General features: G+C 42.3%; 2 pseudogenes and 6 gene segments (V, D, J or C); all 8 read right to left on the reverse strand.

The window, feature by feature from the left end:
• Window positions 1-2172: 2172 nt before the first annotated feature.
• Window positions 2173-2595, reverse strand: LOC118238973 (annotated as a pseudogene).
• A 12602-nt stretch (window positions 2596-15197) lies between these two features.
• Window positions 15198-15660, reverse strand: LOC113831431 (annotated as a pseudogene).
• Window positions 15661-18539: 2879 nt separating this feature from the next.
• LOC113838665 lies at window positions 18540-19053 on the reverse strand. The segment is given in 2 exon segments: window positions 18540-18925; window positions 19008-19053. Coding segments are annotated over 2 exon segments (432 nt in total).
• A 12154-nt stretch (window positions 19054-31207) lies between these two features.
• On the reverse strand, window positions 31208-31649 carry LOC113838666. The segment is given in 2 exon segments: window positions 31208-31524; window positions 31604-31649. Coding segments are annotated over 2 exon segments (363 nt in total).
• A 5672-nt stretch (window positions 31650-37321) lies between these two features.
• Window positions 37322-42468, reverse strand: LOC113838670. The segment is given in 4 exon segments: window positions 37322-37489; window positions 40407-40481; window positions 42044-42342; window positions 42423-42468. Coding segments are annotated over 4 exon segments (588 nt in total).
• A 6132-nt stretch (window positions 42469-48600) lies between these two features.
• LOC113838667 lies at window positions 48601-49094 on the reverse strand. The segment is given in 2 exon segments: window positions 48601-48923; window positions 49022-49094. Coding segments are annotated over 2 exon segments (366 nt in total).
• Window positions 49095-55783: 6689 nt separating this feature from the next.
• LOC113838668 lies at window positions 55784-58288 on the reverse strand. The segment is given in 3 exon segments: window positions 55784-55887; window positions 57734-58042; window positions 58153-58288. Coding segments are annotated over 3 exon segments (549 nt in total).
• Window positions 58289-64298: 6010 nt separating this feature from the next.
• Window positions 64299-65041, reverse strand: LOC113838669. The segment is given in 2 exon segments: window positions 64299-64717; window positions 64813-65041. Coding segments are annotated over 2 exon segments (648 nt in total).
• Window positions 65042-72089: the final 7048 nt, after the last annotated feature.

The raw sequence follows: 72089 nt of genomic DNA on the forward strand, positions 1-72089 counted from the left end.
GCAGAAATTTGGGAGATATTGAAAGTTAAACCAACAGACTCCTGGTGTCTATATTGTGCCTAAAATGCAGGTTCACTGTGGTTAGCATATGTCACTGGCAGCAATGTGGGCTGACCTCAACCTGGTGTTAGGGAACATTAAGGCAGTGGATCTCTTGGTCTTCATCATCACACTGTGCTTTTCACTAACTCTGTTTGCCTTGATATCAGTAATCTCACATTCTATAGTCTGTTTGGTCACTAAAACTTCTTGACACATAGCTTCGGTCACTATAATAGTATCCAGAGAACACTCAGGCCTAGAAAAGTAGATTTTCTTTTCCTTTTCCAGATTCCTGTAATCTGTTATTAACACTGAATTAGCACCAACCAAAACTTTTCCCATTGATCCTTCTCTAACTCATCTGTAAACACTGCAGCTTTCCTACCTTCAGCTGAGTCAAAGTGTTCACAGCAGTGAGCATGCAGGCAACATGAACAAGAAAACAGCAGCGGAAAGCAGAAAACAGAGATAAGGACCCTGTTGCCAATGGAAAGGAGATAGAACAGAGACCTTAGATGACATTACCTGGCTTGTACACAATGGAAACTTAGAGTTTCCACAAGAAGGGGAACAAGAAACCCCTGCAAAGGAATCATTGCATGGGACTGAGTTGCACTGTAATCTTTACAAGGATGCAAATTTCCAATACAATTATGTAAAACTGTGAAATACCTGCATCCTTCCAGAGCTTTAACAAATTGGACTTTGGAAACACCCTGTTTTCCCAACTTTCTGAGGTAGTCACATTCATTCATGGAAGATTTGGATTCTGTTCCCCAAGATGGGAAATAAATAGTAAGGTTTTCAGATCATTTAAATTTCCCCATGATTTCCATCTAAACCTTTCATCACCAAGTCTTAAAATTATAGACACTGTGGAAAATCAAGGAGTTTTATTTTTGTTTTTATTCTGACAGCAGGTTGCAAACACATATCTTAGATTCTCCATGGGGAAATCATTGTATGCATAGTAAAATGGAAACAGTAGTAACTGTGATAGAATAGGACATGGCCAAGGGTCCCTAGAAGATTATTTGAACAGGAAGAAGAAACCACGTATTCTAAAATGTAATCAGACGTACACTTATTTACAGGGAAGTACATGGTGTCAAATGAGAACTGCCTGTCATCAGAGGGCCATCTACTATTTCTGAGTAGCTCCAGCATTTCTTAAGGAACTGTGTTGTTCCCAAGCTCCTGTGTAGGGAGGCTTGTGTGTGACTTCACACTGAAGTCTCCTCCTGTACCTCTGGAACAGTAGGTCATGGCAGGAGGTTCATTTAAGAAAACTTGGTGATTGAGGTATCCCTACCAATGCTGATGCTGGGGTTCAAGTCCCTATTGCAAATTCTGTCTCCAGTAGTCCAGTACCTTCTTTTTGACACAGTTAAAAATAGTATTTATGAGTGTAAACACAGGAGGATTTGTTCAATTTGATGGTTTTAATTACAGTGCAAATTTAAGTACTGTTTGGACAATATATCCCAGCAATGGGAGTGAGTACCAACGTCACTACACACTTTGTACCTCAGCCATGTGCAGTTCACTTCAGGAAATCCCTGCCCTGCCTTGTGGGGTGGGTCACACAGCTGCAGTGATGTGTGGACCCCACTCAGTCTGTGGCACATTCCTTAGGCACAGCCACAACTGCTTCCTGTCAATAATCTAGGAAGTGCTATGACATTCAGATGTATCCAAGGATGGAAGTAATGGAGAACCCAACATAGAATTAATTTTTTAATGGTTAAACTACTGTAAGGCCAAGGTGAGCTGTCTTTCAAAACATGGTTTTATTTAAAAGAAAAATTCCTAAGACCAGAGAGATGGCTCAGCTGGTTTGGGTTAGATTCACAATCAAAAGTACAAGAAATACTACTGTGTATCCTGTCTTCAGAGACAGAATGAGGAACAAATAAACAAACACGGCATTTCAGCAACAGAGAAACAAAAGACTCACTGTGTTCTCTGTGCTTAGGGAGTGGGAAGAAAATCAGAGCAAACCAGGTGTTTTTCATTCCCTGCTCTGAGTTCTTAGGGTTGGTAAGGGCTGAGCGCCCCCTGCTGGCCCAGAGCTCCTCTGCAGGGAGGTTTTTGTCTGGGCTCATGCTGAAGTCCCCTCACTGTGTGTCTTGCACAGTAATATGTGGCTGTGTCCTCAGTGGTCACAGAGTTCAGCTGCAGGAAGAACTGGTTCTTGGCTGTGTCTCTGGTGATGGAGATGCGGCTCTTGAGGGATGGGTTGTAGTAGGTGCCACCATAACCTATGCCCCCATCCACTCCAGCTTCTTCCCTGGGAACTGCCTGATCCAGCTCCATTCGTAACCACTGGTGATGGATTCACCAGTGACAGAGCAAGTGAGGGACAGCGACTGTGATGGCTTCACCAGGCCAGGTCCTGACTCCTGAAGCTGGATCTGGGACAGGACACCTGCAAACAGGAAGAGTCAATTCTGTCAATCACATGATGTCACATCCCCTCATGGACACATGTATGAAATGGTCACACTCACCAGGAAGGGCTGTCACCAGGTACAGAAGACACAACAGTCTCATCTTTTAGGCTACACCCCCTTTTCTCAGAGGTCAGCCTCCTGTGAGAGAGATGTGAGCTCCCATAGCCCAGGGGGGGATTTAACTTAGATCTAGAAGATGAATTTGCATGTGGGGAGTCAGACTTGTCTTTATTAAAGAAGAAGGTGGATACCACTCCATTTACTTATTACAACTTGGCCCTCACTGTGTCTGACTTCCTATCGTGTGAGTCTAGAATAAGAGAGCATGGGGACTACAGGGATCACAAGAAACACATACTGGCATAACCCCACCACTGCTCCCTAGCACAATACCCCCACCAAATTCTTCTGCTCCTGTATTTTGCATCTTACTCAACCAAAGTATTTCTTAACATTTTATGTATTATTCTTTTTAAAACATTATTAATTTATTTTTTGCATCCCAATAACATTGCCCCCTATAGTCTCTCCTCCTGTTCCCCCATCACCTGCAACTTTCCACCTTCGCCTCAGAGAGGGTAAGGGATCCCTAGAATTCTACTGTCTTGCCAATCATCTCATTGAGGCAGCACTAGGGCACCTGCCCATCCCCACACCCCTGTGTCTTTCCTGAGCAAAGCATCTCTCCACGTAGAGAGAGGGCTCCACTAAGTTAGTTTGTGCATTAAAGTTAGATCTTAGACCCATTGCCAGTGGCCTCATAAGTTGTCCCAGTCACACCATCATCACCTATATTAAGGGGGTCTAGATCCATCTTAGGCAGGTTCCCCATTTGTTGGACCAGGGTCATTGATGTCTCACTAGCTCAAGTAAAATGATTCTGGAGGTTTCCCCATCTTGGTGTTGACTCCTTTGTTCATATTCTTGCTCCTAGCTCACTTCTATTGTACTCCAGGAGCTTGGCCCAAAAATTAGTTGTTGATTTCTACATTTGACTCCATCTGTTTCTGGAAGAGGGTTTGGCTTTAGAGGTTGTGGATTGTATGCTGAATATCTTTTGCTTTATGTCTTTTTTCCATTTATGAGTGAGTATATACTATACTTGTCTTTCTGGGCTTGGATTAGCTCACTCATGATGGGTTTTTTCCTAGTTCTTTGCATTTGCCTGAAAATTTTTGGATGTCATTTTTCTCAGCACTGAGAGTACTCCATTGTGTTAATGTACCACATTTTCATTATCCATTCTTCAGTTGAGAGGCATCTAGGTTGTTTCCAAGTCCTGGCTTTTAGGAATAATCCTCCATAACCATAGTTGCTGCTCCTGTGTTTGTAAGGTCATTGATAACCTTCTTTGGACATTTGTGTTCATGAGTTAGTGGTTTCTGATTAGGAAGACCACACTGCTCAATTTTTCCCCTTTTCCACACATGAGATGGGTTTCTGTCTTTCCCAGAAAGTCAGCACGCTGTCATGATCTTGTAGCACAGGTCCACACCTACTTCTCGCTCCATCCAGACAGTTGAATGTAGAGGAAACACCTGCTGATAGAATCAGCAGCATCCCACACTCCCTCCTCCTCCTCAACTTTTGTAGACAACAAGGTTTCTAGTGAATGAAACAGAATAAATCAAAATAAGATAAAAACAAACTAAGACATTGGACAGGACAAAACAAATCAAACAAAAAACTGAAGAAAAGAGCCCAAGAAATGGCACAAGAAACAGGTGTGGATGCAGAGAGCACCTAATTTACATATTCAGGAATCCCATAAAAACATAATTAGAAGCTTTACTATATGAGAAGAAGGAACTCTAGGACAAAATAAGACATAGATATAAATGTATAAAATGTTAATAAAGCCCTGTGACATCATAATACAAGGGACCTCCCAAATGCATTAGGATTGGATCCTGATGACATCAGCTGATGGACCTGTACCACATGCTCAGGGGTGTTTGGTTTTCCTAGTTAGACTCCCTTAGAGAAATCTCATTTTTCATTTAAAATATGTTATAATTGTTGATAAATTCTGGATTACATGTACACTTCTTTCAGCTCTATAACTCCATCTACTGTCAACACACAAGTTCTAGTTTTCCATTGTGAGAAAAACTGTCTTCATGGTGAGGGAGAGAGCCTTTGAATGGGGTCTTTTCTGCTTTTGTAGCATTCCCAGGAGAGTGACATACATTCTAGGAACTAACTGATCTTGTGTCCTTCTGGAGTAGGGTTCTAACTGCCATAGGAGACGGTGTTCTGAGCCTTGTGTGTGGTTAACTCAGAGGAATAAATCTTGAGTAGATTGAGAGAACACACTTTCTCGCCCCTCTGCTCTTACTCCCCAGGGTCTGCATCACTAATATATTTTGGTTTTCCCTTTTGCTGTCTCACAACAATCACATTTAGCAATGATGTTGTTCTATACACTTGATATAATATTGGACTGTCCCTCTTTGTTAACTTTGATATAACATAGTCTCCATTTGGTATTCCTCACTCCCATGTAGGGGTTGCTCTTCAGTGTTTGTAGACAATTTATTCTGTCTCAGCCATCCTGTACAGGTCAGGAGATTTTCCTAGAAATATTGTGAGACTTGGATGAAACATGGCAGCCGTAAGATGGAGTTCTGTGGAAGATCAAAGCTATGTCTGCCCTTCAGAAATCCAGTCTTTTCCCACAGAAGTCAGCCCTGCAAAACTTGCATGGGAACAGAAAGTTCACATGTAACAGCAGCCCAACATCCATACCAATATTAGTCTTTCTGTTGATGGTTCCCAGAATTGACAAAAAAAGGGAACCCTCTTTCCTATATATCCTGACACTGATGTTTATATTAGACAAATGGAGTTCTTCATGATGGTGTTCAAACTTTACTTTGCACAGGTTAGAGTAGGAGGGCAATATACCTTGGAGGACAAGTAAATTCTCTCCACCTTTACTTGGAGTAGGAGACACTTCCTAAGTATTCTGTGATCAGCTAAAAAAAAAGGCCCAGAAGTTAAGGAAGGATAAGAATAAACTTTGAGAAAAAAATTCCAGGAGAAAAATAATTACAATGGCAGGAAAACAGAAATTCCAACCAATTCTCCACCTGACTGTGTTCATGTATGTGAGCGGAGCCAGGTCAGATGAGAAAAACTGTTTTTGCTACTCAGGGCAAATATTTATACAACTTGTTGAGTCAGATCTGAGTTTTTTTTAAAGTGTTCAATGGAGATAATCTCACTTTATTGTTGTTGTAGTTATTTTGATGAAAATATTTAGATTGTAGCCATGTTACCAATGGCAGAATTACTTCTGTTCTTGGAATTCAGCCTTTGCATAACCAGAATGTGTGTTCTATATAAAACCATAACAAAACCAAAAAAGCATACACTGACAGAACTGATTGGATTCAGACATGCCAAAGTTATAACAGATGGAAAACCCAAGAGAGGTCCTCACTTGCCCTTCTGCTTCTAAGAACAAAGTGTTGGGGTCAGTGTGTCACGCACTTTACAGTGGTTACAATCTATGTCAGTTAGTGTCAATCTAGAACTTGTGACAAAGACAATCCAATTACAGGGAGCAGAGGAATGAACACATAGTGCTCTCAGGACACTGATCATGTGAATTTGGTGGTGAGGACATCCCTGAATTTACCACCATAGGCTCACATGATTTGCATATTCATGAGCAGGGTTCTTCATAGATAAGGACTTAGTTCAGCTGGAGAAGAAGGAGGTGGAGGAAACCTGGATCAGGCAGCAGGATGCTGAGGTCCAAGTCCTAATCCTTTGTGAGGAGGCAGACATTCCCGAGTCCTGTGCAGACTCTGTAATAATAACAGTCACTATTCTCTCAATTTAAAGATAGAATGGCACCCTGAGATACTTGGTCCTCTTGGTGACCAAACTGGTTTCAGGTGGGGGGTAATGAATGTGATTGGAATTTTCCAATGCTCCTAAATAGGGAGAATTTGAATTCTTTCATTTTCTGCTTTTCTTAAATAACAACAACAGTGAGTTCACATCTGCATCAATCCTGTTGTGTCTGGAAAGCTTTGTCTCCTTGGTGTCCTCCATTCCCTCTGGAATTTATTATCTGTGAGCATCCTCTTTTGCAGGGTTCCATAAGCTCTGTGGGGACAGAATTGAAGAAGACATCACATTAAATGTTCCAAGGTCTCTCACTTTTCACACATTCTCCAGGTATTCTTTGTATTCCTGAATATTGCAGTAGGCTCTATGATAATGAATGAGCAAGACACTGATCTATGTATATAGGGGAATTCACTGGAGTTATTTTATTTCTAGTTCCTTTAGGATAACTGAATATTTGTTATTCCCCAGGTCTCACTTGTTTAATCTTAGGTTCTTGGCCACCATAGTGTCAGGATTGGTTCCATCGCATGGAGTGGGCCTTAAATGTAATCTGTATATTGGTTGATTCATTCCACAAGTTTTTGCACACTATGTATCAACCTCTCCTGCAGGCCTGCCATGACTGTAGATCTAAGGCTGTAGATCTAACTCTGCAGGATGAGGTGTTTGGGCTTCCAAATGACTTCTCCAGCAGACAGCAGATAAGTCCTAAAGTCTTGTTTTCACATCCACTAAGAGATGCCTTCCTGAGTGCAGGTTGTCATTATGAATGCATGTATTAGTTGATAAATAAAACAGTGTTTGCCCATTATCCAAGCAGGAATAATAGTTTGGGTTTCTAGATCAATAGAATTCTGGGAAGAGCTAAGCAGAGAGGCCTGAGAGGAGACACCATGCAATCAAGGGAGGAGTAACAGAACTGGAACATTGTCTGGTAAGAAAAGACCACATTTAAATATTTAGCTTAATAGAAATAGGATAATAATTAGCAGGGCATTGGTGGCCCACGCCTTTAATCCCAACACTCAGGAGTCAGAGGCAGGCAGATTTCTTGGACAGCCTGGTCTCCAGAGCGATGCCAGAGTAGTCGCCAATGCTACACAGAGAAACCCTTTCTCTAAAACCAAAAAAAGTGAAAGAAATGGGGCAATAATTAAGAGAGAGCTAGCCAGTAAGAAGCCCTAGCCATCACCCATCAGATTTATAATTAATGTCTCTGTGTGCTCATTTGGGGGCAGAATTGGTGGTGGGGTGGGACAGCAACCTCGGAATTCACTTCCGTGTTCATCAGAGAATCATTCTGTCACCAACTTTGTGAGTTTACATGTGTTTCTGCCATGTTGTATCTGGAAAACACTGATTCCTTTATGTTTTCTACAACCTCTGGTTCTTAGAATCATTCTAACTACTCTTCTTCATAGGTTCCTGCATAGGAAAGTTTCTTAAATTTGATCAGTTGCAGGAACGTGTTACTATTCTGTGTTTGTTTGTTTATGTTTTTTGGGACAGGGATTCCCTACATATTTTCTGAGCCTGTCCTGGAACTTGTTCTGTATACCAGGCTGGCCTCCAACTCACAGAGATTGACTGACCTCAGCCTCCCATATGCTGGGATTAAATGAGTGCACCACCATCACCACCTGACTTATGTAGCTCTTCTTAAAAATAGGATATTGAAGCAGATCTTTTGGGCAGCTGGCCAAACTCTACTGCAAACTTCAGGTTCCTCTCTGTCCCTGAGATATGACCTGAGCCTAAAATATCAGTTTCCTGTTTCATGAGTTGATTCCTATGGAATTTGCTTCTTTACACATCATGAGCATCACATGTGATAGAAAACTTTTCATGGACCCACTCTGTTACAGCTGCCCCAACATAAATAGATTCAGTTGACAGAGTCAGTCACATCTTGGTATCACTAAGAAAAAGTCCCACCTTCCCTTCCAGCCTCCATCTTGCTCAGACCTTACTAATCGCCTAAACTGAGAGTCCTTCAGGGACTGAAAGTGAGGTGGTCCCTCATAGGCTCACAGGTTTGAATCCTTGGTTCTCACTTGTTGGAACTGTTTGTAAAGGTTAGGAAGTGTGACCTTGTTGAGGAAAGTGTGTCATTGGGAGATCCCTGGGGATTCTACAGACCCATGCTGTTTCAGAGACCACTGGTTCTTGCTCATAGATCAAGCTATTATCTCTCAGCTGACGATCAAGTCACTAAGCCTTTATTCAGCCATCATCCACTGTAAAGCTCTGAGCTGTAAGCCCAATGAATTGCTTCTATTTTTACAATGCCTTGGTCAGGGTATTTTATCAGAACACTAGAAAAGTAACTAAGATAGGTGTCCTTAGCAGTTTGCACAGTGAGGTGAATTTGCAGAGACTGAAGTTAGAATTTCTGTGGCTCTCAGCTAAATGTATCACAGATAGATACAATGTGATCTATGATGGCAAATTGTGTATTTGTGTCTCTCTCTGTGTGCACGTGATCGTAGGTGTGTGTGTGTGTGTGTGTGTGTGTGTGTGTGTGTGTGTGTGCGTGTGCCTGTGCGTACACGTGCATGTGTGCAAGTGACTTTCTAGGTAAATAGATTCTTGCTTAATCTCATTTCTCAGGAACTTTTCCTGATGGGCTCGTTTTATACAATTTTCCATGATGAACAGAGATGAAAGTCATGGAGTAATGAACAGAGTTAGCTAAAAGCACAGCTGGGTCACATCTGAACTGAAGTGCACAGTCCTCAGGGAGAGTAGAGAGGGGAGGTTCCAGACCTGCCAGGGTTGATGGTCTAATGATCTTTGCACAAACTTCCTCCTGGTTTTCCCTTAAACACACATTCATGAGTATTGTAATCAAGAAATTTGACCAAGGCTCTGCAAAGAGTAAGAAGAGATTCAGGAATGTCCACGGAATTCCTTATCATGTGATTTCAATGACTATGTCAGGGTCCTTTATGTCCTCAGAGCTGTCAGTTTGCATCTTGTACATGGGGGACTGTGCTTCATTCTTAAAATAGTACAGGGAGAAGACGTGATGTATTGAGGACACTGTATCCCTTCAGAGCACACGTGTAGAGAGAATTTCCCTGAAACAGCAAGGAAAAGTGGAGCCCAGACACCTGAGAGGATCACATCTCATCTGTATCATCTCCTGGACTGAATCTGTGTCTTTTTGAGCACTGCGCCCCCTGGTGGTCTCAAGATGAGGTTTATGTCCGGGTTCACACTTAAGTTTCATCATTGTGTAGCTTGCACAGTAATAGGTGGCCGTGTCCTCAGTCATTAGATTGTTCCTTTGCAGGTACAGAGCACTCTTGCCATTGTCTCTGGAGATGGCGAATCGTCCCTTCACCAACGGCACATACCTTTTGGCACTGCTGTCTCCATTAATGTCTGCAACCCACTCCAGCCCCTTCCCTGGAGCTTGGTGAACCCGTTTCATCCAGTAGCTAGTAAAGGTGAATCCAGAGGCTACACAGGAGAGTCTCAGGGACCCCCGGCTTTTCCAGGTCACCCCCAAAATACACCAGGTGCTCCTCGCACTGGACACCTGCAAACCCAGAGACTACCGTCAGTAAAATGCCACACAGGCTCCATCGAGCTCATATCCACTAACACACTCCGTATCTCATCTCCATTAATCACCTTTTAAAAGAGCAACAAGGAAAACCCAAATCAGCTCCAAATCCATGCTGTGAACTCTGCTAAGTGCTGATCACTGAGTGTGAAGACCTGAGATTCCAGGGTTGGGCTCCTTTGTCTGAGCTTCAGGGTCAGCGCGGGACTGGTTATCATGGGAGGGGAGAGGACTTATTTGCATGTCTTCCTGCTCTGTAACAAGTTCTGTAGTTAGTAATAAAAGATAGCATGTCACATTATGTAGGGGAAGCTGTAGCAACACCTACTTAGGGCCTGGCTACAGGTGTGCCTACCATGTTTGCAAGGGCGTGGTCAGGGTGACATAGAGTGAGACTTTCAGGGGACTGCATTTCTCTTTCAGTTTCACTTTGGTACTTGCTGGACAGACTGCTGCCATGCCAGCTGGCTAGGTCGCTCTGTAAGTAAGGCTTTTCCCTATTAAATACTCTTATATTTCTACTTTGCTCCATATTGGTAATTCCCCACTATATCTGGTTGTCAGGAGTGGGATATTGGAAACCCACAGTCCATTTGGGACAGGCTGTGGGACCCACCAGGCCTGCGGCCTAGGCCCGGAAAGCGCCCTCTATCCACAGGTGCTCCTGTCTAGCAGCCGAACCCGCTGCTGCTGAGCTGCTCCCAGCTCTGAGACTCCTACGGTTTTTCCACCATGCTCTCTGGACCAGCTTGGACTGCGGTTTACCCACGCCCAGAGGCCTCCAGCCCTTGAACCCAATATGTCTCGGCTCTCAGGAGGGTCTGTGCAGTGGTCTTAAAGCTGCTCCTCATTCAGTGGTTGTGCCGCAGGGCCATATACTCTCTAAGATAAGCGCAGTCGCTTTTGTGACCTCTCTCCACAGCTGCCACCCAACACTGCCAAATGCTGCAGATTAACTGAACACCTGTGCCACCCACTGGTCAAAGATAGTTACTGCATCTGGAGTAAAAATCAGGTAAAATCATGGTAGAATTTTTATCATTTGCTAAAATTGGTAATATTTTTGCTTATTATGTGAATTCAATGTTTGAGGAGGATGCTAATTTGCCAATTACTGGCCTATATGCTGTGATGGCAGTTAGCTTGCTGGTACAAATAAAACCATTAGCCAGAGGGCTCGGGAACAGGGACAGAGATAACCTCACCACCTGCTTGCAGGAAATAACAGCTTTATGCAATGAGGTTTTAGGGAACAGATTAGGTCAGACCACAATTGTGCAGCAAGTGGAACAAAAATTGGATGATAAGCTTGGCTCTGTGTCCAATATGCTAAAGACAGAGCAATTTTAGCAAATGATAAATATTCCGCCATAGTTTTACCTGATTTTTACTCCAGATGCAGTAACTATCTTTGACCAGAAGGTGGCGAAAGCGTTCAGCTACTTGGTGTGGTGTTTGGCAGCGGTGGGTCAGGCAGCGGCTGTGCTTATCTCAGAGAATATACGGCCTTGTGGCCACAACCACTGAAAGAGATGTGCTTTACTCCAAAAGTGGCCAGGGGAAGCCTCTGCTGAAAGCTGAGGCCTACTCGACACTAGGCAGTTAGAAACTGTCTCCATGCTGGGTGGATGTTTCTGAGCAGCTCAGCTGCAGCGGGGAGAGAGGGCACTTTTCCAGCCTAGTCTGCCGTCGGGGGTGGGGGGTGAGGAGGACCATCAGGCTGTCCCAAATGGGGCCAAGGTCCTGCTCCTGACACCAGATAAAGTGGGAAATTGCCAAGTGGAAATATAAGGGTATTTAATAGGGAAAAGCATTACTTATAGAGCGACCTAGCCAGACGGTGTGACTGCAGTCTGTAGGCAAGCCGAAAAGGAAACTGAAAGTGCCCATCCACTGAATGCCTCCCACTCTACGTCACCCTGACCACACCCTGATTTTCAGAGATTTTCAGTCTCTGATTAAATTATGTATCTCAAAATTGGAGAATATCTGCCATTGTCTCCAAGAGATTCCAAGATCATCACACATATCCCCCTCCAAAGGAAAATATCCTGGAAGGGATGAAACAGAGACAAAGTCATCGAGTTTGGGTGAAGGGGCAAGAGGGTCAGAGACATAAGGACAGCTGGTTCCTGATGTAGGGAAGGCAGGCAACAGACTCTTCTGAAGAGTGAACTTCATTTCTAACCAGGAACACTTATGTTGTGTTTCAGATTCCCTGTTCATGGAGGACATAAAAGAGTGGTGTTCTGTCTTAATTCTGTGATATGATATGAGCTGCAATGCATATAGACATAATTACCCAATTTTTCAGAGATGTACTTGAAGTGCTCTGGTCCAAGGCAAAAAAAGAAACATGAGTATAAGTGTGGATTATGCAGCACAAAAAAAAATAAAATGCAGGAATGCAGGAATTTGATTCAACAAAAGCTTATACAAATGTTGATTAACTCTCCCTGACAATAAGGGCTTACAATTAAAAAATATTACCGTAAAGTTGTATCAGAGTAACTCATGCACTCAGAACATTTCTCTGAACTACTTCATGACACTCAAAATTCCAGAACTCAGATATAGTCAACATGAGAGTTTATTTAATATATTTCCAATCAGTGCTGTAGGCATGTCTTGGGCTGCGACATGTGAGGTAAAAAGCACTTTAGAGAGAACACGTGTTAGATAAAGTGTAATTACTATTTCATCCTTTAGAAATTCTCAAGCACTTGGATTGAAAATGATGGTACTGCTATGTGATTCCTGTGAGGAGAGCATGTTATATGTTGCAGACGTGACTCATGGGATTCAGGAACCACACAGATTAGAGAAGCAAACAAACCTGCGTTAGGTACTGTGTCAAGTCTGCTACCAGAGGCAGGATTTAATCTCTTGAGGTGCAAACATCATCCAGCCAGGGGAAAGAAAGTTGATGTCTCATGAGAATTCATCAGCAATATCCCCAGCAAGCTGAAATTCTGAAAATCTAACAGGTGACATGCCTTAATCACATAGTGAAAAGTCTGGGGTAAATATGAACACACAGATGGGATGGGAGCTGTACACACACCTGGGACATCACCCCAGAGTGAAGGACACTCATCCCTTAAACGTAAGACTGGAAAGAGGAAGCTGCTCGCACATGAGGTCCAGGGTGCTGTGTCCTCAAGAGATTAAGGTGGCTTCAAACCCAGGATGTTGAAGGGAACAGGGAACAGGGTGTAAATTCACAAGTTGGGTAGTGATATATGTAAGGTGTGAAAACTTCACTTTTCCACTTTCAGGATCTTAAATGTGCAAAGGAACAGTCTGTAATTAATTGACTTTCTTCTCTTTTCCCAAGTCTCTCTCTCTCTCTCTCTCTCTCTCTCTCTCTCTCTCTCTCTCTCTCAGACACACACACACACACACACACACACACACACACACACACACACACCTATATTGAGGTTTAATATTCCAAATTTGATTAAAAATGTTTCATTTTATGGAAAACATTCCCAGAAAAATGCATGATGGAAACCTATAATGGAAGCCATATTATGCAATCATGCCCAACTTCTCCTTCTCTCCTTCTCTCCTTCTCTCCTTCTCTCCTTCATCTGAGATGAGGCCTTTACAGGGCAGTGAACAATGCCTTGGGACCACAGCTCCTAGACTTGTCTATTAGAAATGCCTGGGCTCAACACTGTGGGTGGAGCTCCAAGGCCTGAGATCCCAGGTCACAGTCATACATTCCAGCTGAATAAACCCTCCTGACAGTGGAAAGATGTTACAGATAGATTCACGGATGCTGGTTCTGATGACTAGAAGTCATGTTTGAAAATTTCCATCATTCTCTGTGTATAAGCAATTGATTTTTCTTCTCAATAAGGTTCGTATGTAATGACTAAAACATGTATGTGCAATATTAACAAAGAATTTTTACTGTACTAAATTTGGAGTCTTGTCACCGTAGCTACATCATGAGAATTGCACGGTCTCTGCAGTTATTTGAGGTCAGGACAGGAAACCTTAGGGTCTCAGAAGACTCACTCACTCTCCGGATGTTTCTTTCACCCACTGAACTTTCTTGCCCAGTGTAAGTTGTGTTTAGAGTGGTCCCTGTTGGTCCTGAGCATCCTCAAATTGAGTTTGTTTCTGAGGACACAGGGAACCTTCTCATCCTGTCTTCCCAGTTGGGGGAACATAGGAGGAAACTTTATACAGTCATTGCTATGTCAAGCAGTAAATTAGATTCAGCATGGGTTTGCATAATCTCTAACACAGAATCGGCCAAGGGGATTCATGCCTGCCACAATGCATTTCCCACATGCTTGCATACATATTAACCATGTGACATTCATATTTGTAAGGGGAGGAGAAGCTATGTCTGCTAGGGGAACTTAAAAGTTAGTGTACTGATATAAAGAGACATCAACTAAATCATAACTTTGAGATTACCAAATATCAATTGTTCTCCATGCTGGTTGTTACACATGTTTTTAAAATGCAATACTCTACAGCATGAGCATGAAGAGCAGGTATCCAATGCACTGTTAAGAGTTGATGCTGTATCAATGTAGGTCCATGTTCTATAAAGTCTGTGTACTTTAGAGCTGGGAACTTGGACAGGGAAGGCAATAAATGTGGGACAAGAGACAGGTATAATTTCAGAACCTACCTAAATTAACATAGAGTTGATAAATTAGTTGTGTGAAAAGTAATATAATAATACATTTGTATATCTTACAGGAATTACACATACATAGCAGTGCATGTTGACATAAATATCTGTTACATTCTAAGATATTGGAACTTCTGCTGGACCACACAGCCTGAGTCAACAATATTCCTGGAAGCCACTTAAGACTTAAGGAGTTTTTATTTGCCCTGAAGTTGGTGATTTGGAATTGACAGGTCAACTGTGTATCATACTTTATTCTCAGCTATTGGTGCAAAAGTTCTCATCACTCAAAATCCAGATATATTTTCATCATAATTCATCATCGCAGCTTTCCTTTGTTATTATTTTATTAAACAAGATCTGTGTCAATGGAGGCAGTCACTGGTAAGATTTCCCCAGATATAGTGAACTCTAGGGGCATCCTATATCAATATCACTTTATATTTAGTTGTCTTTTACAAAGTTGACAAACGCATTATACGTCTGTGAGGAGGAGACAGACAAATGCACTCTCAGATTGCTTATTTCTGAGCAAGTCTCCAGACTGATGTTATCTGTCATCTCAGTCCCAGGGCAGCTTCCTGCTCCTCCAGGGTTTCTGACACACTCAGGATGTGGTTGCAACACTGTGTCTTGCACAGTAATAGACAGCAGAGTCCTCAGATGTCAGGCTGCTGAGCTCCATGTAGGCTGTGCTGGAGGATGTGTCTGCAGTCAGTGTGGCCTTGCCCTGGAACTTCTGTGCATAGGCAGTAGCACCAATATAAGGATGGACAGCTCCAATCCACTCCAGGCCCTGTCCAGGCTTCTGCTCACCCAGTGCACTTCATACTCAGTGAAGGTGAAGCCTGAAGCCTTGCAAGACAACTTCACTGAGGTTCCAGGCTTCACCAGCTCAGCCCCAGATTGCTGCAGCTGGACCTGAGAGTGGACAGCTATGGAGAAAATGGCAGAGTAGGTGTTACTTACCCCTCATTCTCTGCCTCCTCTTCAGGTTTGTAACTGGAGATTCCCTTACCTATAGAAAGTGAGATGAGGAAGACAATGATCCAGCTCCATCCCATGGTGAGGACCTGTGTGCTCAGGGACTGTGGAGAGGACACTGATCATATGTTGTTGTTGGTGTGGACGTCCCTGTATTTACAACCACAGACTCACATGATTTGCATATTAATGAGCAGGGAAATTCTTAGTTAAGGACCTAGTCCAGCTGGAGAAGAAGGAGATGGAGGACACCTGGGTCAGGCAGCAGGATGCTGAGGTCCAGTCCCATCCCTGACTGAGGAAATGCATCACGTAACACTTCCCTCAGCAATGTGTAGACGTGGTTGTAATATCAGGATCTAAGCTCTCAGTAGTTTTTGACCTAGGACAGTTGATTTACTTTGTGAAGAGGTTGTCAGGTTGATTTGTAGATGGTGGCTGTGATGATGATGGTGACAGGAATTTTCAAAAGCTGCTAAGTTCTGATTACATCCTCATTTTAGATACATATAGTTAATATTTGATTAATGGTATCTTACATACTAAAAACTGACCAAAATGAGTAATCCTAAATTTGGAAATATTTGCTCATCAAGGTTTAATGCAGAAATATCTAAAATAGCTAAATTAATGTAAATAAACTACGTGTTTGTTAATGGGATTGTATCAAGAAGACGTGGTTATATGTAGAACACAGCAGACTCTTCATCAAGAAAGAATAAGGAATTTACTTCACTCTTAGCAAAATGAATTCAACTGGAGATTACTGCGTTAATTAAAACCATCTCTGAAACACAGACATTATGTGACTGTCTCATAAGTGTTCTTTCACATTCCATAGTTGTATACAATTCTGTATACAAATATATTATGGTTTATAAGTCAAGTTGTCTATTAGACTAAAGGAAAACTAGGAGGGAAAGAAAAGGAGGAGTAGAAGTGGAGAAAATACACGCAGTGTACAATATACACATGAATGAAAATTATAAACATATATAACATTACTTTTGCTATTCATAATTGTTTTGTCATTGAAATTTCCGTTACTTTATGAAACATATTAATTTCATATCTTCCATCACTATGTCCCTATGTTTCCCTTTGTACATTCAAATCAGTCTCTCTTCCAACTTCCTAACCTATTTAGTTTCATTAAGTAACAGATAACACAGTGAGTACAATTAATAACATCTACATATACATAGAAGTGCCATCCACTAGTACATAGGGAACTGCAGAAACCTTCCTACGAAGAGTAAATATATTGTCCTCATCATTCATCAAATGCCAAAAGACACTAAACTTGGTGTGGGTCCTCAGGAGTCCCTCCCTGTCCATGTTGCAATGTATTCTTAATGTTGTCAGAAAGACAAAAAGATGTTGTATTACCTCAAGTGGTGATAACAGGGCACACATCGACAAAGTGTGTATATAATCCTCAGAGGACAACTTATGAAATTCAACACTTGTATTCTACCATGTGAGCCCAAAGAATCAAACTGATATTGCTATCTTGCCAGTAGACACCTTTACCTCCTCAGCTATTTTATGACTCTCTGATGTAATTTGACTGGTTTGAGTTTGTGCAGATGTTCTATTGGTAACTACAGCTGCTGTCACCTCTTGTGAACAATGGCCGTGTCAAGTCCTGAAGAGATCATGTCATCTCCATCCACCCCATATTCTAGACCTTATGTTCTCTCCAGTCCCTCTTTCTGATGGACCCTGATCCTTTGGTGGGAGGTTGATACAGACACCTCATTAATGCCTGAGAATTCAGTCATTCACTCTCAACACTTTGACCAGTCATGAATGTCTGCATTGATCATTAATTACACAGCATACAGAATCATCAGAGATCAAAGCTGAGTGTGGTAATAATATATTCAGTGTAAACGTAAGTAGTATAAGCCGATTTAACAACGTGACCATTAGAAAGGGCACTAGGATTACTAGGGCTGTGCCAACAAAATCCATGGATTTTGAACATGTTTTCCTGGGATAAGACTTTCCTGTGTAGCAGGTCACAAACACAAATAGAAAGCAGTTGGGCACTGCATACCAGTCAGGCACTGGTGGGGACATTTTCCTGGAAGGCTGATAGAGTGGACTGCAAGGTCTGTTACAGTGCAAGGTTACTGATGACTTTTCTCTCCCTGTAGGCATCATAGCATTTGACTGCACTAGGAAACCTGGCCAGGAGGGAGAACTTCCTGCTTCATTCTTGGTTGGTTTCTCTATGTCCTGCCACCAAAGTCCTTAGCTAACAGTGACATGCAGATTAAAAAAGCTTTAATGTTACATTGATACCCCAATTGGAATGAGTATAAACAAGGAAAATGGGAAGAAATGTGGGGAATGTGAAATATTTATTCACAGGCTAATGTGAGTTTGAACTAGTGTAGTGATTTCAGAAATAGGTTGGAGATTCCACACCCTCAGGACTACACTGCATGCCACTCAACTCTATCCTTAATTTTAAAACCAAAAGAGATTTCATTACTACTGTCAAAAGCCAATGATGATCCTTTGTATCAATAACTAAGGACATAAAGTTAGATTTCTTGGGGGTTTAAAGCACCTACACCAAAATCTATGGACACCTCTTCCAACAAACTGCCTTCCCTTGTAGGCAAACCAAATTGGGCTATGAAAGGGGCTTTGTTTACCCACACAATGTGATTTGTCTTTAACTCTTTTAGTCCCTTAATATTAAAAGGTATGTGTAGCATAATGTATTTCCAGTTTGTCCTATTTAACTTCATTAATCATGAATAGAGTCAATGGTCAAGTTTAATGGTAAACAGCTAATCAAGGTATGGTGAACTTTAAGGATACAACACATCACATTATTTGCAGTAGTTCTTTTGAAAAGTTGAAAAGACCCTATAAGATTGTGACAGGACAGACAAAGGGACACTCAGGCTGATTATTTCTGATAAAGTCTCCTGGCTGATCTTCACTCTCATCTCAGGCACAGGGTACCTTCCTGCTCCTCCAAGGTTTCTGACACACTCGGGATGTGGTTGCAACACTGTGTGTCTCTTGTACAGTAATAGACTGCAGAGTCCTCAGATGTCAGGCTGCTGAGCTCCATGTAGGCTGTGTTCAACTGTGTATCTGCAGTCAGTGTGGCTCTGTCCTCAAAGGTCTGTCCATAGTTTGTTCTACCAATGCTTGGGAGTATGTTTCCAATCCACTCAAGCCCGTGTCCAGGCTTCTGCCTCACCCAATTCATATAGGCAATGGGGAAATCATTAGAGTCAGAATCCTTGCAGGTCACCTTTACTGCAGCTCCAGGAGCCCTCAGTTTAGAGGCAGACTGCTGCAGATGACCCTGAGAATGGACTCCTGTGAAGCAGAAACAGAGTGGATGCCACTGTCACTTCACCGTCTCTCTCACCCTCGGGCCTAAGACAGGGGATCCACTCACCTATAGCTGCTGCCACCAGGTAGAGGATGATCCAGCTCCTGTCCATGCTGAAAACCTGTGTGCTCTGGACTGAGGGCAATGGGGTAATAGCCTGCTGCTGTAGGGCATGGGGACATTATTTACTCACAACCAGAACCTGCAATTTACATATTCATGAGGGAGGGTAGTTATTAGATCAGAGCTGATCCTGTTTGAGAAAGACCAGGAAGACCTCCAGACCTCGATGCCTAACTTTTGTGTTAGACATTGAGGTCTGGAGGTCTGAGCTTCAAATGTGTCTGAAGAAATCATTTTGTGCTCCATCCTGGCACTGTTCACACAGAGCTCTTCCATCCCACAGAGAGTCAGTTCATCACATCCAGGTTTGTAATGCAGAAACACCATTTATTTAATGGTTCAAGGAGCACCTGAACCACCTTAGGGTCACCCATATATGTGATGATGAGAAGTCCACTGAGATCATGCTGACCCAATAAGACACTAGCACAGAACATTGGAAACTGTGTCTTTGCCATACCAGTGAGTGATCAGCAGGACTATGGACACCCCTGAAATCAGCTTGCAAGCCTTGGGACATTTTTTCCCAAAATGTTTCTCAGGGTCCCGAGGCTCACATTTATTTAATCTATGCTTATAAATGGTTTGTACCTCTACAATGGCAATAAGAATCCAATGTGGCATTTGGTGGGTTCACACAATGGTTCTGGTTAACAAAGAACCTTTCTACTGTAGAGCATGGAGATCTCACATGCCAACTACACAATGAGCTCTCCTTGTATGATGTTGACAATGAAATCCACACAGTCCCTTGAAATCTCAGTGCACTTCTTCCTGCTCTATTTCTACTGCCCTTTACTTCTTAGGGATTGGTGGGTCTGCAGTGCCCTCTGCTGGTCTTAGGAACCTGTTTATGTAAGTTTGTCTGTAGTCTCACAGTCCTCTCATAATGGGACCTCTTTCTTTTCTTCATTGTCTGCCTGGTGATTGTGAGTGATAATTTGAGGACAAAAGGTAAGCTGTACTTGAATGTTTTCAAGTTCTTCATAAACCACAGTCGTTTCTTTAGGTGTTGTTGCACCTATCTGTATCAGTAGCCACTAATGAGGAAGTGAGCTAGCAGCAAAACTGATGGACACTGTTTACAAAGTCATTTCTCAACTCCTGGAGCTACCTTTGCAACACAACCCCTTACAAAACCAGGGAGGGATGAATCACAGCTGCTACTTACAGATCACTTCACACCTATACAAAGTGTTTTCATACTTGAGAAATAACCACAATTTGAGAAACTGTGGACTGTGATTCAATCTTCCTATTTATTATTTCTATCATCAAGGCTGTATGTTTCCATGTAAAGACTTAAGAGGGATGGAGTGGTCTCTTTTGACATTAATTTTTCTGAATGGAAGATGCCGTCTGTGTCTTTAGATATCTCTCTTCTCTCCCTGGATATAACACCCCTAAGGCCAGCCTCCTCTTACTCTGATGCAATTTGGATGTATTTGCTATAAGCTTAGTGAATGATAACCGTGTAGTCAAATAAATGGCTATCATCTCCAAGAATTAATCCCTCAAGGAAGAACAAAGGGCCTTTTGCTCTCTCTGTCTCTCTGTCTCTGTCTCTGTCTCTCTCTTTTTGTGTGTGTGTGTGTGTGTGTGTGTGTGTATGCAGTATGCTATATATAGTAATGGATATTGCTAGAGTCCTTGAATTTGTCAAGAGAAAATATGTCCATGTCTCTGTATCTTTCTTCTCAAATATGACCTTGGCAGAGTCCCAGACTGAAGAGTGTGCTATTCATGTCATATAACTCTAAGAGACTTGCTTTGTCGTTATGAACAATCCTAAGAAAATCAAAACTGATAATGACCTCGCATACATTTCCATGAGGTCTGAGGTTTTGCAACACTTTACTATTATGCACAAAACCAGCATACCATGTAACTCCACAGGACAAGCCCAACACTGCCATTTATACAACATTAATAATGCACCATTAATTCTGGAACTATTACAGCATAATGATCTTTTACAATAGAGTTTTGCAATTCTAACTTCAAAAAAGACCCATTGTTGTTGATAGCTCCTATATGGTGCCTACATTCAGCTCTCAATATTGGGGAGAAAGGTCATGTTAAGCTAAGGTGCAAAGGTCCTTTCAGAAGCAGGAGATACCCTTAGTACATTTTAAAAGAGAATGTCCTACATGGATCACATTTTTATTAATAACAGGGAGGAAAATTGCTTGAAAGTATTAGAAGAATTAGGAGGTATGGCCTTGTTGGAGAATAGGAGTCACTGGGGAGGCCTAGAGGTTTCATAAACTATGTGAGGTCCAATGTTTCTCTCTGCCTGCAACTCAGGATGAAGCTCCCAGCTCTGCTCCAGCTTCAGTGGCCACCATGCTACCCACTATGATGATGAGGACTACATTTTAAAAAGGAAAGAAAGTCCTAATTAAATGTTTCTCTCATAAAAGTGGCATGGGACTTGGTGTCTCTTCACAGCAATAGAACACTAAGACTGCACTCAGGCTTCTCAGAGGAATAGCACCAATTCTAAGTACTGATGTTCTGTCTTAGGTAACACCCGTATTGCAGGGACACACTATATGACAATAGCAACTCAAGGAAGGCAGATATATGGTCACAGATTGAAGTGAAGTCCATCATGACAGGGAAGCCATAGACTCCAGATCCTGGTGTAGCGAGTCACATAACATTGACATTTAGAAGTAGAAAAGCATAAATGCTAATAGTTAGTCTGATATCTACTTTATATTCCATCCAGGACACCCAGCCCATAGCAATAGAGTTGCAAAAACATGGCATGGGTCCTACTAACCCAGTTTCAGCAATCCTGAACTTCTCTCACAGGAATGCCCAGAATCAATGTTATTCTAACTGCTCCATCAAAGCATGTCCAATACTCCTTTCCGGGCTCCTATAAAGTTGATATCTTATATGCGTATAGAACACAAATTTAACTATTGTTTTACCTTGAAGAACCAAGTGAAGAGCATAGTGTGAGAATGGTCCCAGAGTGAGGAAGTATGTCTGCTAAAAATCAAATTGGCCATATCTGGAAAATAAATGTTAGGTGGAAAGGCAATTGCAAAAGCAACAGTTACTCTGTCTGACCTGCTCCTAGGGTAACTATGAACCCATGAATGCTGAACACCGCTTTCTGGTTTTCACTACCACACAGAGAGAGGTTTATGTTTGGAATCCCAAAGATGACCACTCACTGTGTTTCACACACAGTAGTAAATAACACATTTACTCTGCACAAACTGCCTACATGAATATCCAGTGTGTTCTTAGAATTGTCTCTGGATATGGTAAATTTACCTTTAATAGAATCCATTAGCTTTTGCTTTGGGATCATGTTGTAATGAATGGAAAATGTATGTCATTTGAAATCCTTACTGTCCTCTAGGCATGCTATGTACACACAGAGACTTTGAAGAACAGATATCTGTTGCTGGGTTCAGAGGACTCTCTTAAGTGTTACACAGTTAGCTATGGGCTATGGAGTGAATGTCTCTCTCTCCCTCTCTCTCTCTCCCCCTCTCTCTCTCCCTCTTTCTCTCTCTCTCTCTCTTTCTCTCTCTCTCTCTCTCTCTCTCTCTCTCTCTCTCTCTCTCTCTCTGTGTGTGTATATGAGAGAGAGAAGAACACAAAATTGGAAGAAAATAACACTAAACAGTCTAAAAAGACAAAAATCCTAAACAAAGAATGAGACAATCACTGAACAAATATGCCATTGTGTTAGTTTTGTTTATCCACTCCGGGAAATAGGGCCTACCTTCGAGAGTCCTCCTATAGACCAGGGAGATCAACTGAAAAAGACTAATTATGCCATTAGGTACCAACTTCAGGTAGCTTCTTGGTTAGATGTGGTAGCCCATGTCCAGTTCTCCTCTCAGCACTGGGACCCAATCAGTTTGCACATAGGCACACTGTGTGCTTGCCTCTGCAGTCTCTCTGAGTTGATATATCCATCAGTCCTTTGTGTCCAGAGGTAACTATTTCTTTGGAGTCCTCCATCACCTCTGGCACCTGCAATCTTTCCACCTCCGCCCCTACATTGTTTCCTTGGTCCTGAGGTGAAGGTTATTGAAGATCACCCTTTTAGGGCCCGGGGCTCCCAAGTCTCTCATCTGCACATAATGTTCATTTGTTTTTCTCTGCCAACTCCCCATCAATTGTAAAGATAAACATATTTGTTGGTTGATAGCATACTAAATGCATCCAACACTGTGAACGCTTCTCAGGAGAGGTGAAGTTTTAACTTGAGCTCAAGTTCAACTTCTTTTTGTTCACTGAAATATAAAGTAGTGTCTTCAATGATAGGGTGTTATCTTCAGTATGTGGGGAGCAACCACTAGTAGCCTATTTGTGAGTTTTCATGAGGACTCTTTAGCCAATGACTCAACTTGAGAATGGGTATCTGAAGATTAAAGGTTGCAGCGTGTGCTCAAAGATGAACTGTGATCCGGGATGGTGAAGTCTATTCAAGAAAACACCAGGACAAGACACAGACCAGAGCGAGGTTACAGGAACCCAGCAAGCGTGGCCAGAAAAAGGGCTAGGGTCATCCGGTGCAGCCCTTAAAAACTCCCTTACGTCACACAGGATTTCCTTCACCACGCCCTTATGGGCGAGTCCCGGGTCCACCTGGCACCTGTCCCATGACTATTGGGCAAGAGCTATCTGCCAATATTCATTATCCTTTCATAAGGAGGAAATTTCATCATTAGTTAAAGGTACTATACTCTCTGCTGGGTCTTTCCTAGTCAACTGACGAAGTCTTAATTTGCCCTTTAAAATCAAATCAGAAATCATTTCTATATACGTCTTTAGCTTTTTGTTCTGCTTATGTGGCAAGAATATCCATTCTAATATAGTGTCTTCCCTCTGCATCAGAATCCCAGAAGGGTATTCTCTGGATGGCAAGATGACCAGAATGCAGTCTAGATCAAGGTTTATCCGATCTACATGCGCATCCAATATTCTGTTTTCTACCCATTGTAACTCTTTTTCTGCCTCAGCAGATAATATTTGTGGACTGTTTAAGTCCTTATCACCTTTTAGTGACATTTTTAAATGCTTTAAATCATGTCCTTCCACACCAATAATCGTCTGTAATTGAGAAATTTCTCCTAGTAGCTTCTGAAGACTGTTAAGAGTTTGATAACGGTCCCTTCTAATTTGTACCTTTTGAGGTCTGATTTTTTGTAAGTTTATCTTATATCCTAAATAGTTAATAGAATCTCCTCTTTGTATCTTTTCTGGGGCAATTTGTAAACCCCATCTAGGCAGAACCTCCTTCACCATTTTAAACATACGTTCCAAAGTTTCCTCACTAGAATCTGCTAAAAGAATATCATCCATATGATGATAAACAAGAGATTGTGGAAATTTTTTACGAATTATTTCCAAAGGTTGTTGTACAAATTGTTGACAAAAGGTAGGGCTATTTAGCATCCCCTGAGGTAAAACCTTCCATTGGTATCTTCGAACTGGCTGTGAGTTATTAAGAGTTGGCACTGTAAATGCAAACTTTACTCTATCGCTTTCTTGCAATAGTATAGTGAAAAAGCAGTCTTTCAGGTCAATTACTGTGATTGGCCATCTTTTAGGTATTAAGGAAGGCAATGGCATTCCAGGTTGTAGAGCGCCCATAGGCTGAATTACCTTATTTATGGCTCTCAGGTCTGTCAGCAATCTCCAGTTACCTGACTTCTTCTTGATGACAAATACAGGAGAATTCCAAGGGCTTGTAGATTGCTCTATGTGACCAGCCTCTAGATGTTCCTGTACTAACTTTTCTAGAGCTTCAAACTTCTCAGAGGTCAAAGTCCATTGCCCTATCCAGACCAGTTCATTTGTAAGCCATTTCAATGGCAAGGCCTTTGGTTCCTCTGAAGGCCTGTCATTTGTATTTAGTGTCTGTACAGCTTGGATAATCGGTAACCATTTTCCATGGCATCTTACCCGATCCTTTCTACTATCCAGAGATTGTCTAGAATTCGTATCTGACACTGGAGGGATGTTAATTTGAGTATTCCATTGCTGTAATAAATCACTACCCCATAAATTTATAGCAATATCTGCTACGTAAGGTTTCAGTATTCCTTTTTGTCCTTCCGGTCCAATACAGACCACCGTGTTAACACTCCGTCGAACTCTAGATAGAGTTCCATTTCCTAAAAATTGTACATTGGCCTCTTTAAGCGGCCATTTTTTAGGCCAACTTTTCTGAGTGATAATAGTTACGTCAGCTCCAGTGTCCACTAAGCCAGAAATAACTTTATTATTAATTTTAGCTTTCAACTGAGGCCTTTTATCATTAATAGAAGCTTGCCAAAATATGCTTTTCTCATTTTCACCAGTCACATGTGATTCTTCATCACTATTCAAACTACCCTCTAGAGCAGTATCATTTTCCACCATAGGCGAGGAACTATCTATTCGTCCTGTGAGAGATTGTCTTCCACTGTTACTGGGAATGATTGAACTGTTCTTGAGGCCCCCTTCCAAGTTTCCCGGCGCCAATAATTTCCCCTGAAAATCCCTAGTTGATCTGCATTCGTTGGTCCAGTGTTTGCCCTTACCACATCTCCTACATAACCCAGAGGGCAATGACCTGTCACTTGGGGAATCATTGGAATTTCTCTGTCTACAATTTCTACTTATATGTCCTATTTTACCACAGCTGGAACATCTATTCTCCTGACGCCTCCGTGGACTCCTGGAGCGTGCTCTTCCTATGCGAGGCTCTGAGTCATGGTGGCGATGAGCACTGGCCTCTCGGTACATGTGTGAGCCCCTGTAAGGTGCTCTTCCTTCCCAAGTCCTTCTGTTGCTATCTTTTCTAATCTCCTGTTGTCTGTTGAAACCTCTTTGGACAGCTTTTTCTGTCCAGATTCCAGCATCTCGTATGTTACAGTCAACATGGGCAGTATGCAGAACCCATACTTCTAGTGGAGCTGATCTGATCTTTAGAGGCAAAAGTATTCTTTTGCACATTGGGTTTGCACTGTCATAAGCTAAGCTATACACAATTGAATGTCGTATCGTTGAATCTGCTACCTGTTTGTCTACTGCTCTGGTCAATCTGTCTAAGAAGTCTTTAAATGGTTCTGTTTGTCCCTGTTCTATTTTTGCAAAAGCTTCTAGTTGTTCTCCTGATTCACGAACCTTGTCCCATGCATTTAGTGCTGCTGTCCTGCATAGGGACAGCATATGGTCGTCATATTCAGCCTGAATCTGTGGGTCAGCATAAATACCTTCTCCTAGGATTTTTTGGAGGGGTGCATCAACTCCGTCCCTGGTGGCTTGCCATTCTAGGAGTCTGCCTTCTTCCGTGAATAATGCCCTCCATTCAATTAGGCAAGAATTGTCAAGGACAGCTGATGCCAATCCTACTTGATCTGCAGGCGTCACCCTGTTAAAGGTGGCCCAAGGATGCAACAGCTGTTTTACATATGGGCTATGAAGACCATATGAGACAACTGATTCTTTAATGTACCTAAGATCCTTTAATTGGGTTGGTTGCCACGTATATGCTGTCTGCCCCTGGGAGTGTTTTTTAGATGGTTGCTTGTCCACTACCATGGCCAGGTAGACTAAAGGTGTGTGTGTAACCACTTTAGGGTGATTGAAATACCTTCTCAAATTGTGCATCTCAGATTGGAGTGAGTCAGTGTCTTCTTGTTCAAGATATGTTAGCTGGGTCAGAATTTCCTCATGAGAGGCTTTAATTTCATCCACCATAAAAGATTCAAGGAGCGATGCAGAATCCACGATTTGCTCCAACAATTCTGTAAGATTTTCTAGACGGGTAATACTTTCATCCCTAGCTAGCATTTGGGTGACCTGGAAATAGCCATCCAGAGATTGAAATTTAGAATCAAGGTTGCAATTAATCTCTGCCATGAACTCGGTAGACATTTCCAGTTTGGTGACCCTGGTCTGTAACTCCTCCTGTAAGCTTTGAAACTCAGTTCTAAGTTCATTATAGTCCCTCTCACATTTCCCAGCTATTGACTTAGTGGCATTATTTGATTGTTGAAGCCTATTCTGGGTATTTTGTACCTTAGTAACAAAGGAATAGGATAGAGAGCCTAGCTGAGTTTCTAAGCCGCTGCATGCCGTCTCCAACGATTCACGGTCTGCTGCCTGCCTAGCCATTAAGGCACCATGATCTGTAGCCTGTTTAGTTTGTAGCATCCCTAAAATAGATTTCCGTTCCTGAATCTCATCACGGTCTCATCAGCCTGTAAAGACTCTAAGATGGAGCATCTGTCTTTTTTCATGTTGTTATAAATGTGCTGCACTTCAGCTTGAGTAGTAGACAGATCTGCCTGCATTGTATAGAACATTGAACAAAGCCTATCATCCAGTTTTTGTTCTAACAGCTCAAGAAGCAATGAATAGGTAAGTTTTGATTCATTTAGAACCTGGCTACGTAAGGCTTGTATGTCCTGCAAGTGGGTGGAGAAATCAGACTTCCTTCTGTTCCTGAGGAACAACGACACGTGAATCAATAAAGTCACAGCTAACAAGACATATAAGCCAATATTTTGCAAGTCAGCCTGCGCCTCCAGCAGTGAATGCATATAAGCATAAGATATGTTATACATGTCTAACTGCAAAGGAAATGCAGCCATATTTATTGGTAATTCCATTTCCGGTTGCAGTAACCACATCTGGCCAGCAGGTGGCACAGCCGTGTCTATCTAGAGTAGGATCGGACTCACAGAAAAACTGCTTTTGCCTCTAAGGAACTCTTTAGAACTTACCTGTCAGGTATTTGCATGAGGCAGGTGGCTGTGCCCACAGCTAAAGTTGAAAAGCTTACCCTGCCAGGGTCTGGCCCAGCAGACGGCGCTGCAAGTGTAGACAGGCAGGCGAGAACAGGGAAATGGTAGCAGCATGAAGCGGCCGGGTGCTTTCCCTGTGAATGAGGCTGAAAACCCTCTGCTGTGCGCGCAGGCAGCTCCTGCCTTCAGGCCCTAAGCACACACATGTAGCTAAAGTGAGTGCGCAGGAGAACTCTCTAGGCAGCCGGGGATCCGGGCAAGGCTGTGGCCGGGTCTCCTGCCGCCAGGTGTTGGTGGCGCACGCCTTTAATCCCAGCACTCGGGAGCCTGAGGCAGGTGGATCTCTGTGAGTTTGAGGCCAACCTGGCCTCCAGAGCGAGTGCCAGGATAGGCTCCAAAGCTACACAGAGAAACCCTGTCTCGAAAAACCAAAAAACAAACAAACGAAACAAAAAAGCCCCACGTTGGGCGCCAACTAAAGATTAAAGGTTGCAGCGTGTGCTCAAAGATGAACTGTGATCCCGGATGGTGAAGTCTCTTGATTCAAGAAAACACCAGGGCAAGACACAGACCAGAGCGAGGTTACAGGAACCCAGCAAGTGCGGCCAGAAAAAGGGCTAGGGTCTTCCGGTGCAGCCCTTAAAAAGCTCCCTTACATCACACCGGATTTCCTTCACCATGCCCTTATGGGCGAGTCCCAGGTCCACCTGGCACCTGTCCCATGACTATTGGGTGGGGCTAGGGTGTGTCCCTACAGGTATCCACTAATACCCATCTTCTACATATCCAGTTGTTTACTGAAGGTAAACATTACAATAAATTGAAATCTGCTGTGAAGTTTGAGGTTTAAGACTCAGTGGACCTAAGCTCTGAACCACCTTGTTTACAGACCAGGCACCTTTCATCCTAATAAACCCAGGGGTAAATGTACCCTATTTTCTCTATCCATTCTCCAGTTGAGGGGCATCTAGGTTGCTTTCAGTTTCTGCCTATTACAAATAATGCTGCTATGAACATGGTTGAACATATGTCCTTGTTGTATGAATGTGCTTCTTTGGGGTATATGCCTAAGAGTGGAATTGCTGGATCTTGTGTTAGACTCATTCCCATTTTCTTGAGGAGTCACCATACTGACTTCTAAAGTGGCTGCACAAGTTGGCACTCCCACCAGCAGTGGAGGAGTGTTCCTGTTTCTCCACATCCTCTCCAGCATAAACTGCCATTGGTGTTTTTGATTTTAGCCATTCTGACAGGAGTAAAATGGTATCTCAGAGTTGTTTTGATTTGCATTTCCCTGATGGCTAAGGGTGTTGAACACTTTCTCATGTGTCTTTCAGCCATTTTAGATTCCTCTATTGAGAATTGTCTATTTAGTTCTGTGCCCCATTTTTTAATTGGATTATTTGGTACTTTGGAGAATAGCTTCTTGAGTTCTTTGTATATTTTGGAGATCAGCCCTCTGTCAGATGTGGGGTTGGTGAAGATTTTTTCCCAGTCAGTGGGTTGTCATTTTGTCTTGCTGACTATGTCCTTTGCCTTACAGAAGCTTCTGAGTTTTAGGAGATCCTATTTATTAATTGTTGATCTCAGTGTCTATGCTACTGGTGTTACATTCAGGAAGTGGTCTCCTGTACCGATTAAGTCAAGGGTATTTCCCATTTTATCGTCTAGTAGGTTCAGTGTGGCTGGGTTTATGTTGAGGTCTTTGATCCATTTTGACTTAAGTTTTGTGCAGGGCAAAAGGCTTGGGTCTATCATTAGTCTTTTACATGTTTGCATCCAGTGATGCCAGCACCATTTGTTGAAGATATCCTCTTTGTTCCAGTGTATATATTTGGATTGTTTGTCAAAAATCAGGTGTTCGTATGTATGTGCGTTAAAATCAGGGTTTTCAACTCTATTCCATTGGGCTACCTGTCTATTTTTGTGCCAATACCAAGCTGTTTTCAGGATTATAGCTCTGTAATAGAACTTAAAGTTAGGGATGGTGATGCCTCCAGAAGTTCCTCTATTGTCAGGGTTGTTTTAGCTATCCTATGTCATTTGTTTCTCCATATAGAGTTGAGAATTGTTCTTTCAAGGTCAATGAAGAATTGTGTTGGGATTTTGATGGACTGGATATTTCTGTTTCACAATTTCTATAGAAAAATTAAACAACACATAGAAGATTGAAATAACAGAGAATTTACAAGTCTTGGTTTTATAATTGATGACATTACTAGCAGGCTTCTCTGGAGACAATTACTGTATTTATAACATGCACATTATGAACTATAAGATAAACACAATTTACAACAATGCAGATAAGTCAATGTAGTATAATAAATTCACCTAAACCTGAAAGCTAGAAAGAAAGGAATACTAATTTAGGATTGTGACTGGAAATGTTCAGTGAAGATGAAAGAAGCCCTTGGCCTGGAACTGACCACTGGGATCATAACACCCATATCTAATGTACCAGAGCTGAAATCCAGATTCAAGACTCAAATTTAGTTATTTCTCCCTAAAGATTTTCTTTTTATATTTTAATCATGTACTGGAAATTTCCTTTTTATTATTTTTTCAGTGATGATTTTTGAAAATACAATACTTTTGTGATTGTGTGTTTTAACATTGTACCATACATTTGAGCAGGTGTAAATATTCAGTTCTTGAGATAAGTGTGTGTTTTATCTTGGAATACACACATTCTTTGAGAGGCTCCTAAGCAGACCTAATACAAGCACAGGGGTCTGTGGATGTTTGTCATCAACAGTGGCTGCTCTGAAGGCCAGCACTTCCCAGCAGAGCTGTCTTCTCCTTCTTTGCACTCTCATTTGTAAGCATATAGCTCACCGGAGTGTTCTTCTCTGTGACAGCATGATAGAGGCTGAGGTTACTGTTTCAAAACATGGTTTCAGAATTGTTTGTTAAAAGTTTACCGCATTTATATAAGATATGTTATGACAACAATACGTTTTTGTTTTGGTTTTGTTTTGCTTTTGGTTTTTCAAGACAGGATTTAACTGTGAGTTTTGGAACCTATCCTGGCACAATCTGTAGACGAGGCTGGCTTCAACCTGACAGAGATCTGCCTGCCTCTGCCTAGGAGTGCTGTGATTAAAGGTGAGCACCACCAATGCCTGGCTAAGCATGGATTGTATACCACGTTAATGATGATATCCAATGTTGCCTCTCCTATTCGTGTGGCTGGATTGTCAACACAGAACTGTGAATATTCATCCGAAGAACAGACATCAATTTCCTGTGTGTCTAATCACTAATGTCATAATCCTAGTCATGGAGGAAGGCAGATATTTCCTCTGTTGCTGTCTGGGCACAGAAGAACCACTTCCTTGAGCTTTTCTGACACCTTCAGGATGTGGTTTTTCACACTGTGTATCTCGTACAGTAATATATGGCTGTGTCTTCATTCTTGAGGCTGTTGATCTGTAGATATGCAGTGCTTACAGAGGTGTCCAAAGAGAAAAAAATCTGTCCAGTGAAGTCATCAGCATATGTTGTCTTCCCAGTGTTGGTATTGATCCAGCCCATCCACTTTATGTCCTGTCCTGGTGCCTGCTTCAGCCATTGCATTCCTTGTTCTGTGAAGGTGTACCCTGAAGCCTTGCAGGAGATCTTCACTGACTGCCCAGGTTGCTTCACCTCAGCTCCTGACTGCACCAGCTGGATCTGTGTTTGGACACCTGTGGAGAGAACATGGGGAAGTGAGAAGTCATCGAACTGCCTCAGTTTACCCTGAGGCTGTGGGCTCTGATGTCTTACTTTGGGCAGCTGCCAGTAGAAAAAGGAGCCTCCACACCCACCCCATGCTGTATGAATTTGGGGATCTGTAGTTTTCTGAGACTAATCAGGCACTCCCTTGCAGGGTGAGGGAGATGAGCCTCAGATTTCTACTCTAAAGCTTTTGCATAGAGCACATTTTAATATTACCAGGACCTAAAAAAAATTGAATGCAAATCTAATATACAAGGCTCTAATACTCCAGGTGGGTAACACCATGTCTTCCAGCATCTGGTGTTTATGTTTTCACACAGGCTGTGTCATCCCCCAAGGCTTCTGTTTATACTGGGTCTGCACAGGGACATCTTCACCTGTGCATCTCACAGTCTCACTTGATTCCATTCAACAGGGCCGCAGCGGCCTTTGCCTTCTATTCATCACCTTCCTGTCCTATTGAGAGTCAGTAACCTTAACGTTTCCAATGAGACAGCCGTCTGCACCCTGAGACCTTTGCATTTCTCACATAAATGTGTGCTCTAAATGTGTGCCTCACATGACTTCTAAATATGTGCTGTTCTTGGACTCTTATGGTCCTGTGCACTCCCATGTCAGTGTCTGCCAGTATTGATGAAGCGATTGGAAATAAGGTGCATTTGCATTTAAAACTATGAAATCTGTGCTCTCCTTGTACAGAATCCATGTAATAAATATTATAAATATTAAAGATTGCCAGAAGTTCCATGGAGGGTTTGGAGGGAATGATGTACCTATATTAATATCAAAATTAAAAATTATTACAATTAAAATAGTGAACCAGACAAATAACAAAGAAGAGTTTAGATATCTGATGAGAGGATAGGCAGCTAGACAAATGCGCTGACTTTCAAAAAGTGTTCTATCATCTATTCTATCATTGTGAGTCTAAAGACTAACATGCAACTCAACTTTTATCATAACTAAAGAAAACTATAACCATAGCTATCTGTCTTCAACTCCATCAAAGACCATAGAAAATAGTATATAAACTCTAGAATTGACAAAGACTTCTCATTACCTGGACAGCCACCCAAATTTCCACTGTAATTTTGTGACATCCATTTTCTCCTCGTAGGCCACAGTGTGTCTCACAGACTTCCCAGTGAAGCAGGAAATTGTAAATTGTCCTCCTATACTGGCAGTTTGTCAGGCATTTTTCTCTGTGTCCTTCATGATGTCTGGTAGACTCTTCCATGAAGCAGGAATTCTGCAGCAAAGTTCCATCTTGTTTCAGCAGTCACTTTCCTGTGGGTCCTGGATGCCCACTTTACACAGCATACAAACAAACAGTCAACACAAGAGCAGTTTCTTGCCCAAAAGGCTAGTCTCACCATATTGAAAGCAATTCCATAACCAGTTTCTTTGATGCCCATCTTCCTTACTGACTCTTTGCTGTTGCCAGGAGCGGTTCTGTCTCAATATCCTGAAAAACCCTAAACTATTTTAAATGCCATTTTCTGTAGGTCTGTGAAAGGTTTGAAAATTGCCTATCCATTTGAAATATATCTCTATATATCTAGAAAACCTAGCTAACCTAACTATAAGTTTTGACTAATATAGGTAACTATCAATAATCTGTACTTAAATATACAATACCTAAAAAAGAGGAGAAATATACATATATCAAAATTAATCTTAAATTTGGATCAACAAATGAAAATCCATACCAATACAAAGTATTCATTTCTATATCATATTTCCCCATTTTAGAGAAAATGAATGTTTGTGATCCTTAACCATTTGTAACCAACCCCATTTAAATGAAAACAAACGTTTATAAACAATATTTGGGAGTTTGGGCACCATTCTTTACAAATTATTTCTGTAGGTTGGGAGGCATGAAACACACAATCCAATTTCAGAGAGCAGTCTAATGAGCACCCACCCCAGGGCTGCTGCTGATAGAATTAATCCTCTTACATTCTGAGCTGGGGATCCCACTACCCTTTCCCCAATGTCACCTGAGTAGGAGCCCTGCTTGTTGTCAAAGCACCTGTGACTCCAACAATTGATTGTAAAATATCAGCATATTGTCATCCTTCTTTGGGTGCTTTTAGGCCCAGTTAATGTGATAGTTGGTCACAGAGAACCGAAGGCAGCACATTTGAGGAGCAGCAGTTGGATTGCGAATGGCGGTTCTGTTGTGTGATTCCTGTGAGGAGAGCAAGTTATATGTTGATGATGTGACTCATGGGATTCCAGACCCCACAGATTAGTGCAGCACCAAACATGCATTTAGTTGCTGGGTGAAGTCTGCTACCAGAGGCGGATCTAATCTCATGAGGCGCAAACGCCATCCATCCAGGGAAAGAAAGTGGATGTCTCCTGAGAATTCATCAGCAATCTCCCCAGCAAGCTGAAATTCTAAAAGTCTAACAATGGACATCTGTTTCTTAGCCATATAATGAAAGTCTGGAGTAAATCTGAACACAAGGATGGGAGCTGTACACACACCTGGCACCTGACACCAGACTGAAGGACACTAATCCTTAAACATAAGACTGGAAATAGAGGAACTTCCCCCACCTGAGGTTCTACATTCTGTGAAGAGATGAAGGTGGCCTCAAACCCAGGATATTGTAGGGAACATGGTGTAAATGCATGAATTGGGTAGTAATATCTTTAAGGTGGGAAAACATCACTTTTACTCTTTCAGGAGGCCAAATGTGCAAATAGACAGTCTGTAATTAATTTACTTTCTTCTCTTTTCCCAAGACAAGTGTGTGTGTGTGTGTGTGTGTGTGTGTATGTGTTTAGTATTCCAAGTTTGCCTAAAGTCTTTCATTTTAGGGAAAGCATTCACATAAAAATGAATTATTAGCCAGGCGTTGGTGGCACACACCTTTAATCCCAGCACTCAGGAAGCCAAGGCAGGTGGAATTCTGTGAGTTCGAGGCCAGCCTGGTCTCCAGAGCGAGTGCCAGGATAGGCAGGACCTGGCTACAGGTGTGCCCGACCACGCCCATCATGGGCATGGTAGAGGTGATGTCAGGGTGATGTCGGATAGGGTTAAAGGGAGAGACAAGGCACATGGGGTCCTCTCTTTGGCCTCCCTCACCTTGCTGCTCCTGGCACACTCTGGCTTGCATTTGGCTGGCTTTTATCTATTAAAGATATCTTAACCTTACACATTGCGTATCTTCTCTTAAGTTCAACTTTCACAGTGTAGCTTGAGTTCACAGAGCTCAGCTTCAGGAAGAAGAGGCTCTTGTTTTCCTGGAAGCACTGAATGGATGTGACAGAGATTGATTGTAAGTGGAGCCTCTATCATTCCTAATGTTCCTCTCACACTAGGGTCTTCTCTGCTGGCATTTGGATCCAGCTCAACACAACCCACTACTACTACAGAGTGACTACAGATAATTATGGCATGCTAAATCGCTATACTGAAAGACCCCAGACCCTAAGGGCCACAGGATGCCGAGGAGCCCCCGAGACTCAGAAACCAGACCAAGAGCTGCAAAAGCAAGAGAGTTTATTGAACGAATGTGCATTCAGGATCAGGAATACTGGGAAAGCTGCGTGCCCCAGCATGGGGTGCAAGCTCCTTATATAGGAAAAAACCACAGATCAACATACAAGCAAGGGGCACAAAGTGATTGATTACAAAGTATGATCTCATGTTAGAGTGGTCACTCAGGTGTGACCTGCTTTTCTACAAAGGAAAAACCACAGAATGTACCCTGAAAAGTCCCCGATTGTCTGTTGGTCAGGTGTGATCCAAAAAGGATTGTTTGTCTGCCCTCAGGTTGGAGCCAATTTCCTTGTCCTGGGCCAAGGCCTGTGGGAAACTTTTTCTCTCAGAAAACTAAAATCTTTTAATACCTTTGGAAATTAATCATCATTTTATTGCTAGACCAATCTCATTTTGCATGGAATCATGGAGTTGATCTAGCAACTGTCTTAGGTTTTCTGGTTAGAGTCCTTGGCTCCTAAGACACTTTGTGCCTTCCAGTTCCTGATGAACCAAGCAACCCCTCCATCAGATAACCTTTCAGGACATCTCTGCTTCTCTGTGTTCGCCAGGAATACCTGTTTACTTTCCCTAAGCCTGAGAGTGGGCTATCCTTCTCTCTCTCTGTCTCTCTCTCTCTGTCTCTCTCTCTCTGTCTCTCTCTCTCTCTCTCTCTCTCTCTCTCTCTCTCTCTCTCTCTCTCTCTCTCTTTCATTGTACGGTCCCTCCCATCAAACACGAGGTCCATGGCCGAAAAGTTTCAAATGTACACCCAGATAAAAATTTCCCTAAACTTCTTATTTTACAACTTCTCCCTAGTCTATTTTTTTGAGACAGGGTTTCTCTGTGGCTTTGGAGGATATCCTGGAACTGGCTCTTGTAGATGAGGATAGCCTCCAGCTCTGCCTTTCTCTGCCTCCCGAGTGCTGGGATTAAAGAACTTTGCCACCACTTCCTGGCATCCTAGTCTGTTTGTTGCATTATATTTAAAATCAAATGCAGACTGCTCCAACAACTACCTCTAGGTGTTCCTTCAAAATATCTGCATCCTGGGACAAGATCAAATTGGCTCATGTCAGGCAGTCCTGCCTCACAAATTGCCCCAACTGATGCCCACACGTCTCTAGCCCTAAAAGTTCCTCAGAGCCTGGAAGGCCTGGACACAGCCAACATTCCAGCCTCTTTGGTTCCACCCTGTTGTGGGAACTCATCCATCAAATAGCCTTTGAGGAACCAGCCCCTTCCTCTTGGAGTCTCAGGTGCTGCATGCAGAATAAGGGAGCTCTTGTCTTTGGTGGTGATTGCAGATCAGGTCTCAGCTTGCAGAGCTCTGGGCAGAAGGCCTCAGTGTTTCTCTATTTCATTTCTTAATTCATGAGTAAATATGAAATAAATACCTGACTTCCCTTTATCCAGGTTTCATGAACCTTTACACCTCCCAACAATGATGTCTCCATGTCAGCAGGAAGTAGTCACAGAGAAAATTTCACCTAATCATTTGTTTGTTGTCAACAAATGTCTGGGATGTTAGGTTTCAAACAAGGGACAAATGGCAGAGGTGCCTATTCACATTATCAAGGCAGAAACTGGACACCAGGTTCTCCCTGCCTCCCTCAGCCCTACCTGTAACAGGGTCCTCCTGGCTGGCTTATCCTTTCACCTACCCTAAGCATTCCAGCCCTGGGCTGGCCTTCCCTACCTGAGCTGCTCTTCTGTGTATCACCCAACTGTTTCAGTTACCTGGTCCTTTTCATCTCTTTTGGGTATCCTGGCTCCTTCACCTTCTTCCCCTGTCATCCCTCCACTCCTGGCTCCTCTCACTCCTCACATGACTCAGGGTAGTGTCCACTCTGGACTCCCCAGATGTTCACACACCTGGCTATGCTCTCCCACAATGATATAATAAACTTTCTCCTCCAAAAACAACTGGGGTCAATCGTGTTCCTTTAAATTTTAATTCTTTTTTTAATTCACAAATAGCCTTCCCTAAGTCCCACACAATTACAGCCTAGGCTTCAGCTGAGTTTCCTATAAGTGGCTCATGTCTGTTTTAAACAAAGGAGAGAAGCTGGATGAAAAATATACATCAGGAGACACCATAATGTAAGTTATATGTTAAGTAACTGCATCAGGTAAAATACAAATGGGTCACATTGGTGCCTAATGTGCACAGTTCTCAGGGAAAGTAGAATACTTGAGACCTGTTAGGATGTGTGGGTCACAGAGTGTGGCCTCACCTCCCCTGTGATTCCCCTAATGCAAGCACTGTCCTAACCGGATACCACTGAGTCTTTGAGTCTCATGAGGGAAAAATCATCACCAATACTGCAGACTTCACTCGGGGTGAATCCAGAGGCTGCAAAGGAGAGTGTCAGGGACTTTCCAGGCTGCACCAAGCCTCTGCCCTGACTCCACCAGCTGAACCTCACACTAGATGCCTGCAAACAGAGAATTCTGTCAGTACACAATCACAGATGCCCAATAACCCTCTCACTTCCTTTTCTCCAAATACTTAGTATCTCTCCTAATGTATAAATTACCTTAGAAGAGAGTAAAAAGGGAAACCCAGCTCAGTATCAAATCCATGCTGAGTGTTGAGTGTTCAGCGATGACCACAGAATGGGAGGACCTTTGAGTCCAGAGCTCCGTGCCTCTGTCATGTCTGTAGGGTCAGGACTGGTTTTCATGGGCAGAGGGGTACAGAATTTTCATGTCTTCCTGCTGTGTCATGAACTCAGGGGCAGGAGCTTAGTGGAGACAAATAAGGGTGCAAATGTCTGAGATGAAATAAAGACCAAAGTGGAGTTTATGGTATCAAAGCATCACTTACTGTCCAGGGACATAGCCTAGTTGGTAGAGTATTGTCTTGCATTTTTGAAGCCCTATGTTTATTCCCAGGACTGCATGATAGGCAAGAGGATAGGGCAGGGGAATGAAAATTTTGAGTTGTGTGTGGTCTGTATGGAGCTGTTTGTCAGGAAGAAGAGTGAAGAAAGAATGAATGAGGAAAAAAATTAATTTTACTTAGTATCATTTTAGGTTTTAAAGAAAATGTAAGTTTTCAGCCCTACTTCAGTGTTCTCTGTGTTGGTAAGCTCTTTTCCTGACTTTGGTAAATAATTACATTTTTTTAATTTTTTAATTTTTAATTTTTAATTCCAATTTTTAATTGGAAATTCAGAGAAACAAAACCTAACCAAAGTCATTTGGTTAGGGTCTGTGAATAATGAATGCATATATTACACTGAATTAACACATTTTGCTGAAGCCATAGCTGAGTGGTATAGCATATCAGGCATAAAGTCCATGATTGATCCTCCAAAAAATAATAGAATGTCTATGTACATATGAACCCTGAGAACATTCTTTATCAATGATAAACACACATTTTGATGGTCATATTTAGCAATTTGCTCCTCCAGGGCTGACCTTCCCCACCTACCCTAGAGTCCTGCTCTTCCCCCATCAAAAAGGTACTGCCAGCTCCTCTGTGACCTCCCTAACACCCAATGGGACAATGTCCTTTCAGCCACATCCTTCTATTCTGAAAATCCTCAAACATTTGCCTTCCTCCCACCACCACCACCTAATGAGCCCAATGTCACACACACACACATACACACACACACACACACACACACACACACACACACACACACACAGCAGAGGAAGAGAATGAGACTGGAAAAGTATTGATTAAAGCTGGAGAAGTCATGAATTTTGAGAGTCAGCAATATTTGGATACATGAAGATTTTGAGTGGGGATAATATTTGGCACAGAATTCTGGTTAGAAATTCACAAAAATTAATTAAAAATGTAGAAGTAACAGGGAAATCTACCCTTATGCATAGCTCCATTGTGAGTGGTTTTTCCTTCAGTGCTAACACTGAAGGGAAAGCCGTGGTATCCAGGGCTGGGCTCCTCAGCAGGATCTGCAGGGTTAGGGTTGCACTGGTTTTCAGGAGCAAAAAGAGGCCTTGTTTGCATTTCCAGCTCTGTATGAGGAGTTTTGTGGTGGAAGAATTAGGCATTTAAATGCCTATAGCAAAGGAAAGAGACAAGTCAAGTGATATGGAAAGAAGTAATTACTGATTATTTACTATGTATTTGTGATATAATTCAGTCTTATTTTTAATTTACCTTTCTTTTTTGCTGCAGCCACAACTCTCTCTTATTAGCTCTACAGAGGTGTGGTAATTTTAGAAGGATTAGCAAAGTTTTATGCATTTTGAATCTAGATATTGAATTGAAGAAACTGGTTTCAAGGATGTAGCTTAGTGTTAATTCATGCAAACAACTGGTGTGTGATACCCAGTATGGAAGAAAATGATATGTAAATTCTATACACTATTACTTTTCTGTAAGTGACTTAAATTTGAATATTTGTTTGCATTAATTATTAATCTGGTGAGGCCTGTGTTTTGATTCCCACTATTGAACATCAGAGTCACTAGTTTTCAACATTTTCAAACTAATAAAGGAACCATGTGTGTCTCTAAGAAAAGACAGAGAGAAATCTAGAGCCTCCACTCGGGACTGTGATCTTGTGTCCCTCCATCCCTCCAGTCCTGTCCCCTCCCCGGACATGAAACTCTATCCTGATTGGGTGAGACTCAGTATGAAGAACCTTGAGGTTGCCTCTCCATGAGATTAGACTGTCCATTCCTGGCTTCCAATTGAGGAATTTATCCTATAATGAGATGTACTGTCTCCATGGTGACAGAGAGGGCCTTTGATGTGTCATTTCCTTTTCTGTAGCAGTCCCAGGAGAGTACATAAAATCTAGGAACTAACTGATCTTGTATCCTTCTAGGGGAGGATTCTAACTGCCATAGGAGATGGTCTCCTGGGCCTTGTATGTGGTTAACTCAGAGGAGTAAACTCTGAGTAGATTCAGGAAACACCCTTGCTGGCCCCTCTATACTTACCCCTCAGGCTGTGCATAGCTAAATTATTTTGCTTTGACTTTCTGATGTCTCATGGCAAAAATACTTACCAATGTCAGTGATCATGTGGACATGTTGTCATTTGAAAATCACAATATACAATATTGGACCTCTATAATTTCTTTGACAGATCATGGTCTCCAATTGATTAATCTCACCCCATATAGGGATTGCTCTGAAATGTTTGTAGACAGTTTAATGCGCTCTCAGCAACCATGTACAGTTCAGGAAGGTTCTCCTAGGAATCTTGTGTGACTGTGATGAATCATGGCAGCCATAGATGAAGTTCTGTGGAGGATGGAATCTTTACCTCTCCTTGAGAGATCCAGTGTGTCCCCACCAAAGTCAGCCCTATTCAACTTACATGGGTTCATACAGTTCAAATATAACAACACCCAACATTCTTACCACTTTTGATCTTTCTGTGGATGGTTCCCTGGAATTCACAGATAATGGGAATCTTCTTCCCTTTCTATCCTGACTCTGTGGTTTATATCTGAGTAAGAGATTTCATGATGTTGCTGAAACTTTATGTTGCACACAGGACATTGAGGGGACACTGACCCTGGATGACAGGAACTTTTGGTAATTAAAATACCCTGTAGCCATGCTATCAATGGCAGAATTATTTGTTCCTGTCATTGAGCCTTTGTAGAGACAAGGTATGTGTGTTCTCCTAATGAAAACAGAAGGAAAACAAAAAAGCACAGATATAGAGAATTCATTAGATACAGATATGTGAAAGTTAATAAATCAAGGGGGGTTATAAGTGGCCCTTCACATCTCTAAAAACAAAAATCTCTCCCAGTCTCTCTCTCTTTCTCACTCTCTCTCTCATCTTTCCCTTTGTGTACGTGTGTGCGTGTGTGAGTGTGTGTGCATTTGTGTGTGTGTGTGTGTGTGTGTGTCTGTGTGTGTGTATGTGTATGTCTGTGTGTGTCTCTGTGTGTGTGTGTCTGTGTGTGTGTCTGTGTGTGTGTCTGTGTGTGTGTCTGTGTGTGTGTGTGTCTGTGTGTGTGTGTTGTGTGTGTGTGTCTGTGTGTGTGTCTGTGTGTGTGTGTCTGTGTGTGTGTCTGTGTGTGTGTGTGTGTGTGTGTGTGTGTGTGTGTGTGTGTGTGTGTGTGTGTGTGTGTGTGTATGTGTTGTATGGAGGTGCTGTGGTTATCCTGTGTCATACACTGATGTCCAGTCATTGTCAGTCAGTGTCAATCTAAACTTGCTTCAGAGACAATCCAATTTCAGGAAACAGGCAATGATCACCCAGGGCTCCTGATGACATCAAGGCCTCTCCCATCATCAGTTCAGGATCCCCTGCTCTGGCCCAGTGTTATGTGAGCAGGAGCCCAGAATGCTGAGAGAGTAACAGACTCTATACCAGAGGACTCCACAGTGTAATAATTGGGTCCGTCTTCATCTCTCAATTGATAAAAAAGTGTGATTACAACTAACAAAAGCAATCCAGGATTAGACTTACTTATAAATGATTACTTAGAATTGAAATTATGAGGAAAGGTAAAGGGACTCCTCACAAATCTTTGGTAACAACTTCTACTAAAGTATTTGGTGTGCTGTTAAGTACATCAAACTGAATTTTGACATATGTTTATGTGTGTTATGATATTGCTGATCTATTTCCAAGTCAAATTCTTATTATAGTGTATTCCCAGCTACTTTATCAACAATTCTAATGTCTTTAATTTAGATAACACACACACACACACACATACACACACCATAATGTATTGTCACAGCTTCTTATATTTTGTTTCATTAAAGAAGACACATATCAATGGAGGTGGTCACTGATAAAGATCTCATCAATTTGTGGTATAATGCAGGGCACACTCAGTCATTTTCAGATGTCATTTGGAAAAACAAACAAACCCCTCATAGGACTGTTAGGAGGAGGCTGAAACAGGACAGTCAGATTCATTATTTCTTTGTAAGTCTCCAGGCTGCTCTTCTGTGTCATCTCAGTCTCTGCTTCCTGCTCCTCCAGGGTTTCTGACACACTCAGGATGTGGTTGCAACACTGTGTCTCTCACACAGTAATAGACTGCAGAGTCCTCAGATGTCAGGCTGCTGAGCTCCATGTAGGCTGTGCTGGAGGATGTGTCACTGGTCGTGGAGACCCGTCCTTGGAACTTCTGTGCATAGTTTGTGCTTCCAGTTCTAGGGTTGAGACGTCCCATCCACTCCAGCCCCTGTCCAGGCTTCTGCTTCACCCAGTGCATATAGTACTCAATGATGTTGTAGCCTGAAACCTTGCAGGACACCTTCACTGAGGACCCAGGCCTTACCAGCTGAGACCCAGACTGCTGCAATTGGATCTCACCTTGGATACCTGTGGAGAGAAGGAAAACTGGATGCTACTGTCACCTGAGCCTCTACTGTCCTCAGGCCTGGAACTGGAGAGCCTCTTACCTGTAGCTGCTGCTACCAGGAAAAACAAGCTCCAGATCCAGCCCATGGTCAGGATGTGTGCACTCAGGGACTGTGGAGATGAAGTTAGTCACCTGTTGCTGTGGTCTATAGATATCTCAGTATTTAGCATCACGAATTCATGTCATTTGCATATTCATGAGACAGTTAGCTGTTATTATCAAGACCTGATCCAGCCTGAGAAGAAGGCAGAAGCCTCTGTGTCAGACAGCAGGACACTGATTGACCAGTCCTAACACAGTCTTATTGAATACATCCAATAACTCATCCCTAAGCTCTTCACAGACAGACTCCTTCCCACTGAGACTGAAGTCTGCACTGTTATGTTCCTCAAACTGAGCCACACTGAATGGTCCATGAGCCAGCTGACCTACCTCAGTGTGAAATGTGTTTGTGACTCAGGGAACTTGCATTGAGGGCATTGAGTCCATTCTGGCCCACCAGACTTTAGCAGAGGATATTGGAGAGTGTTGTTCAACCCTCATCAGATACTTGCAGGACCCATGGGACACCATAATATTAGCTGGCCACACCTTAGACATTTTGCCAGAATGGGGCATGAATTTCAACCTATTGAGTAGAACAACCCTTGTGATCAGTGTAGGCACTTAGTAAGGGATCTATGTTAATGTTTCTGAGACACAGGCAAGAGGAGCCCAAATGGACTCTTGATAAACTCAAACGCTCCAAAAACCTTGGATGTTAAAGTTTTCTTTTTAAGAATGCTGTAGGTGTGTTTCTCATGAGTTTCCTTCTTTAAATCACTTTCTTTTGTCTATTTGTTTGCTTTCTACAGTGGTAAAGAATTGTTGTGGAGTTGAATGGTTGGTACTTATGTAAGTAAAAGAAAATTGTCCTAATTTGAACCACCTTAGTCAAGATAGTACTTGATAATAGCCAGAACATTAATCACAAAAACAATATAAAAGTCACCCAAATTAGAAAATTGAAACTTACTCATCAATTCAGACGGCATGAATATATATATATATATATATATATATATATATATAATTAGAAACAGTCAAAGACTACATGAGGTATTACAACCAATAAACAAATTAAGAAAGATAGTGAGATACACCATCACTATTCCCTATAAATTAATACTAGACATATTAAAAATCAAGATAGAAAAATAAAGACATACAGAATTACACCATGCATACCCAAACTCTCACTACCAAATTCCTAGCCTCCTCCTCTGTATGAGTTATTTACACACACACACACACACACACACACACACACACACACACACACAGAGAGAGAGAGAGAGAGAGAGAGAGAGAGAGAGAGAGAGTTGGAGAGAGAGAGAGAATGAGAGAGAGATAAATATATAGGACAACATGCTCAGTTTTTTTCAGTGTTTTTTGTACATGATTTCTGAGATGACCACTTCACATTGGAAATTTGAAAATATTCACTCTGTATGAATATGATCATGAGCCCATATACATATATGCACATAACTCAGTCAAAAATGAGAAAAAATCAATTAAATATTTAAAAAATACTTGATAGGCATTTATCTAAACAATACTTATCTATGTTCATAGATGTCTAAAGAATTTCCAGTTTTGAATTATTATTGATCCACAGGTTAAATGAACATGGGAATGCCCATCTTAGTATAACCTTAGTATAACCTGTCAGAAACAAGAGATAATAATGGCTGATACACACATAAAGCATTTTTTGGTTTGTCTGTAGATGAGTGTGGTGAGACTGGTGTGCACTCTTCACCAAACAAAACACAGCTTCACCATAAGTTCTCCCAGTCAACCAATAGGCTACATATGAGAGACAGGAACATGTGTTTCATGAGAGGTCAACACCAATATCTGCAACTATTGCAGGGTCATTCCTAGGAGTCAAGATAAGAAAAGGACTTCACTATGAAGCTGAGAGTGGTTTGTGGGGTGTGGGAATTGAGGAGTTAATGGGATGATTTACTGATAACTATCATCAAAATATGTCATAGATACATAAAATAACTATAGAAGCAATAAAATGACTTAATTTGAAATTGATCATTTTATTTGAGGAATAAGTCATTGACAAAGAAAGGGTGGCAGAGAGAATCTGTGAGAATACTGTGATGTGGTCTTGGGATGATGAAAACTCAGTCCTGTGTGTGAAACTGAATGGACCTGAGTGAGTTACAGCAAGTGAGATAATCCAAGGTCATGAAGACAAACACTGCCTGACCTGAGACACATGGAGAATGAAAAGGTGGAAACCCTGGCATCAGAGAGCATTGTTGATTCCCAGAGGCTGAGGTGAGAATGGGAGGTGACTGTGGAAGAGTAAAGTCAGACTACACACGGAGAATTTACATTCCAGAATTGTTTAATGATGCATTTTAGGGTACATTTCACACCAGTTCTTTGTGTCCTGGCTTATAATGGGCAGTGGGCATTGCTCTGTTCCATGCTCTGGAGCAATTTTCTTTCACTGTGTTGACTTCTTCCCTGATGCACTGAGCACTGCCTGAGTCAGCTTCAGCCCTAAGTGTAGCTGCCCCCTGAGGTTGGGAGCTCCATTTCTTCTTTTAGTATTGTTATTAGATTCTTTCATTTATTTTACATACCAACCACAGTGTCCTCTCCTTCCTCTCCTCAGATACTCGGGATCATGGTAGAAACTGTGAATAATGCAGTGACTGAACCTTGTGGAAACAAAGCCTGCTGGAATGAAGGCAGCTCACCTCCTCTCAACCATAGTCAAAGAACACAGACAAATAAGGAGCTGTGTGTCTGAGAAATGGTCTTCTAGAGAGGAGAGTACAGCAACACAAAAGCCCTGAAATCATATTTACAAGTAACATTATGTGGACTGAGAAGCTTGTAATTATATAAGGAATGTATATATTAGGAATATATTAGGAACATATACATATATATATATATTTCATATCTATATCTATATATATATATATATTATATATATATATATATATATATATATATATATATATATATATATGAAAGAGAGCAGGAGCAGAATAGAATATAAAATTTTACTCATGTATGAAAAAGTTTGTCTTTAAAAACCATATTAGTTCTACAAACTGAAGAACCCCAAATTCCTATTTCTTGATATACGACTCCTGAGTATAAGGATGAGTAGGTCTCTGATTTTTTGCCTTCTCTTTTCCTTCTGCTGTCTTGCCTTGTCCAACTTAGTTGTGATGGTTTTTGTTTTGATTATTATATTATATTATATTATATTATATTGTATTATGTTTCACTGTTAACACATACTAATGTGTCACTCGAAACTAAGATCACAAACTAAGAAGAATACGTCATGGCATTTGGCCATAATTTTATGGTAAACATAAATCTGGCTTTTAATCTGTTATTAAATCTGTGATTAAATTTAAACATAATTTAAAAATTTAATCTGTCATCCAATTTAAACCTGGTTTAAAGATTAAATTTAAAACTGATTTAAACTACTGAACACAGTGTTCATCTTATAGGAATATTGGTATTGTAACAGCACTTGGCTAGAAAACTAACCTGAATGCAGAGGAAACCAGAAGCCATTGTTTTTGTTTTGTTTTGTTTTGTTTTGTTTAATTTGGTTTGGTTAGGTTTGGTTTGGTTTGATTTAATCATAGGTCCAGAGATCCTAAAACATGCTTTGATTTTGTTATTTCCCAGATCAAGATGATAAGCCCTTAGTGCTTAACAGGTTATACACTCTGGATATAAGACACAAGTAACTCAAGCTGTAAACGATTTGTAATCTTCCTCAATGATGACTGATTTGGAGTCCTATGTCCAAAAGAACTTGTTCAGGCTATAGAGGGTGAAAAGTCACCAACCAAACATTTCCAAGTTATGTACTAATCCTATGACAATTCTTCCCTGCCAAGACAGATACCTTCACTGGTAAACTAGTGTCAAGACTCTGTTGAGAGCCAACTAGCCTCTGCTTATTTGAAATTGTATCATGAGACACAGGAGGACACAGGTGTCTGATAACATTTTTTCATTGAAAATAACATTTTTTGGGGGGGAAGGGCTTCTCTGTGACTTTGGAGCCTGTCTGGGATCTAGCTCTTGTAGACCAGCCTGGTCTCAAGCTCACAGAGATCAGCCTGCTTCTGCCTTCCAAGTGCTGGAACTAAAGGTGTGCACCACCAACATCCAGCCAAAAATAAAATTTATATAAATACATTCTGATCACAATTCTCACAACTCCCCAGCATTCCAACTTTCAGGTCTTCATGCCCCCTCCCTTTAGAAATCAATCAGGTAAATAAAATGACATGTACACAATCTGTTATACAATAAAAAAATTCAAAAGCACACACAGGTTCTCATGTGCACAAAACACACACACACACACACACACACACACACACACACACACACACACACACACCATGGTAATCTCCCTCTCCAATGAATAGGTCTTAGGAAGTTTCAGTACCCCTATCCCTCCTTCATTGTTTAATTGTCATAGCTTCATCTTTTCTCTTTTCACCAGGTTCTCCACTGAAATTGAGGACCAGACTCCAACACTGCCGCAAACAAGCCTTTCCAGTCTATCTGGGACAGTTCTGTCACTAGTTGACCATGAATGTAATGTCTGCCTCACAAAGGGTAAATGCATAACATATGAGAATATCACTTCCTTAAATCTCCTAAAAAAAAATCATTCCCGCACTAATCCAATCAGCTTTTCCACAGCCTGGAGGATATCTGTCATTTGCCAGTTGTTGCTGAAAGGTGACTGGATAAATTAAGGTTGGTTGTTTGAAAGCCTTGGGCTGTTCCTCTCTAATATTATAATGTAATACTGATGTTGGATATGCTTTCAATTCCCCTGTCTTTGTCTGAATATCTCTTAAAGCTTGTAACTTATCAATCAAAATGGAATTGTTTTCTTTATTAACTCTTTCTAAGACCTGTATCTTGGCACTCATGTCAAGCAACTTGGCTCTCATATCAGCCAACATTTTAGGGATAAAATAAGAATGATCAATCCAATAATGTTAATCTTTGGCATTTTGTGGATCCCATCTGAGTTAATTTTCCCCTCTTTTATTTGTTCTCTTTTTACACACCCATCATGTGATCATACAGAGACATATCTCCTTCCATCATAATGGTGTTTCCAATTTTTTAACGTTGGAAAAGCTTTTTTAAAACTAATTCCTCCATCTAAGAATTGCAAATTGTCTCTCCAAATCTGGTGATGATGATGGGGAAATGTTATACTTAAGGAGTCTGAGTGGAGAACACAGGCTGTGAACAGCATGGTGAATACACACAGCTGCTGCTGCTGGCCTGTCATCAGTCTGAGGAGGGGATCCAGGGAAAGCTCAAACCCACTAAGGAAAAAAGCCAAAGAGCCACCATCTGCACTGGGGAACATGGAAACATGCTGACTCGGTTGGCATTAGGAAGTCAAGCACCTGGAGCATTTTCTGTAAAGAGGCTGCAACAGAAAAAATAAAACAAACAAACAACAAACAAAACAACAAATCCAGAATGGCTCAGAGGGCTTGGGAAGAAAGGGAAAGACAACCTCTGCTGATGTGACTCTGCTGGGCACATTTCCTACCAGGTTCAGCTGCTTCCGGGGCCAGTGCTGCAAAGCCACAGGAAAGTGGCTATTTCATGAAACTGTGACCCAAAAATTGGATGAGGATGAGGTGTTAATCTCATGAGTCTTAATCAATAAAAACCAGAAGTCAGATATCAGGGTAAAAACCTGGAAGATCAGAGAACTGGAAACAGTTGCCACTTGCTTCCTGCCTGCTTTGTTCCTACATCCAAAAACGCTGAGATCCTGTCTACATCCAACCTTTGCACTTCCTGTCTCCACCTCCCAAGTGCTGGGATTAAAGGTGTGAGCCAAGAGAGCTGGGATTAAAGGCATGTGCCACCACTGCCTGGCTTCTGAAGTTAACTAGTAGCTAGCTCCACCCTCTGATCTCCAGGCATGTAGAGACCACAAGTTCTGGACGCTTTCAAGTAAATCCTTAGATGGATTGACATCCGAGACCTCAGAACCAGCATCCAAATATGTCTGCAGCTGTTCCTGCAATGTGCTGGTTTTCCATGTGACCTGCACCCCCTGCTGGTTCTGAGCGCTCCTGCAGGGAGTTTTTTTTTTCAGGGTTCACAATGAAGTCCTCTCACTGTGTGTCTCTAGCACAGTAATAAATGGCAATGTCCTCGGCTCTTAAGCTGTTCATTTGCAAGTAGAGGCTGCTTTTGGAGTCATCTCTTGAGATGGTGAATCTGCCACTCACAGACTCCCCATAGTATGTTACATAATTGTAACCCTTGGTTCCAATTTGTGCAACCCACTCCAGCCCCTTTCCAGGAACCTCGCGAACCCAGTCCATCCTGTAGTCACTGAAGGTGAATCCAGAGGCTGCACAGGAGAGTTTCAGGGACTTTCCAGGCTGCATCAAGCCTCCGCCAGACTCCACCAGCTGAACCTCACATTGGACACCTGTGAAAAGAGAATCCTGTCAGGAAACTCTCACAAATATTCACTGTCCCTCTCTCTCAAGTCCATTCACACAGTATCTTTTCTTGTGTATAAATTACCTTTCAAAAGAACAAGGAAAACCCAGCTCAGTCTCATCTCCATGCTGAGCGTTGAGAGTTCTGTGATGACCACAGAATGTGAGGACCTGGGAGTCCAGAGCTGGGTGTCTCTGTCAGAGCTGTAGGGTCAGTGCTGCTTTTCATGGGGAGTGGGGAACATTATTTGCATGTCTTCCTGCTATATTATCAGGTCATGGGCAGGAGTCTTAGGGAGGACAAATAAGGGTGCAGCTGTTTGAGATGAAATTAGGAAGTGGTGTATATATCAAAGTATCAATCATTGCCTCGGGCATGTAGCTTAGTTGTTAGAGTATTGTTTTGCATTCCTGAATCCCCGTGTACATCCCTACCATTACATGATGAGCAAGAGCTTGGAGTAGGAGAATCTTATACTGAAGTTATTATGCTTGGTCTATATGAAACTGTGCACCAACAGAGAAAAGAGAAGATAGAAGAAATTAAAAATTAGACTATTAAGTTTGACTTCATGGTTTTACATAGCCATATATTTTCAGTCTTCCTTTGTTGTGCTCTCTACTTCTAAACTTTTCTGCTAACCTAGCATGGATTATTAAACTAATTCTTAGGGATTGAAGATAAGAGAAGCCAAAATATAATCATTTCATAATTGTTGTATAAGGTTCAGTAAACAATGAACGCCTACCTTTAGTTGAATTTAGTTGAATTAACAACATGTGCTTGAGGCCACAGCAAAGTGGTATAACATTTCCTGCATAAAGATTCTTCTTTAACAATGGTTATAAGACATTTTGATGACCCATATTTACCATTTCACTGCTCCAGGACTGACCTTGCCCACATTCTATAGAGACCCTCTCATCCCCATCACAAAGGTAGTGCTGGCTCTCTGTAACCTCCCTAAAACACCCAGTGGGGCTCTTTCCTTCCATGCCACATCCTTCTGCTCTCTGTTTCTTCAATGACTTGCGTTTCTCTCTCCATCAGCTAGGCCTGATGTTTCTCACAGTAAAGATCCACCTGGATCTTGAGAGAATTGCCTAAGGGGGACTATAAGGTAATCCACCTCCTTCCTTTCCCAGAGCCTACTGTCTTCCTGTGACATTCATCCCCAATGCCAAGGCACCAAGGAACATGGGGTGGTAAAGACTCACACAGAGCATTCAGAGGACTGACCTAGGGTCTCGGCACATATGTGCCAGTTTGCATGTCTTCATGTGGGACTCCTAAAAGTGGGAACAGGGGCTGTCTGTGACTCTTGTGCTGACTTTGCAACCTTTTTCCTCATGCTAAGTTGTGTCAACAATGTGACACGCCATGTTTGTTGATATCCATGGGAGGCTCGCCCTCCACTGAAAAGAAATGGAGGAGTGGATGGGGAGTCCGGGGAAAATGGTCAGGATTTGGAGGAGTGGACAGAAGTGAAACAGCAGTATGTTAAACAGTTAATAAATAATATCGCTTCCATTCCGCCGCCGCCGACTGACCTGGAACTAGGTTAGTGAGTTTCTTCCCGCTCCGGACCCCAGGCCAGAACACCCCGACCAACCCCATCCCCCACCCCCGCCTGTGCCTGCCTGCTTGGGCCAGACACGCCCAGGCAGGGAGGAGCACCCTGCGCCCCGAATCTGCTAGCACCCCATTCTTCCATTCCCCATTCTTCCATTCCGCCACCGCCGACTGACCTGGAACTAGGTGAGTGAGTTTCTGCCCGCTCCCGACCCCAGGCCAGAACAGCATACACCCCGACCACCCCCATCCCCCCACCCCCGCCTGTGCCTGCCGGCTTGGGCCAGACATGCCCAGGCAGGGAGGAGTTCCCTGCACCCCAAATCTGATAGCACCCCACTTTTCCATTCAGCCGAACGACCGAGGAACTAGGAAATAGTGAGGAGACTACCAGGAGCGTCAAGATCATCTAGAGTTGTGGACATTGAATTCCTAGCCCCCACACACCACTGGGCCACAAGAGGAGATAGAGAGAACCCACCTGCACCCACTAAAAGAAGATATGGGGAGAAGACAGAATAAGATTTCACTCAACAACAGAAAGACCAATATGACACCACCAGAATCTAGGGACTCCACTCCAGCAAGAGCTGAAAAGCCCAACACAGAGCATGAAGATGAGATGGACCTCAAAAATTATCTCAGCAAGTTGATAGAGACCTTTAAAGAGGAAACAAGAAAATCCCTTAAAGAAATAGAAGAGAAAGCAAACAAAAAATTAAACGAATTGGAGGAAAAGACAAACCAAAAAATTCAATAAATAAATAAATCTCTTAAAGAATCTAAAGAAAGCCAAGAAAAAACATCCAAGCAAGTGAAGGAAGCTCTTGAAATAGTTCAAAGCATGAAAGCTGAAATACACACAATAAAGAAAACACAGAATGAGACCATGTTGGAAATGGAAAGGTTGGATAAACGATCAGGAACTAAAGATGTAAGTATATCCAACAGGATTCAAGAGATGGAAGAGAGAATCTCAGCTACTGAAGACTCACTAGAGGATATACATTCATCAACCAAAGAGAACCTCAAGTCCAACAAACCCTAACACAAAATATCCAGGAAATATGGGACACCGTAAAAAGGCCAAACCTAAGAATAATAGGTGTAGAAGAAGGTGAAGAAACACTGCTCAAAGAGCCCTCACCCAGTGGCTGAAGGAAGCAGAGACAGACATCCACAGATATACAATGAGCCGAAATCGGGTTGAAGAGTTGGAGAGAGGGAGGAATGAAGAACGAAGGGGTCTGTACCATGTTGGAGAAACCCACAGGAACAGTTGACCTGAACAAGGGAGAGCACATCGACCCCAGATGCTGTCCCGGAGGCCCGAACAAGACTGATTCAGACCTCTGAACATAGATGTCAATAAGGAGGCCTCTGCACTCCAGGAAGCCTATGGTGGTGGATTAGTATTTTTCTCTGGTGCAAGAAGGGACTTTGAGAGCCCAACCCATATGAAGGGTTACACTCTGGCCCTGGACACATGGGGAAGGGCCCAGGACCAACATAGGAAGACTTGGTGGACTTTGCAGAGCCCCAGTTGAGGGCCCTACCCTGACTGGGGAGTGGTGGGTGGATGGGGTGGGGGGTAGATTGGGGGTGGGGGAGGAATTTGGGGGTGAGGGGAGGGAGAGGGAGAAGGGACTTGAAATAAGCTTGTTCCCTAACTAGAACTAATAAAATAATAAAAAATAATATCATATGAGTTTTTATAAGACCATATTGAAATAAGTATCCTGAAACATAAGTTATCCTATATCTGTAGAGGATATAGAATCCATATGGCACAACAAATCAAAGCAGGGATACTGTGAGTAATCAAATATCAAAGCAGGGACTGTGGAGCAAGAGAAACGTAAATTAGGAAGCTATTATAAAACAAAAAGTCTGGATAATCAACAGTTCATAGATCCATGGTTTGTCTTGACATTTCACAACATCTGTCTATAGAGCTGCATTTCATACTCCAGTCCATGGGACGCTGATGGCTAGCGTAGTTTGCAATGAACAAGAATGCACGTCTACCTAAGTAATATGGAGACATCATCCTCTTTCAATTCTCAAGATTCTCGGACCTTTGAGAATATAAATAGATACTATTAGCTTAACTCCTTAATTAATGTAATGGTAGGATTAAAATATGGGCATGTCTGGTGCAATGATTATGAAGGTGAACAAGAGTTTTCCTTGGATATATCACACGTTAATTTCTAGCTTTTTCCCCTTCTCCATCTTTTATCCCAGAACCTATGTGGACAGAGCTCTTCTACCCCAGTGAGAATCCAGTCCCCACATCTATGTTCATTAAAGTGAACCACAATTCAAGGGCTCAGTGGTCACCTGAAACTCCCCATGATCAACCATATTTGAATGCTGACGAGCTGCATTCACCATCTTGGCCCCATGAGACACTGGACCAGAGCTGTGGAGGCTGCTGTCCATTCCACACCAGTGACCAGCAGCAATGTGCTCACCTCTGATGTCAGCTGGGAACACCTGGGACACTTTTCCCAAATTGTTGCTCAGGGTCCTGAAGCTCAAATACACTTAACCTTTACTGATATTGATTCCTCATTATGGATTTTACTCCACAAAGAACTTCTCCAGTGTTGCAGCATAGAGATCTCAGATGTCAGCTACACCATGGTCTCTGAATGTACTGAGACTGGCAATGAAATCCACAGAGCCTGTTGAAATCTCCTCAATGCACAACATCATTACCTGGTTCTGCTGCCCTTTACTTCTTAGAGATTGATGGATCCACAGCGCCCCTGCTGGTTCTCAGAAATGGCTTGCATGAGTTCTTATACACAGATCCTCACTACGACTATTATTTATCTTCTTGGTAATGTGCCTGGTGATGCTGAGTAGAGATTTCAGGGATGGATAATGAGCTTTGCCTCACGGACATCTGGGACATCTGATATGTGACCCCTGGAATGAGTCCTAGGACCCTGTGAAATAGTTGCTCAATCCCCAATGTGTTTCCACCACACAGGTTGAAAACCACTGCTTTAGCAGAACATTTGTTTTTCCCATAAGCCCATGGCCTGCCTTGCCTCAGATTCTAAAACTTAATAGTAGTTTCAGACATGGGCTACATTGATAGAATGGGTTTTAAACACAATCTCATCAGCAGGTCACCATTGTAGGCCACAGTGTGCTGTTAGGGAGATGGTGCTCTGAGAGCAGGCCACATACGTTCTCTGGCTATGAACTTTAGTCAGTAGGGCTGAGGCCTGCACTAGGCACCAACTCAAATCCTCCATGTTCAGTGAGATATTTAAGTGTTGTCTTCAGCAACAGGATGTCACCATCAGTTTGTGGAGAGAAACCAAATGCCTGAGGTCATAGTCTGAGATATCTTGTAGTTTCCATGGAGTCACTTTGGTCAATGGACTCAATTTATAAAAGTTTATCTAGAAATGTCAATCTTCCTCATATCCAGGTGTTTACTGAAGGTGAATGTTACAATAATTTGGAATCTGCCCTTCTGGGGAATTGAGTCCAAAAACTGAGTGGAACCACAGCCCTGATCCACCGGAATTAGGAACCACACACCTTTAATCTTCACAAAATGCAAATACACACATTCTCATTTCCAAACAATTTTAAAAAGGGGCCTGGCTTGTATAACAGGAAGCCAGGGATCTGAAACTCAGAGTGAACATGAAACCCCAGAGGCTAGTAGGAAATGTTTGCCCACTCTGAACCCCATGATTGTAGAAGGAAGACACAGAGCTGAGAATCAGCCTGAGATACTGTACAGCTGTCAGCCCAGGCTGTGTCTCTGTGTTCTCCAAGCATAGTAGTATGTGGCAGTATCTGCTGTGTCCACACTGGTGATCTTGAAGAATACCTGGTTGTTGGAGGTGTCCTTGGAGATTGTGAGCCGGCTCTTCAGGGATGGGTTGTACCTAGTCCTATCATCCTACCAAATGTGTGACAGCACTCCAGACCCTTCACTGAGGGCTGGCAGATCCAGCCAACACCCATACTAGAAGCCCTCAGTGAAAACCCAGAGAAAGAGCAGGTCAGACTGAGAGTCTGGAAAGGCTGCAACAGCCCAGAGCCAGACTCCTTCAGGGTAACCTGGGACAGGACATCTCTGGGAGAAAAAGGAGAAGGTAAGGTTGGCTCAGAGTGAATTATGGGAGATCATGCAGTAGGAATCCATGGCACTCACATGCAGGCACAATCAGCAGCAGGAATGAGGAAGCAAACAGGGCCATGGCTGCACACCAGTGAGTGCCCAGGCCCAGCTTTGCCTTTTCAAGCTATGTTTGGGTGGAGCCCGGAGAGATTTGCATTCCCTCACCAGGAGCTGACTCTGATGGAGGACTTAAATTATGGGTTTCAGGGGGAGCTGGTGTGAGATGAGTTACAAGGGATGCCTCAGGGAAGTTCACTTCTGATCACCATAGAAAGGAGTCAACATGAGAAGACCCAGGTCCTCAGTAGGCTGCAGAGTAGGATGAGAACTGAGATAATTCAGCAATGAACAGTATGTGTCATTTACAGGCTGGCAGTTATGCAGTCTATAATTGCATGGAAGAGAGTTGTATTTCATTGACTTTACTAATCTGTCAATCTCCTGCCTCACATATTTGATATTCTATTCATTCAACATTGGCAGCTACAAGTTTATACTGCCGTATTTTTTTCTGAAAATTTTAATAACAGCAGCAACAGAAAACATAACCTGTAGCAGAGACATGGTCAGTTATCTCAATTCTCTCAGATGCTGAGCATCCTGGAGAAAGGGAAGAAGGACAGAGAATCATGAAACTCACAGCTCACAGGGCCCAGGGATTTCTTTACAGGTTCAGTGATGTTAAAGAGCGATGCAGTCTTCTTTTTTCTTGTGACTATTTATATTTAAAGTCAATAAATGCCAGCTCCAAGGTCCTGCATTTTCTTCAGCACACTGGGCTGGGAGAGGAAGCCAGGGCTCACAGGAAGTGCTCTCTGGCCTCCTGTGCACCTGCTCAAGGGCACACCTGATTTCTCTCCCCCTGATGGAACACTGACTCCCTGCAGCATGCTGGCCCCAGGCTGATGGTCAGAGCATCATGATGGCTCCCTTTATCCAGAACAAAGTCCTGTCTCACAGCCAATCCATGACTTGGAAACGGGGAAGAAAAGACCTCAGAATTACATAATTTTCTGATACTTTCAGACTATGCTTTAAATTATTGTTGTTTACTTCTGCTATTAGCATGATAATTACATAAGCATTACTGACTTCTTGTTCCATGGGAAACAGTTCCTCTACTGAGCATTTAGCTGTTGCTCATTCCAGATATTGATCTCTCCTGTGTTAGATGTTTCAATATTTGTCATAATGTCAATCATGATGCTAAATGATTTCTGCTCTGAGGGGGCACAGATCTGTCACAGTCAGTGACATAGCTTACAGACTTGGAATTAGAAGTTTCTCTCTACATCTCACACAGGACAAGAGAATGGACATTTTTGTCTCTTGTGTCCTCTGTGATTCTCTCTCTCTCTCTGGCATGAACTCACAGCCTCATTCAGAATTCAAATGTGTGTTTCTCCGTGGAGTGTACAGATGTATTCACTGTACCATTCATAGGTTTATTAATTTCAATTCAAATCACTGTTTCTTATTCAATTGCCTATCTTCATCAAGTTCAAGGTTTGAGAGAAATTCACATGAGCAACCGTTTTTGTGAGCAGAAACCTGACAATTACAGCGTTCGCAATGCTGGGGAGTCCCCAGTTCTCTACTTCCTAACATAACTTCAGACACAAAGAAATCCATGCATCCCCTGTGCACACCCATGTTCCCAGGTCCCCGTCCTCATTCAACAGTGCTTCTCTAGGATTTATCTGTCCTTGATTATCACTGAGACTGAAATGTGGTGTATGAGATAATAGTCTTTGTTTCTTTTCATGTTCAATTCCCTCCAGATTTATCCACACTGTGACATAGAAACTGCATGCTACATGTTGAGAGACAACATGGTATTTCATGGAAATGTCACACATGTTCAGACATTCAACCATTGATGGTTTCTGGAGTAGAGTATCATAGACTATAAGGCAAGGACTACCTGTGAAAAAGCTCTTGTAGAAATTCCAAAAATTGGTATTTTTATGGAACACCAAAATGAGGCAATTTGATGAACCAAATGCTGACTCTTTTGTTTTGGATCTTCAGACTATTTCTTCAAGTACACTTACTAATTCCTTTCACTCTCTCTCTGGATTTCCCTCTCTCTCACTCACTCACTCTGTCTCTCTGTCTCTCTCTCTCTCTCTCTCTCTCTCTCTCTCTCTCTGCCTCCCTTTCTGTGCTGTTTTAAAGTCTTGTGGTCTTGTGCAGTTGTGTACACAGATGAGTGTGCTTGTGTGTATACACACATACAGAGGCAAGAGTTGGTATTGGCTGTCTTTCCCCTCTCACTTTATAACCCTTCTTTAATGTAGGGTTTCTAACTGAGCATGAAGTTCATCAATTCAGCACAAATGACCTGTCCCTAAGCTTCAATGACCAATCTGTTTGGCCCCCAGTGTTGAAACCATAGTTACCACACTCATTTACATATTTCAACAACTGAAGGGATCAGTTTAAACAAATTTCCACGATGAACAGAGATGAAAGTCATGCAGTAATAAACTGAGTTAGCTAAAAGCACAGCTGGGTCACATCTGGATTACAGCGCACAGTCCTCAGTTAGAGGAGAGGAGGGAAGGTTCAGGGAAGGTTCCCGACCTGCTGGGGTTGATGGTAATGATCTCGGCCCCACCTTCCCCTTGGTTTTCACTTAAACACTAATTTATGAGTATTATAATCCAGAAATCTGAACAAGACTCTGCCTAGAGTAAGAAAGGACTCAGGAAAGTCCAGAAATTCCTTATCATGTGATTTCAGTGACTGTGTTAATGTCCTTTATGTCCTCATAGCTGTCGGTTAGCATCTTGTTATGGGGACTGTGCTTCATATATTTAAAATAGTACAAAGAGAACATGTAATTCTTTGAGGACACTGTATCTCTTCACATTACACGTGGTGAGAGAATTTCCAGAAAACAGCAAGAAAAAGTGCAGCCCAGACACCTGATGGGTGCTTCATATAACCCTGTCTGCATCATCTCCTGGGATGGATCTCTGTTCGGTGTGTGCTGTGCGCCCCCTGGTGGCCGTGAGCGGCCTCACAGTGAGGTTGATGTCTGGGTTCACACTGAGATCACTCACTGTGTCTAGCACAGTAATAAGTGGCAGTTTCCTCAGACTTCACACTGTTCATTTGCAGGTACAGAGTGTTCTTGGCATTGTCCCTGGAGATGGTGAACCGGCCTTTCACGGATGGTGCATAGTTTGTGGTACTGCCATCATATTTAATATTTCCAACCCACTCCAGCCCCATGCCGGGAGCCTGGTGGACCCAGGTCATCCAGTAGCTATTGAAGGTGAATCCAGAGGCTGCACAGGAGAGTTTCAGGAACCCCCCAGGCTTCACCAGGCCACCCCCAGACTCCACCAGCTTCTCCTCACACTGGACACCTAAAAACAACAACAAAGTAATCCTGACCAAGAAATCATCACACTTGTCCATTGTCCCTCAGATTAATGTCCACTCACACAGTCAGCATCTACTGCTCTCCATAAATTACCTTTTAAAAGAGCAACAAGAAAATGCAGCTCAGCCCCAACTCCATGCTGATCCCTGAGTGAAGTCTTGGGATCCACAGTTGAGCCCCTCTCAGGACTGGGCTGCTTTTCATGAGCAGAGAGAGGGCCCATTTGCATGTCTTCCTGATTTATAGCAAGCTCTGTCGTGGAGCCTGGAGATGGCAGGTCTTGTGTTTTTCGTTAATTTGCTGGAGGAATCAGATCATAATGTTAATGTTGGGGAAAGGGTATTAAGTTAAGAGTGTTTTATAACCATCTCCCATTATCTCTTTTACAAGCAAGAGACTCATTTTGTTGTTCATTTCAACTCAATTCTCCGTGTCTGGGATTGCAAACCAGAGTGACATTGCTCTGTGGTGCTTATTTCTGTAGGAGTTGGCACTGCTGTGTGGACCTCAGCCTTGTTGAACATAAAACTCCCTGCATAGCTATAGCTTTGTGTGCAGCTGCTGCCTGAGTTTGGGAACTCCTGTTCTTTATGGAGGTCATGTGACATGCCTGAATTCCAGTGTTCAGCTAATCACATGCATGAGCCTTTTCTAGACACTCTGTGAATTTCTTATGTTTTCCTCTAATTCAGTTTTCCTTTGCTGCACGTTTACCTATTGGTGCCTAGCAATGGAAAGTGACTGAGAAGCTGAACTTCAAGGTGGAGCTGAGCTTTGATTTCTGCTTGTCTGCAGGGGGCCCTGTCAGAGGAGCTGCAGGTGGCAAGAGAAGTTCAGGTATCAGCTCACCATGACGTGAAGCCCTGGTGGGTGAATCTCTGATAGGCAAAATCTGAGACCACAGACTCCAAAATGTCTTTTGCTTCCATTGTGCCTTTACGTGGTTGTTTCTGCCATCTTCCTCTGGTACCTGGCATGGTGTAAATGGATGTAGGGAGATCCCCAATGCCTGTAATGTAGTGTTTATCTGGTGGAAACGTCACATTCTACTGGAGATATTTCCCTGTGGATTATTATGAAGATGATTTCTTCTTATGCTGAACTGTCTAGTTGATAGTAATAAAGTTAGTTTAAATAGACTTTTGATGATTAAAAATGAATTCAAGGAAGTGTCACATAGCTAGGGCCTATGAGCTTCACCTCCTTAGCTGCATAGACTGTAGTTCAGGTTAATGATTAGGGAAAACACTTGAGTCCCCACAAGCCAGGGTGTCTCAAATTCTTTCAAACTTAATGTTGAAAGATGCATTCATAGGCTTCTGTAAAAGATATTGGCATCCAGGTTAGGAATACCTGTATTAGGAGATGCTATGAATTGACCATTTGGTTAAAATCCTTACCTCTAAGAAGGAAATCCTGCCTGGTGCTGGAAACCTAGTCAACTACCCCGGGTTTCTCACATCATAGATCTTGGAGGGAAACATTTAACTAACGGCCACTAACTAGCATGATCTCTAACTACACTCCAACTCTTCATCTTCATACTTCCAAATACTTGTTGTTATCTCCACTGATCAAGGAAACTTGTCTGCAAATTTTGAAGACAGAAAACCACAGCAGATAAAATGCAGAGTTGTTAAGCCCAAGCCTCAACTGATACATCTACAATCCATCTCCTGCCTCATAGGCTTAGGAATTGTTGTAGAAGAGGAAGTAGAAAGAGTGTGTACAGCTTAAGAAGAGTGAATCTTCTCTGAGATTATGTCTCCTATACATATTAGAGAAGATGTGTCCATCAAGTCTACCTGACAAGGCTCTTGAAACATGAGCCAAACAAGAATGAAAACAGAAGACACACTAACATGGAAGGAGGAGAGTTTACCAGGCCTCAGCTCTAGTCAAAGGTTTATAGGCAACTAAGGAGCCCAGAGCAGGAGAAACAGTCTTCAAGAGACAAGAGAATACCTCTAAGTTTTTCAATACCATAAAACCAGAAAACACATTACATGAAGTGAGGTTGAATTTCATTATGTAGATATATAGAAATCACACACACACACACACACACACACACACACACACACACACACAGACACACACACACACACACACACACACACAGACACACACACACAGACACAGACACACACACACACAGACACACACACACACAGACACACACACACACACACACACAGACACACACACAGACACACACACACAGACACACACACAGACACACAGACACACACACACAGACACACACACACACACACACACACACACACACAGACACACACACACAGACACACACACACACAGAGACACACACACACACAGACACACACACACACAGACACACACACACACACACACACAGACACACACACACACACACAGACACACACACACACACACACACACACACACACACACACACACACACACACACACACACACACACACACACACACACACACAGACACACACACACACACACACACACACACACACACACACACACACACACACACACACACAGACACACACACACACACACACACACACACACACACACAGACACACACACAGACACACACACAGACACACACACACACACACAGACACACACACACACACACAGACACACACACACACACACACACACACACACACACACACACACACACACACACACACACACAGACACACACACACACACAGACACACACACACACACACACACACACACACACACACAGACACACACACACACACACACACAGACACACACACACACACACACACACACACACACACAGACACACACACACACACACAGACACACACACACACAGACACACACACACACACACACACAGACACACACACACACACAGACACACACACACACACACAGACACACACACACACAGACACACACACACACACACACACACACACACACAGACACACACACACACAGACACACACACACACACACACACACACACACACACACACACACACACACACACAGACACACACACACACACACAGACACACACACACACACACACACACACACACACACACACACACACACACACACACACACACAGACACACACACACACACAGACACACACACACAGACACACACACACACACACACACACACACACAGACACACACACACAGACACACACAAAGAGAGAGAGAGAGAGAGAGAAACACAAATATTTATAAGTTAAAAAAAAAGAAACAATGATTTTGAAAGAAAACAGGAGTCTCCAAAAGAAAGGTGGTAGGGAGAAAACGGAGGATGAAAACGACGAATTCACAATGAAAATCAAACTCCTTGTTTCCTGAGTTTCTTTAATTGTCAATAGAGATAAAATAGTATAAAAATGCATGAGTGATTGCTTAGTAGGTTCAAAACCACACCAAGAATATTCCCTGTAATGGCACATGCATTAAACCCTAGAATTCTAGGGTGGTTCAGTAGGACCAGGAACTATAAATACTCCTTGTATTTTAACATTAGTGAGGCAAGCCTGGAACTCATGATGCTGGTTTCCCACAAAATATAATACAAAAATACTTTTAGAGGTGATTTCACAACACATATTACAGGAAGAGATAATTCCAGGCACAGGAGACAAATCTTCTGCAAGCTCTGCAACTGGTTCATGGGCTGTCTTCCAATGTGTGCTCTACAGACATTGACAGACTTGGAACCTTCTTCAACCCTCAGCTGCTAGGGAGCCATGGACACAGTTCTCATCAGGTTGCTTCCTTTGAATCTTCTGTTTGTGCCTCCTCTCTGCTGTTCATCTTCCTGCCAAGTCATGAGAAGTTCACGACTGTCTGCCTGTGTTATTATGGTAGTTCTCAGTCACTTGAAATTTTGAGAAGTCATAAAATATTAAATTCAGTGTGTGTGGTGATTGCCTTGTGATGCATTTCAAATCCCTCCTAACTGTGAGGAACTGAAGCCCCTAACTCCTCACAGGGTTTTTGCCACCTCCTACCCACCCACATTAAACTGTTCTGTCACCTAGGAAGAAAAATGGAAACAAAATTTAAACACAATACAATCCGAAGAAGTCCATTTTGTGTTGTCACTTACTTCTATCATGGGGCCTCCCCAGGGTGTGGCTGATGTACCTGGTGTCACTCCACTGTAGAAGGTTGATGTCCTCACAGTGCTGTCCATTATGAATGTCTTCATGGCTAAGAGTGTGCTGTGGTTTGCACTTCCACTCCTTCATGCTTGGACACTGTGTGGCTTTAGCTTCCATAGGTTTTGTTCATTCTGTCACCGACTCTGTGAGTTCACATGAGTTTCTGCCATGTTGTGTCTGGAAAACACGTATTCCTTTATGTTTGCTACAACCTCTGGTTCTTAGAATCATTCTACCCACTCTTCTTCATAGGTTCCTGAGAAACTAGGGAAGGGGTATGATGAGGACATCCTTTTAGGAATGTTTCTTAAATTTTTTCAGTTGTGGGTAAATATTGCTACTCTGTGTTTGTTCATTTGTTTGCTTGTATTTTTCTTGACAGGGTGTCCCTGCATATCTTTGAGACCTGTCCTGGAACTTGCTCTGTATACCAGGCTGGCCTCCAACTCACAAAGATTGACTGACCTCTGCCTCCCATATGCTGGGATTAAATGAGTGCACCAACACCACCACCAAGCCCATGTAACTGTTCTTAAAAATAACAAGGATATTGAAGCAGATCTTTGGGGGCAGCTGGCCAAACTGTACTGCAAACTTCAGGTTCCTCTCTGTCCCTGTGATATGACCTGACCCTAAAATATAAGTTTCCTGTTCCATGGGTTGATTCTTATGGGATTTGCTTCTTTACACATCATGGAACATCACATCTGATAGGAAACTTTACATGGACCCACTCTGTTACAGCTGCCCCAATATACCTAGATTCAGTTGACAGAGTCGGTCACATCTTGAAATCCCTAAGAAGTCCCACCTTCCCTTCCAGCCTCCATCTTGCTCAGACCTTACTAATCGCCTAAACTGTGAATCCTTCAGGGTCTGAAAGTGAGGTGGTCCCCCATAGGCTCACAGATTTGAATCCTTGGTTCTTACTTGGTGGAACTGTTTGTAAAGGTTAGGATTGTGACCTTGTTGAGGAAAGTGTGTCATTAGAGAAATCTCTGGTGATTCTAAAGATGCGTGCTGTTTCAGAGACCACTGATCATGCTCATAGATCAAGCTATGATCACTCATCTGATGCTCAAGTCACCAAGGTTTTATTCAGCAGTCGCCCACTACATAGCTCTGAATCTGTAAGCAAAATTAATTGCTTGTTTTTTACATTGCCTAGGTCGTGGTGTTTTATCACAGCAATAGAAAAGTTACTAAGACAGGTCTCCTTAGCAGTTTGCACAGTGAGGTGAATTTTGCAGAGACTGAAGTTAGAATTTCTATGGCTCTCACCCAAAAGATCTGGCGCTGCAACTGATGTAACCGATAGAGACAATGTGATCTATGATGGCAAATTGTGTGTGTGTGTCTCTGTGTGTGTGTGTGTGTGTGTGTGTGTGTGTGTGTGTGTGTGTCTGTGTGTCTGTGTGTGTGTGTGTGTTTGTCTCTCTGTATTTGTCTGTGTGCATATTTGCATGTCTGTGTGTGTGTGTGCATACACGCGCATGTGTGCAAGCAATTGTCTAGGTAAATGGATTTTGCTTAATCTCATTTCTCATGAACTTGTTTTATACAATTTTCCATGATGAACAGAGATGAAAGTCATGGAGTAATGAACAGAGTTAGCTAAAAGCACAGCTGGGTCACATCTGAACTGATGTGCACAGTCCTCAGGGAGAGTAGAGAGGGGAGGTTCCAGACCTGCCAGGGTGGATGGTCTAATGATCTTTGCACAACCTTCCTCCTGGTTTTCCCTTAAACACACATTCATGAGTATTGTGATCAAGAAATCTGACCAAGGCTCTGCATAGAGTAAGAAGAGATTCAGGAATGTCCACGGAATTCCTTATCATGTGATTTCCATGACTATGTCAGTGTCCTTTATGTCCTCAGAGCTGTCGGTTTGCATCTTGTGCGTGGGAGACTGTGCTTCATTCTTAAAATAGTAGGAGAAGACGTAATGTATTGAGGACACTGTATCCCTTCAGAGCACACGTGTAGAGAGAATTTCCCTGAAACACAAAGGAAAAGTGGAGCCCACACACCTGAGAAGATCACTTCTGTATCATATCCTGGACTCAATCTGTGTTCTGTGTGTGCACTGCGCCCCCTGGTGGTCGTGAGCGGCCTCACGGTGAGGTTTATGTCTGGGTTCACACTTAAGTCTCATCATTGTGTAACTAGCACAGTAATAAGTGGCTGTGTCCTCAGTCTTTAGATTGTTCATTTGCAGGTACAGAGCGCTCTTGCCATTGTCTCTGGAGATGGCAAATCGTCCCTTCACCGATGGCACATACCTTTTGGCACTGCTATCTCCATTAATGTCTGCAACCCACTCCAGCCCCTTCCCTGGAGCTTGGCGAACCCATTTCATCCAGTCGCTAGTAAAGGTGAATCCAGAGGCTACACAGGAGAGTGTCAGGGACCCCCCAGGCTGTACCAGGTCACCCCCAGAATACACCAGGTGCTCCTCACACTGGACACCTGCAAACCCAGAGAATACTGTCAGTAAAATGCCACACAAGCTCCATCAAGCTCATATCCACTAACACACTCCGTATCTCATCTCCATTAATCACCTTTTAAAAGAGCAACAAGGAAAACCCAAATCAGCTCCAAATCCGTGGTGTGAACTGTGCTCAGTGCTGATCCCTGAGTGTGAAGACCTGAGATTCCAAGGTTGGGCTCTTTTGTCTGAGCTTCAGGGTCAGCGCTGGGCTGGTTATCATGGGAGGAGAGAGGCCTTATTTGCATGTCTTTCTGCTCTATAACAAGTTCTGTAGTGGGCACTGAAAGATAGCATGTCATAGTATATCTGAAAATGTTTCCCAACCTCCTCTCTTGAGATACTCATTATCATGGTAGAAAATGTGTCCAATGAAGTGACTGACCCTTGTGGAAACACAGCCTGCTGGAATAAACATCAAAGAGAAGAGCCAGGAATCTTTAATCCACAGAGGACACCATTGATCACCATCAGTCCAAGGTCACCTGTGAGGCAAATTCCAGATGGTTCTATATGTAATTCCATAACAAAAGGAGTGAGGAAGGAGAGGAAGAAAGAAAGCAGAGAGGGAGCACTGGTTGTCAAAGGTGAGTCATTTGTAAGTGAAAAAAGAGGTGTATATGAAAATCTCAGGTATAAATATCTGAAAAGGAATCCACTTGATATTAATCACTGATCCTCAAACACAGTGATCTAAGATGGATTCCAGCAGGTCACAAGTACCACACATAAACACACACTCTCACAGGAGTACACACACACACACACACACACACACACACACACACACACACACACACACACACACACACACACACACACAACACACACACACACACACACACACACACACACACACACACACCACACCACACACATACACACACACACACACACACACACTATTCAAACACTGACTCAGGAAAGACAAAGCCTGAATGATAACCACTTTTTATATTTTATGCCAAGAAAAGTAAATAGGTGAAATTACAGGGAAATATTGTTACTTCTGTAATGTAAATAGTATCCTTGGAGGTATGGAAAGAAATAAGGTAGAGTCAGATAACTTAATATCACTCTTTAATTCTCAAGACAGACAGTGAAATTGATATCTAAGGCATCATTAAATATTTCTTCAAAGGACATGCAATGCAGCAATCTAAACTAAAACAAGTGTTGGTAGAAAAAGATGAAAAAGAAGAAAGTAACTGAAGTAAGCAGTTGGATGCTTTATTTTAAAGCAAGTACACCACAGTTAACGTTTCTGGGCATGCCATTAAACAACAGGTAGAAAGAATTTGTCATCTTAATTGGATGAAAATTATAAAAGATCTAGTATATATTTTCCAAAGCAAATTTCATTTAAGCATAACAGGAAGAATAAATATTAGAAAGATAAATTATACAGTGACAATAAAAATCAAAACAGAATTTTTAGTTCCTAATACTGATTTCAGTTAAAGATGACATCACCAGGAAAAAAAAACCATTGTCAACCTATGTGGAATACTACATGCTATACAAAAATCTCACATGCCAATGTATAAAACTTCTCACAGCAGCTCCTACATAGGAAATAATCCAACCACCCTAAGATCTAGCGGCATCTGCAGTGTTCACAGGTAAGAGTCAGGCAGGCAGAGTTCATTCAGGAGACCACCAATTAGAACATGACCATGAAACTGGAAGACTTCCTATGTGTGGGACTCTCACCTAATGCAGAAGAACATTGGGCACTAAGCCCACTGTCGATACAGAGAGATGTGCTGGGTCTGGCTTGAAGACAGAATATGGAAGGACCTGGTTACTTAAATAAAGCCTTTTCTCTATTAAAGATAGAGACAGTGAACAAAATATGATAGTGTAATGTTCCATGTGCCTTTACTAAGATGGGAGCACAAATACAAACTTGTGGATTTGTCGGAAAGATGTTTCTCTTACACTACTTCAAGAACAAATTGACTAAAAATAAATATTTTGTAGAAAGCTAAAACAATAAAACCAGAAGATAACATGAAACTGATTTCTTAAAAAGATATTGAAAATAGCCGGGCATTGGTGGCGCACGCCTTTAATCCCAGCACTCGGGAGGCAGAGGCAGGTGGATCTCTGTGAGTTCGAGGCCAGCGTGGTCTACAGAGCAAGTGCCAGGATAGGCTACAAAGCTACACAGGAAAACCCTGTCTCGAAAAACCAAAAAAAAAAAAATATTGAAAACAAAGTTAGGAATCCTGATAATAGGAGACCTTAAAGCTCTGACTTATCGCTCTCAGTAAGTAGAAATCCATGCCTCGTTCTGGAAACCTAGACAAAATCAGTGTGTATCAAGTCATATGTATTGGAGGAGAGCTATAACTTCCACTTTATTAAATAACATAGCCTCTAATTACATTCTCAATATTTATCGTCTTCCTACAGATAAGTTATCTCCATCATCAAGCAAACTTCTCTTTGCAACACCTGGTGACCATTACAGAGAACCTTAACATAGAAAGATGTGGACTTGTGCAGGCAAGCCCCAACTGAAGATCTACAGCATAACTCCTGGACCTAAGGCTCAGAGATCACCTCAACAGTGTGAGGAAAAAAATCATGATGAAGAAGAACAGTTTATTTAATGCAGGATTCTCTCTCCTAGACAGGTTAAAGAAGAAATAACCATTAAATCTTACCAACATGTCTGCTGAAGTGTGACCCAAACAATGAAGGCATCAGTAGGTATGCTAACACAAAAGGAGGGCAGCTCCCCTGTCCTCAAGCCTAGTCACAGCGACACAGACAGCTAAGGAACTGTGTGTCTGAGCAACACTCGTCAGAGAGAAGAGCACACCATTAGAAAAATCCAATAAATCATATTTGCAAGGAACATTATATGAACTGAGAAGCCTGTATTTATATATTTAGGAATGTGTATAATGTATATATAGGTATGTAAATATAGATACATATGTCTATATATACATAAGAAAAAGGAGGATTAAATATGAAAGAGAGAAGAAGCAGAATAGAACATAAAGTTTTACTCATGCATGGAGAAATTTGTCATTGAAAAATATCTTAATATTACAAATTGAAGAAATCTAAATTCCTATATCTCAATATACAAGACTCCTGGGTGTATGGATGAGTGGGTGTCAGAATTTTTATCTTCATCAAATATTTCCCAGCTGTGTACTATTCCTACTACAATTCTTCCCTGTCAAGACAGAGACATTTATTGGCAAAGTAGTGGCAAGACTATTTTGAAAGCAAACTAGCATTTGTTTATTTCAATTAAACCATAAGACACAAGAGGGATACAAGCTTGGTAACATTTTTCTCATTGAAAATAACATTTACATACAATACATTGTGATCACAATTCTTCTCTCATCTCCCCCAAAGTGCTCACATCTCTCCACCATTCCAAGGTCAATCATTCTTCCCTGCCCCCTCTCTCTTTAGAAATTAAACTGGTAAATAAAATGAAATGTAAACAATCTTAAATAGAATAAAAAGAAAAATCAAGAAGCACACACAGGTGCACAACACACACACACACACACACACACACACACACACACACACTAGCATGATTGCCCTCTCCAAGATTTTGGTCTTGGGAAGTTTCAGTACCTCTATCCCTACTTTGGTGTTCAATGGTCCTAGCCTCATCTTCGCACCAGGTTCTCCACTGCAGTTGATGACCAGGCTCCAATACTGCTGTAGCCAAGTCTTTCCAGTCACTGTGGGATAATTCTGCCACTAGTTAACTATGAATTTAACATTTGCCTCACAAAACGTAAATGCATACCATATGAGACTACCCCTTCCTTAAATCTCCTCAAATGTATCATTCCTGCATTAATCCAGTCAGCTCTTGCACAGCCTGGGGGATATCTGCCATTTGGCAGCTGTTCCTGTAAGGTGACTGGATAAATTAAGGTTGGTTGTTTGAAAACCTTGATCTGTTCTTCTCCAATCTTATAATGTAATACTGAGTGTGTATCTCTCAATTCCTCTGTATTTGTCTGAATATCTCTTAAACCTTGTAACTTAGTCAAAATGGAATTACTTTCTTTATTAACTCTCTAAGACCTGTATCTTGGCACTCATTTTGAACAAGTTGGCACTCACATCAGCCAACATTTTAAGGGAAAAGAATGATCAATTCAGTAATGTTAGTAACTGGCATTACATGGATTCTATCTAAGTTAATTATCCCCTCATTAATTGTTCCATTTCAAAACCACACATACAGTGACATAACTCCTTCCATCATAATGGTGTTTCTAATTTTTTTTGTAGTGGAAAAATCTTTTAAACTAATTCCCTCTGTAACAATAAATCTTTACTCAAAGTCGCCCAATCCCTGCTGCCACATATGAACCCAAAGTAACACACAGAAATTATTAGGTACAATGCTGCTGGCCAATGACTAAGATTTATTACTTGCTAGCTCAGGCTTAATTATCAACCATAACTACTAATCTATACATGTATAAGGACTTATCGAGGACGGTGGCAGAATGTGTCTTCTTTCTGGGATCACATGGTGGCTCCACAGAGAAGAGAGGAGGAAGAAAAGAGCGATTTCCTGCTTGTCTCTGTTTATATTCTTTGTCGGCCTGCTATGTCACTTCCTGCCTGGATCACACGACTTCTCTTTACTACACTTCCCAGAATCCTTTTCAACTCCTAGTCCCGACTAACTTGCTTCTCTATAGGCCAATAGTACTTTATTTATCAACCAATAAGAAAAACAGTACACCCACGGTCCTCCAAATCTGCTGCTGCTGATGGTGAAATGTGATACTTATTGACTCTGAGTGGAGATGGCAGGCTCTGAAAAGCCTGGTGAGTACACACAGCTGCTGTTAATGGCCTGTCAGAAGTCTGAGGAGGGGAATCCAGGAAAAGCCCAATCCCACTGGGGAAAAGAAGCCAAAGAGACACCTGTCTTCACTACGGAACGTGCAAATATGCTAACTCAGGTGGCGTTTGGAAGTGAAGCACCTGAAATGTCTTCTCATGAATCTTAATCAATAAAAGCCAGAAGTAAGAGATCAGGGTCAGAACCTAGAAGGTCAGAGAATGGGGAATAGCTGCCAGTTGCTTCCTACCTGCTTTGTTCCTGCATCCAAAAAGGCTGAGATCCTGTCCACATGCCACTTTATCTCTTCCTGTCTCCACCTCCCAAGTTCCTGGATTAAAGGTGTGAGCAAAGAACGCTGGGATTAAAGGTATGTTTCTCCACTGCCAGGATTCTGTGGTTAAGTAGTAGCTGGCTCCACCCTCAGATCTCAAGGCAGCTAGAGACCGCAAGTGCAGGAAATATACAAGGAAATCCTTATGAAGTGACAGCTGAGACCTCAGCACCAGCGCCCAAATTTATCTGCACCTGTCATTGCACTGTCCCCCCCTCCATGTGTGATCTGTGCCCCCTGCTGGTTCTGAGCGCTCCTGCAGGGAGGTTTGTGTCTATGTTTGGAATCCCAAAGATGACCACTCACTGTGTTTCACACACAGTAGTAAATAACACATATACTAAGCACAAACTGCCTACATGAATATCCAGTGTGTCTTAGAATTGTCTCTGGATATGGAAAATCTACCTTTATTAAAATCCATTAGCTTTTGCTTTTCCATCAGGTTGCAGTGAATGGAAAAGTTATGTCAGTTGAAATCCTTACTGTCCTCTAGGTATGGTATCTCCTCACACAAACTTTGAAGAGCAAATTTCTGTTGCCTGCTTCAGAGGGTTCTCTTAAATGTTACACAATTAGCTGTGAGCTATGGAGTGAATCTCTCATACACACACTCACACACACACACACACACACACACACACAGAGAGAGAGAGAGAGAGAGAGAGAGAGGGAGAGACAGAGAGAGAGAGATAGAGAGAGAGCACAAAATTGGAATGAAAATACACAATAAACAGTATAACAAGACAAAAAATCCTAAACAAGGGTATTTAAGAATAAGACAATCACTGAACAAATATGCCATTGTGTTAGTTTTGTTTATCCAACTCCTGGAAATAGGGCCCACCTTCAAGAGTCTGCATATAGACCAGGGAGATAATCTGAAAAAGACTAATTATGCCATTAGGTACCAACTTCAGGTAGCTTCTTGGTTAGATGTGGTAGCCCATGTCCACTTCTCCTCTCAGCACTGGGACCCAGTCAGTTTGCACATAGGCGCACTGTGTGCTTGCCTCTACAGTCTCCCTGAGTTGATACATCCATCAGTCCTTTGTGTCCAGAGGAGACTGTTTCTTTGGAGTCCTCTATCACCTCTGGCACCTGCAATCTTTCCACCGCTGCCCTATATTGGTTCCTTGGTCCTGAGGTGAAGGTTATTGAAGATCGCCCTTTTAGGCCCTGGGGCTCCCAAGTATCTCATCTGCACACAGTGTTCGTTTGTTGTTCTCTGCCAACTCCCCAACAACAGTAAAGATAAACATATTTGTTGCCTGATAACATACTAAATGCATCCAACACTGTGAATGCTCCTCAGGAGAGGTGAAGTTTTTACTTGGGCTCAAGCTCAACTTCTTTTTGTTCACTGAAATATAAAGTAGTGTCTTCAATGATAGGGTGTTATCAGTTTTTGGGGAGCAACTAGCAGTACCTTTTTGTGGGTTTTCATGAGGGCTCTTTAGCCAATGACTCAACTTGAGAATGAGTATCCACTCATACCCATCTTCTACATATCCAGTTGTTTACTGGGGATAAACATTACAATAAATTGAAACCTGCTTGAAGTTTGAGGTTTAAGACTCAGTGGACCTAAGCTCTGAACCTCTTGTTACAGACCAGGCACCTTTCATCCTAATGAACGCAGCGGGTTATTAGGAGTCTTGTCACAGTAGCTACATCACGAGAATTACATGGTCTCTGCAGTTACTTGAGGTCAGGACAGGAAACCTTAGGGTCTCAGAGGACTCCCTCACTCTCCAGATGTTTCTCTCGCCTACTATAGTTTCTTTCCTGGAGAAAGTTGGGTCTACAGCGCCCCCTGCTGGTCCTGAGCATCCTCACATTGAGGTTGTGTCTGGACACAGAAGAGATATCATGCAAACAAACACTGTATGTTAACTTTGCTTTAACATCCCCACTTTTAGTAAGCCTTGAATAGGTAGTCAAATAAATTTACACACAGAGATATAAAATCAAGATTACGAGACACTAGAAAATTTTAAATCTGGAAACCTTTTATGGGAGTGAAATGCATTTGAGCGATGATCCTGTTTACATCAAATGAAGAGCATCTGAACCCTGATAGCAGCATATTTTTGCAGATTAATGTTTGCCTACAGGTTACACGTGTGTACACACAGTGATCCAATCATGCTCTTATCCCTGA

The sequence above is a fragment of the Cricetulus griseus genome, chromosome 5 (assembly GCF_003668045.3).
Source record: "Cricetulus griseus strain 17A/GY chromosome 5, alternate assembly CriGri-PICRH-1.0, whole genome shotgun sequence".
Lineage (NCBI taxonomy): Eukaryota > Metazoa > Chordata > Mammalia > Rodentia > Cricetidae > Cricetulus > Cricetulus griseus.